This window comes from Pseudorca crassidens, chromosome 15 (assembly GCF_039906515.1).
Source record: "Pseudorca crassidens isolate mPseCra1 chromosome 15, mPseCra1.hap1, whole genome shotgun sequence".
Classification (NCBI taxonomy): domain Eukaryota; kingdom Metazoa; phylum Chordata; class Mammalia; order Artiodactyla; family Delphinidae; genus Pseudorca; species Pseudorca crassidens.
Genome location: NC_090310.1, coordinates 37,047,529 through 37,110,000, shown reverse-complemented (window position 1 = coordinate 37,110,000; position 62,472 = coordinate 37,047,529). Strand labels below are relative to the sequence as shown.

The 62,472-nt window shown below is 49.3% G+C and overlaps 3 protein-coding genes and 1 pseudogene across 7 annotated transcripts in view; 3 read left to right on the top strand and 1 right to left on the bottom strand.

The window, feature by feature from the left end:
* Positions 1 to 29,137, top strand: part of LOC137208020 (ATP-binding cassette sub-family A member 17-like) — a 79,791-nt gene extending 50,654 nt beyond the window's left edge. The window contains 14 exon segments of the mRNA XM_067708483.1: positions 534 to 632; positions 7,555 to 7,717; positions 9,285 to 9,464; positions 9,466 to 9,584; positions 10,966 to 10,976; positions 11,558 to 11,825; positions 11,993 to 12,197; positions 12,799 to 12,835; positions 12,838 to 13,014; positions 18,651 to 18,809; positions 26,451 to 26,682; positions 27,900 to 28,070; positions 28,322 to 28,512; positions 28,645 to 29,137. Coding sequence (XP_067564584.1) covers positions 534 to 632; positions 7,555 to 7,717; positions 9,285 to 9,464; positions 9,466 to 9,584; positions 10,966 to 10,976; positions 11,558 to 11,825; positions 11,993 to 12,197; positions 12,799 to 12,835; positions 12,838 to 13,014; positions 18,651 to 18,809; positions 26,451 to 26,682; positions 27,900 to 28,070; positions 28,322 to 28,512; positions 28,645 to 28,838 — 2,206 coding nt within the window. The 3' untranslated portion in view covers positions 28,839 to 29,137.
* A 3,618-nt stretch (positions 29,138 to 32,755) lies between these two features.
* CCNF (cyclin F) lies at positions 32,756 to 51,969 on the top strand. Of its 2 annotated transcripts, none has more exons than XM_067706938.1 (17): positions 32,756 to 32,902; positions 33,989 to 34,143; positions 35,192 to 35,298; positions 36,241 to 36,308; positions 37,656 to 37,849; positions 38,275 to 38,328; positions 38,989 to 39,093; positions 39,388 to 39,465; positions 41,857 to 42,008; positions 43,976 to 44,140; positions 46,041 to 46,164; positions 46,446 to 46,626; positions 46,982 to 47,069; positions 49,176 to 49,275; positions 49,358 to 49,485; positions 50,114 to 50,283; positions 50,939 to 51,969. In XM_067706938.1, the coding sequence occupies exons 1-17, from the start codon at positions 32,887 to 32,889 to the stop codon at positions 51,412 to 51,414; spliced, it is 2,361 nt and encodes a 786-aa protein (XP_067563039.1). In that variant the 5' UTR covers positions 32,756 to 32,886; the 3' UTR covers positions 51,415 to 51,969. The 2 variants fall into 2 exon arrangements, with proteins under 2 accessions (XP_067563039.1, XP_067563038.1); XM_067706937.1 differs by having other exon boundaries at positions 49,176 to 49,281.
* Positions 51,970 to 52,076: 107 nt separating this feature from the next.
* LOC137207292 (coatomer subunit zeta-1 pseudogene) lies at positions 52,077 to 56,405 on the bottom strand (annotated as a pseudogene).
* A 79-nt stretch (positions 56,406 to 56,484) lies between these two features.
* TEDC2 (tubulin epsilon and delta complex 2) lies at positions 56,485 to 60,776 on the top strand. Of its 4 annotated transcripts, none has more exons than XM_067706946.1 (10): positions 56,485 to 56,552; positions 56,638 to 56,736; positions 56,964 to 57,034; positions 57,132 to 57,540; positions 58,007 to 58,060; positions 58,700 to 58,793; positions 58,966 to 59,077; positions 59,169 to 59,270; positions 59,707 to 59,894; positions 60,201 to 60,776. In XM_067706946.1, exons 1-10 carry the CDS (start codon positions 56,512 to 56,514, stop codon positions 60,348 to 60,350), a joined length of 1,320 nt encoding a protein of 439 aa, XP_067563047.1. In that variant the 5' UTR covers positions 56,485 to 56,511; the 3' UTR covers positions 60,351 to 60,776. The 4 variants fall into 4 exon arrangements, with proteins under 4 accessions (XP_067563047.1, XP_067563050.1, XP_067563048.1 ...); XM_067706949.1 differs by having other exon boundaries at positions 59,819 to 59,894; positions 60,201 to 60,341; XM_067706947.1 differs by lacking the exon at positions 59,707 to 59,894.
* Positions 60,777 to 62,472: the final 1,696 nt, after the last annotated feature.

Below are 62,472 nucleotides of genomic sequence, written 5' to 3'. Positions count from 1 at the left end.
TAAGCACTCCAAAAATAGTACTGTTATTTCTTCTTGCTCAAAATAAAAGAGATTAATTAATATTTACTTTGTATCTGCAATGTGCTAGATGTATGTTTGATTTATCCTTACAGAAAGTTTTTTTTTCTATTTTTTTTTTGCTGTATGCAGGCCTCTCACTGTTGCGGCCTCTCCCATTGTGGAGTACAGGCTCCGCACGCGCAGGCTCAATGGCCATGGCTCACGGGCCCAGCCGCTCTGCGGCATGTGGGATCCTCCCAGACCGGGGCACGAACCCGTGTCCCCTGCATCGGCAGGCGGACTCTCAACCACTGTGCCACCAGGGAAGCCCCTTACAGAAAGTTTTTGAAGTAAATGCTATTATGCTCATTGTTCAAGTTCAGAGGCATGAAGCAAGAGAGGGACCGAGTTGAGATTTGAACAAAAATATTCTAGACTCCATAGCCCATGCTTTTTCCTCTGTAGAAAGCCAATGGTGATAATGAGGGATTCACCTTCCACCTTTGAGGAATAAAACTGTTTTTCCATCCCAGGTTTGAATCTCTATTTACTGACTTGGAACTGAGGCAGGAAGAGCTGGGCATTGCCGGCTTTGGGGCCTCCGTCACCACTATGGAAGAAGTCGTCATTCGGTAAGCAAGTACAAAACTATAGACTCCAGGAATCTTAGGGTTGGAAGGGATCTTAAACATTGCCCTGTGCTTGAATCCTTTCTATAACATCCTCACTGAATGGTCTTCCAGCCTCTGACTAGTACTTCCAGTAATAGGGATATTGGTTAATGCAGAAAATATTGAATGTAATATCACCCAACAAACAAAATTTTAACATAAATTTCTAGGAATGAAAATAAAAAAAAATATTATACCAGTTGGGATACTTTTGATTGTAAGTAACAGATAACCCACACTCAGCTGGTTTATTAGGAAGGTTTATTATTTCATTTAAAAAGATTTCCCAAGTTAGGGCAGCTCTGAGATTGGCTGATTCATCCACCAAGCTATTTGAACGTAATGAAGCAGGGATGCTGGCTCAGTGCTAGGAAGGCTTTGAGGGGGCATTCCAGGTAAACTACCCAAGAGGCCACACTAGGCCATAAAGTGGCAAGAAGAACAGGTGAGTATTTTACCCAGTCTGGTAATATTTGTCTTCTAAATGGAATATGTAGGCTATTTACGAGTATTACTTATGATATATTAAAATTTATATCTATCATTTTATATTTTATACTAGTCCCGCTTAGTCTATATGGCTTATTCTCTCCTTTTTCTGGATTATTTTTTCTCACTCTATATTTTCCTCCCTACCCCACACTAACTGGAAACTATATATTCTTATTTTAGTGGTAAGCCTAGATATTGAGATACACATATGTAATTTATCAAAGTCTCAGGTGAATTAGTATCTTTCCTCTGCTTCTGGAAAATACTAAGACCTTGGAACACTTGAATTTTATTCACACACATTCCACCATCACCAACTTATATACTATTATTATATATTTTAATTCTCTTTTTTAACTCCACAAAACATTATTGTTGTTTGGGGAAGACAATGGTCATTTAAATTCATGTACATAGTTAGCTCTTTCTGTTTTCTCCTCGTGCTTCTCCAGTAACTTTCCTTCTGCCTGCAGTACATTCTGTACCACGTCCTTTACTGTTTTTATGCTGGTGCCAAACACTGTCAGTTATTTTGGTCTGGAAATGATTTTATTTCTCCCTGATTTTTGAAGGATATTTTCCTTGTCCATCCTTTTGCATTTATTCTAACTGTAGCCATATATTTTTGGTGTATTTCTTATAAACAGAATATAGCTGAAGTTTAAAAAAACATTAATTTGTCTATCTTTACTTTTTAAATAGAAGCTTTGGTCCTTTACAACTAAGAAAAATTCTAGTTCATTTGGTTTTGAATCTACCATGTTATTCAGTGTTTTCTATTTATCCCACCAATTCCATATTCTCTTATTTCCTTTCTGGTCTTTTGGATTGATTTAGTGGGTTTTTTTTTTTTTTTACTTTATATTTTCTCCTCTGTTAGTTTAGAATTTGTAAGTTATTTTTCTGTTCTCTTGGTGGTTATCCTAAGATTACAATGTGCATTTTTAACTTATTAAAGTTTACAATAAACTAGTACATTTATCACATTCCAGACAATGCAAGGTACATAGCACACTTAAATTCCATTTATTCTACTTACAGAGATATGTGCTATTTCGTTCAACTATTGCAATTCTGTGTATTTTTAAAAACCCATAATACATTATTGTTTTTTGTGCAATCGGTATTCATTTAAATTTAGCACATATTTATAATCTCACTTATATGTGGAATCTAGAAAAATGATACAGATGAACTTATTTGCAAAGTAGAAATAGAGACACAGAAATAGAGAACAAACCTATGGATACCGGTGGAGGAGGGGGGGTGGGATGAACTGGGAGACTGGGATTGACATATATACACTATTGATACTATGTATAAAATAGATAACTAATGAGAACCTACTGTATAGCACAGGGAACTCTACTCAATGCTCTGTGGTGACCTAAATGGGAAGGAAATCCAAAAAAGAAGGGATATATGTATATGTGTAGCTGATTCACTTTGCTGTACAGCAGAAACTAACACAGCATTGTAAAGCAGCTATACTCCAATAAAAATTAATTTAAAATAAATTTAGCACATATTTACCCTTTGCATTTTTCTTTAAACCTTCATTCACCCTTAAGCTTCCACCTAGAACTGTTTTCTTCCTGCCTAAACAATATCTATTTCCTTTAGCGCAGATTTTCTGGTGATAAAGTCTCAGAGTTTTTGTTTGCCTGAAAATATATTTTTGGCCTTCGTTTTTGAAGGAATTTTTCCTTGATATAGAATTTTACTTTAGCAGGGTTTTTTAAACACTTCTACAATGTAATTCTATTGTCTTCTTTTTAAAACAGATTTACTGAGGTATAATTTACATACTGTAACATTAATCATTAATTCATACCATGAAGTTTGATGGCTTTTAGTAAATTTACAGAGTTGTGTGACCGTAACCAAAATCCAATATTAGAACATTTTCATCACTCTGAAAAGATTTTTCATGTTCATTAGCAAACGTTCCTTGTTCCCAACTCTAGCCCAAGGCAACCACTAGTTTACTTTCTGTTTTTATATATTTACCTATTCTGGGCATTTCATAAGAATGGAATCATTTGGATTCATATGTAGAAAATCATATAGTATGTATTTTATGTCTGGCTTCTTTCACTTAGAAGAATTTTTGGAGGTTCATTCATGTTGTGGTGTTTATAATAAAAACTTGTTCTTTTTTATTTCTGAATAGTACTCTATCATATGGATAGATCACTTTTGCTTATCCATTCCATTCTATTGTCTTCTGGCTTCCATTATGTCCACTGATATGTCAGCTGCCAGTATTATTATTATACTTTTAATGCAATCTGTCCTTTACCTCTGGCTGCTTTTTTTTTTTTTTTTTTTTGGCGGTACACGGGCCTCTCACTGCTGCGGCCTCTCCCACTGTGGAGCACAGTCTCCGGATGTGCAGGCCCAGCAGCCATGGCCCACGGGCCCAGCCGCTCCGCGGCACGTGGGATCCTCCTGGACCGGGGCACAAACCCGCGTCCCCTGCATCGGCAGGCGGACTCTCGACCACTGCACCACCAGGGAAGCCCTCTGGCTGCTTTTAATATTGTTTTTTCTTTGTTTTAGGTTTTCAACATTTTTACAGTGATGTGCCTTTGTGTGGTTTTCTTTGTGTTCCTCTGCTTAGGATTTTTACCACTTTTCACAATGTGTTTCCTGATATTGGTCAGTTTTGGAAAATTCTCAACCAATCTCTCTTCTGATCTTTCCTGTCTTTCCACTCCTCCTGGGACTACTACTTACGCATGATTTTTCCCTTTCAGGTGCTCATGTCTGTTATACTCTCTTTTTGGCTTGTATTCATTATCTATTGCTGCATAACAAATTACCCTAAAACTTAGCAGCCTTGAAACAACAAACATTTATTACCTCACAGTTTCTGTGGGTCAGGAGTCCAGGAGCTGGTAGATAGGTGGTTCTGGCTGAGGGTCTCCTGGGAGGTGGTTGTAGTCAAGCTGTTAGCCAGCGCTGCAGTCTCCACTTCCAAGTTCACTCCTGTTGTTGCTGGCTGACCTCAGTTCCTTGGTATCTATTGGCCTCAGTTCTTCACCATGTGGGCCTCTTCCCAGGTTGCTGGAGTGACCTTGTGATATGGCAACTGGCTTCCCCCACAGTGAGTGATCAGAGAAAGAGAGAAAACGTGACCAAGATGGAAGCTACATTCATTTTGTAACCTAATCTTGGAAGTGACACTTTTATCACTTTCGCTATATTCTGTTCATTAGAAGTTAGTCACTAGGTCCCGCTCACAATCAAAGGGAGGACATTAGCACAAGCAACAGAAGGAAAATAAACAGGTAGAACTACATCAAAATAAAAAAGCTCTGCACAGCAAACAAAATGATCAACAAAATTAAAAGACAACCTACTGAATGGGAGAAAGTATTCGCAGACACTTATATGATAAGGGGTTTGTATCCAAAATATATAAAGAATTCATACAACTCAATAGCAAAAAAGAAAAAACAATCCAATTTTTAAATGGGCAAAGGGCCTGGATAGACTTTTTTTCCAAAGAATATATTCAGATGGCCAACAGATACATGAAAAGGTGTTCGACATCACTAATCATTAGGGAAATGCAAATCAAAACCACTATGAGATAACACCTCACACCTGTTAGAATGGCAGAGCGACTGGAGATAACAAGCTTTGGCCAGGATGTGGAGAAAAGGGAACCCTTGTGTTCTGTTGGTCGGAATGTAAAATGGTGCAGCCACTATAAACACTGATATTGAAGGTTCCTCAAAAAATTAAAAATAGAGGGACTTTCCTGGTGGCGCAGTGGTTAAGAATCCACCTGCCAATGCAGGGGACACAGGGTTGAGCCCTGGTCCAGGAAGATCCCACATGCCACGGAGCAACTAAGCCTGCACGCCACAACTACTGAGCCTGTGCTCTAGAGCCGATGAGCCACAACTACTGAGCCCACATGCCACAACTACTGAAGCCCATGTGCCTAGAGCCCGTGCTCCACAACAAGAGAAGCCACCGCAATAAGAAGCCCATACGCTGCAATGAAGAGTAGTCCCTGCTCGCCACAACTAGAGAAAGCCTGAGCGCAGCAACGAAGACCCAATGCAGCCAAAAATAAATAAATTAATTAAAAAAATAGAACTACCATATGATCCAACAATTCCACTTATGGGTATATATCTGAAGGAAATATACTCACTACCTCAAAGAGATATCTGCACCCCCATGTTCATTGCAGCATTATTTATAATGGCCAAGTTGTAGAAACAACCTAAGTGTCCATCAGCAGGGGAATGGATAAAGAAAATGTGATTGATAAACACACACACACACATACACACACACACACTATTTGGCCATAAAAAAAAAAAAAAAAAAGGAATCCTGACACTTGCAACAACATGGATAGGCCTTGAGGGCATTATGCTCAGTGAAATAAGTCAGACACAGAAAGACAAACACTGTATGATCTTACTTATATGTGGAATCTTAAAAAAAAAAAACACCTCATAGAAACACAGAACAGATTTGTGGTTGCCAGAGGTTGGAGGTAGGGGTGGGGGAATTGGGTGAAGGTGGTCAAAAGTTCTAACCCTCTAATCACTTGTTTTTTTTTCCCATGGCAACCAACCCCCATCCTTTGGTGCTTTCCAAAAGTCACCCATTAAGATAACAAAAGACACTTTTATGGCTCTCATCACTTAGAAATTTATAAGGATTTTAGGCGCTCTATTCCAGAACCAGGACAAAGATCAAATACATATTTTTTATTATCAATCACAATAATCACAAAAGGTAATAATAAAAGGTAATAATAAAAACTTCATTTCCTCATGATTTGGCTACATTTTACTATTATCAGTGCTCTTGAGGTTATTTTTACATCTACTTACATCTGTATGATGGAAATGTTATGTTGATAATTTGAAATCAATCATGGTGAGAGTATTTACAACATGGAAATTGATAAACACTATAAATTGGGGTTTAATTTATTGCTTTGATTGTCTAGATTAAAAAAGTAACAACTGAGAAAATGTTAATAGTGTGAATTAAGCTTAAAAGTATGTCATATCTGAAGCAATTTCATTAAGAATAGAATTTGAGGAAATACTCTTCCAGTATTAAAAAAATGTTACTCAATCCAACAAAAATGTTGCTCACCTCATGGATGAATGAGTGAAGTTCTGACATACATCTTTGTTGTTTCACTTTTATCTTAATCATTAATGTTACTTAAACCATCAACCAATGTTCTTGTCAGAACTACAGAGAACCACACACTACTGCCTCCCGCCCACAGCCACATAAGGGCACCACCCTGAGAGCTTACCCTCCTGCCCCAGTCCAGCCTTCAGACAACTGCAGCCTGGCCAATAGCTTGACTACAGCCTCAGGAGAGACCTTGAGACAGAACCACCCAGCTGAGCCACTCCTAAATTCCTGACCCACAGGAACTGCGTGAGATCATAAATGCTTACTGTTGTTTTAAGATGCTAGGACCTCCCTGGTGGTCCAGTGGTTAAGACTCCATGCCCCCAGTGCAAGGGGAGTGGGTTCAATCTCTGGTCAGGGAACTAAGATTGCACAAGCTGTGTGGCAAGGCCAAAAGATTTTAAAATAAATAAATAAATAAATATGCTAAATTTTGGGATAATCTGTGTCACAGCAATAAATAACAATTAATTCACTGTCTTTTGCAGAACTGTACTAGAGGGAAAATGAGTCACCGGTTTACTGCATTATTTTGTTGTGACAAATTCCCAGCAGTAGAATAACTGGCCCAAAGACTATGAATAAAAATATGTTTCTTGACCTAACAGTTTGCTGCCAACAATGAATACATCTTTTTGCCTTGTTGTGTGTGTGTGGTGGGGGGGGTGGGGGGCAAACTTTTTCTTAAAGGGCCAGATAGTAAGTACTTCAGGCTATGTAGGTTTAGTGGCATAATCAAGGGTATTACGTAAGTCACTTAGATAACCATCTAAACATGTAACCATTTAAAAATGTAAAATCCTTTCTGAGCTGGATTTGGCCTACTGGCCATAGTTTACAAACCCCTGTCCTAGAGCGTCAGCAATGCTGCATTTTATAATTTATAGTTTTGCTCATAAAATAGATATTAGTGATATTTTTGTTTTAGTTTGTATGTGGTATCTTTTAAGGAAAATAATGAAATCTATTTATGCTAGTGTTGCCTCAGTTAATTCAGTTCTTATTTAGTGCCTATTTAAGAATTTTCTAGCCAGTATATACTTGCTAGCAGTATGGAATCTTGGTGCAGCTCTTTTTTCTCTCATTATTGTCCTAACTTATTTTTTTTATATCTTACACAACTTTCATTCTTTAAATCCAAACAAAATGAAATGTGTTGTGATTTTGAGAATTTTTATTTCTTTTTGTTTCTGGTTTGGTTTAGGGTTAGTAAGTTGGTAGATTCCAGTATAGATATACAAATCATCAAGCTTCCCTCCTTCCATTCTCACCCTCTGGTTAGCAGAGTTCCTGTTAATAGAATTAAATGTCTTCATTCAAGGATTTTCTCAATACAGTCCAGCCTACCAATCCAACCAAACACTGGGGTGAGCAAATATTTCAAATGTATGCAAGAAAGCAGATTTTTATTTCAGTCTTGGAATCATGATATTATTCTGTCAAGAAGTATATATCAACCTTTAATAGGGGCTTAAGAAAAAATGTGCAGATTTTAGGCCTAAAAGATTGGCTCTGCTGGGTTTCAGCAGTACCATGCTCTTTGCTCCACTTCAAAGTCAGAATGCTGGTGTTTTCTGACTAGGATCAACACAATGGAAGGGAGTATCAGAAAAGGTCTAGAAAAAGTCGTGGCCATTCCTTTCACCAGGAAGAAGAAAGAATAAAAGCATTAAATCTACTGGCCAAAACCCATACTTAATCTTTCTTTTTAATTTTTCACTGTGAAACAGATCATGTATTGTACCACCTGGAATTTAAATTTTTAAAAATATATTCTTATGAAGTACATGGACATTCTTTTAATGCTTAAAAAAAGAATATTGATATGCATTTTATATAGTGGTCTTGATTTAGCTATCTATAAGGTATGTTGCAAAATAATGAGACTGGTTTTCGTGGGTTAGTGAAGAGATTAATCTCACTGTTTCATAGTCTTAAATCACCTATTCAAGGGGAAGCTACCATTCATGGGGCCTCCAAGTTGGAAAGGGTCTTGGGGGTCATCTAGGCCAGTGCCTGTCTTATACAGAAGGCTCTTCTCCAACCCCCAGGAAGGATCTATCCGGCCTCTACTTGGCCAGGCTTTGCTTTAGCAAACAGTTCTGGAACCTTCCCAGGAAGTATTTCTCAGAGCACCACCTCTGATGAGCTATTAGCAGTGCCTTTTAATGAATGTTTGAGGGGAAAGGAGCTTCCATCATGTCAAATGTGGGAAACTTGGGGGGTGCTTGGTAGAGACTTTCAGGGATTTTTTGGTATTTTGAGAACAAGGAACACTGGCACCTGAGGCTTGAAGGCCCCGCTGCCTGCCCCAGCTAGTGCAGCATTACAGACAAGTTGGGTGGGAGCATATGCAGTGCCCACCTCCACAGTCTGCTGCCTCTGGGCCCAGCACTGGATCTTGGGATCTCAGTGCACACGACTACACACTTTGACATTTACTGTCAACGCCACAGGGACATCTCTGTGCGTGTCCTGCATACTTACACAAGTATACCTGTAGGATACATTACTAGAAGTAAAATTTCTAGATTAAAGACTGTGTGAATATCAAATTAATTTTATTCATTCAGCTAATTTGTTTTCTAAAAAGAGTTATACCAAATTAAAATGCCAGCAATGGAATTTTCCTCATATCCTCATCAACTTAAAATTTTTGCCAATCTGGCAGGTAAAAAACAATTGTATCATGTTTATATTTGGTATCTGTTTAGGCTACTCTTCCAGACTCTTTCCAATCTGTGCCTTCTTTTTCTGCCATTAAATGTTAATCAAATAATTAAGTCAAAGAATTTTAATCTGAAGCAATTTTTAACATCATCAAAATGTTAGACACAATATGAGAGAATACAATTGGGCGTGAGCCACGTAACTGCCTGCCAGCTTCTACCTGTGACTATGTTAATGTTGTTTCCCCCTTTTTTTAAATTGTAGTTCAGCCTTCTCTGCCAACAGTTCTATGCCATGTTCTTGAAAAGGGCTACATATTCTTGGTGCAACTCGATGATGATGCTGTCAATACAGATCCTGGTACCTCTGGTGATCCTTATGGTCAGCCTCTCATTCCTCAACTTCAGTACAAGCATGGAAAATGTCCCATTGGAGTTGACCCTAAAAAACATATGGTCAAACTATTGTTCCATTCTTTATTTCTCTGAAATCCAGGCTGGGTCCTCAGCTTTCAGAACATTTTACAGATATGCTCATGGCTGAAGAACAGATTCCTCTGCAGCTGCTAAGTAAGTACCAGGCCCAGGAAAACAGGGCAGGAAACAGGCCCATTGCTCCTTGTAGTGAAGCCATGTGCTTCCAGGCCACGTGATGCTCCCTGAAGTCAGAGTGAATAGCTAGAAGTCTCAGAAAAACATCTTTCAAAAATCAAACGACAGGAAAGGGAGAGTTCCTAGAAATGAGACCAAGTTTTGTCTTTCTAGGGACTAAAGCATGTCCAAAAATGAAACTGATAAATTTTCTGTTACATTTGAATGTATTAAGAAGAGATTTACACTCCCTCCCACAAAGGGAGTTTGTGGATGACTTAGTGATAGATGTAGAGAAAACTAAGCAAATGAGAAAAGGAGAACGTGATTAACTTCAGAGGGGGAAAGTTGTACAAAAAAAGAAACATGTCATAATATACTGCTTGGTTCAGCTGTGAATAATTTTTACTTTGTCATAGTAACATCAAAACTGACTATTGATTGAACCGAATTTATGATACAACTCTAGGGGGAGGAGAGGGGAGGGGAAGGCCATAGGGGGCAGGGATAGTCATAAAAGAACAAAGTCCTTGCATCCAAGATAGGATGTCAATAGAGAGATGGACTATTTAGCAATCCAGAGAAACATGAACTAAAAGATTTCAAAGTGGTTGCCTCTGGTGAGCAGGTACCAGGGATGGTGATGGGTAGGCCATGGCACTGCCATTTCTCATTATAAGTTTTATATAATTATTTGATTTTAAAAATTATATTCATGTGATATTTTAATTTAAAATAAAAATTTTAAGCATTTTTTTTACTAAAGTAAAGAGACCAAATGCAGAAGATGATGTAGCAAAGTGGTTGGGATTACAGTGACCTACCTCTCCAAACCTTGGTTTCCTCTCCTGCAAAATGGAAAGAATAATAAACCTTGCCTCACATTGTCATCGGAGGATTCCATGAGAGAGTGCCTATCGTGAGCTTTGCACACTGTTAACACTGGCACTCAGTAACCTTCAGCCACTGGTACAATTATCATTATTGTGGGTATTTTGGGGTTTTTTTTCAATTATCATTATTGTTGTTGCTGTGATTGAAGGTCCCTTCCAGCACTAAAAATTCCAGAATTCTAAGTGGGTCATATATTTCGCCTGGCACTGTGTGCTGGAAGTCCAGTGATGAACAGTATTATTACCAGCCCTTGATGAGCTTCTAGCCCAGAGATCATATGGATAAGTGACAGTAGTTACAATACAAAGGAACCGTAAGTGATGATCTCAGAGACATGTCTCAGCCTTGGAGGGCCAGAGGATGCTCCAGAGTTAGGAGCCTAAGGTGTGAATAGGTACTGATCCACAGCAGGGGAATGTAACCCAAAGAACATTCCAAACCATGAGAAGAGCATTTGTAAGCATGGGGAACGGTGAGTCCTTAGGCATGGCTAGAACTTCAAGACAGGAAGCGGAGTCTGGATAACAGTTGGGCACTGTAGGTCGTGTGCAGGAGGTTAGCTTTATCCCGAGAGCAGGGGGGAGTCACTTGAAATTGTTGGGTAGGGTGTGTGTGATCAGACATGTCCTTTCACATGAGACTGGAGGGACTGGATAGGAGGCAAGGAGCTCTGTTAGAGCCACACAGTCCAGGCAAAGGTGGTGGGGCCTGGGCTGCGTCAAGGCCGTGGGGAGGAGGGGAGTAGACAGAGCTGAGATTTAAAAGATGACTAGACAAGACTTTTTTATACTGCTCCAGTCAATGAAAGGAAAACTTTCTTGATGCCCTGGGGTCATGGGGCTTGGACAGGAGGCAGCCCTGTGGGCAAAGGGGATCACTGGAATTCAGAGCACGGCCATGTCAGGAGGAGCCCACTTTCGGATGTGGGCGGGGGTTAGTGATGAGATAGATACCCAGGAGGAGCAGCGGTTGGGGGAAGCCAAAGGCGAATCCTCTCTGCCTCACTGGACCTGGTGTGATGCTCTCGGATGGTCTGCTCTCTTCTACGTTCAGTAGAGCCATTCCTCCTGAAAAAGTTAGAGGAGGAGCCCGAGGTCTTTGATCAGAACTACCTAGTGGCAGCTTCCTTTGAAGACGTGGGGAACCACACCATAGTGACAGCGCTGTTCAACAACCAGGCATACCATTCCACTGCCCTGGCGCTGGCACTGGTGGACAATGTCCCCTTCAAGTTGCTTTCTGGTGCCAGGGCTTCAATAACGGTATTCAACCACCCTCAACCTCAGTCAAACAAGGAGACCTCGGAGAATATCTTGTACGAGTATGTACGACTTTCCTTCCCTCCTCAGTGCTTCTCCCTTTACCACCTACTTCTTCCTTTTTTTAATTTTGTTTTGTTTTAATCACAAATTGTTATTTTGGAGTATGGTTGCTGTGAGCAGTTCTACTTAAATGGCTACCTTTCTCCTTATATCCTGTCTTTTACAGGGGTCCTAAAGGACATTATCTTGTTATCAACTTACTTTTTGGAATGGCTTTCCTGTCTAGCTCTTTCTCCATCTTGACAGTCAAAGAGAGATGCATCAAGACCAAGCAGGTCCAGTTCATCAGTGGCGTTTATGTGACTACTTTCTGGCTCTCCGCTCTGCTGTGGGACCTCATCTCCTTCCTCATCCCCACTCTGCTGCTGCTGGTGAGCTGCATGGTGCTGAGGCCTTTCCCCTGCACATCACAGGGGGCTTGCCTTGGGGACCCTGTGAAGAACCAGAACCCTACCTGAAGTCCAGGCTGGCAGCTAAGCCCCTGATTGGCCACACAGGGTGTGAAAGCACCTTCATTGCTGACCCTCAGTAAAACATGATTTCAGTCCCAGTATCATAAGGAGCAGAGGGGCCAGCTCTAGGGTCTCTAATTTGTGGCTTCCCCACAACTGCTGCCTCAAGCTAGTAAATGACAGTGCCTTGGGGACAGTGCCCAGAAATAGCTCACCAGGGCACTGAGGGTTGCAAGTCTTTGGTGGTGACTGAGTTGTGCAGCTTGAGGTTCCCTGGTCATTTGTGCAGAATGGATCACGTCCTCCTTTGTTCTGCCTCTGAGCCCCTGATCTCACTGCACTGATTTCCAGGGGCAGAGCCAGCTGTCTCTGCACTGCCGGATGAGTAAGGGGAGTTGCCGATGTAGTACTGCTAACACCCTATTTACTTTATTTTTTAAATTAAGATTATCATATCCTTTCTCTAATGCTTAGGACTGACTCTTAGTGACTTTTCCAAATTCTACCCCGCTTTCCAAAGGTGGTGTTTTTGTACTATGTTGAAGAAGCTTTTACACACCAGAAAACATCCCTGCTGTTGTCTTGATGCTAACGCTCTATGCCTCTATCATCCCCTTCATCTACCTGACCAGCTTCTGCTTTGACAATGCGGGTAGCGCCTGTGTTAAGCTCATCATCACGCTCACCTTTTTGAGCATCGACCCCCTTGTTCTCGTCTCAGTCACAAGTGAAAAAGGTGAGGACCGTTACGGCTACACATCACACATCTTTAACTTTCCCTCCAGCAGCCACAGAAGTTGTACCCATGAAAACGTGTGTCTGCCAGGGGCCTGTGTGAGGCTCTTCTCAGCAGCTGTCAATGGAAGAGCCCCAAACTGTCAACGTCCCAAACATGCATCTCCAGGAGGACAGTGACACACAGTGGTTATATTCATCAGCAGAGTATGCTCAGCAGCAAAGAGGGAATAGATGCTCACCACGTGCAGCAGTGCAAACAAACATCAAAACAGGGTGCTACGTGGAAGAGGCACACTCTGAGCCAGAAAAGCGTTTGGCTCAGAGCTGGGGGGAGGGGGTCCACCACATGGAGACCTTAGGGAACTTTCTAGAGTGTTGGAAACACTCTGTATCTTGATCCAGGTGTTGGTTACATGGACATAAATATTTGTCAAAATTCATCAAACTGTCCACTTATGATCATGCATTTCACTGAAATAAATTATTCCTCAGTTTAAAAGAAAGTAATAGGGCTTCCCTGGTGGTGCAGTGGTTGAGAGTCCACCTGCCGATGCAGGGGACACGGGCTCGTGCCCCGGTCTGGGAAGATCCCACATGCCGCGGAGCCGCTGGGCCCGTGAGCCATGGCCGCTGTGCCTGTGCGTCCAGAACCTGTGCTCCGCAACTGGAGAGGCCACAACAGTGAGAGGCCCGCGTACCACACACACACACACAAAAAAGGTAATAATAAGCCAGGGTTGGATGAAGGCTGCTTGGTGACGTGCAATTAGAGTCAAAGAAACTGAGGGGTGAGCCATCTTCACACCACATCCTTTAAAACCGATGTCTTCATGTCTGTGCTGCCGTCTCTCTCTGGGTCAGATATCCATGATCATATTTTACCTCTGTAAGGCTTTTTTTCATTTGTTTTTATGCTGACCACCTCCTTCAAATTGACTTTGGGGTTTTGTTCATTTCTTTCTTTTAATTTAAAAATATGTTAACAGCTTCTTCTGCTTTCATCTTGGGAGTCATTCTGTCTCTTAAAGGACGTGTGTGTATTCTCTATTTTGAATTTATTTTACTAGTTTAACTCTCAGAGTTTGTGGTGCCTTTTCCAGTTCTCATACATACCACCTGTGGAATTTCAGAGATGGAATTATTTTCATCTGAGAGGATCATAAAAGTGACAGTGTTTTGACTTTATGATTGAAATAGAACAAAAAGCACACTGCAGGCAGAGGAAAGGGGATACACAAAGGCCTGTCCTGAGGGAAGCCAAATCCAGCAGTTCTCAGCTGTAAACTCCATCTGAGATTCACTGATCAGCACTTAAAGACATCCTGCATGATTCCGACACAGGTGGTACAGGGAATCACTCTGAGAAATGTTTGCCCTAATCTCCAGGGAGAATCTAAGGATTCCTCCCTTTCTCCTCTTCTCTGTCGCTCAACCCACCCGAGAGGGACAGGCACCTGAAAGTCCAAGGACACTGAGGGCCCTGATGGGAGCAGAGCTTTTAGAGAAGATGACCAAGCTAGCACCTGACTCTCTGGACATTCTCTCTGGATCCTTTGGCCTTGCTGGGATCTGTTTCTTCTTAGATTCCTTCATACTATTTCTTCTCTTCCCTCCAATGCAGCAATACAGGGACCAAGGCACTTCTTCTGCTTAGCAGGAGGCAACTGCTAAAACTAACTGGAAATCGGGTGAGTCAAAGAGGAGGGAGGGGGCTTCCCTGGTGGCACAGTGGTTGAGAGTCCGCCTGCCGATGCAGGGGACACTGGTTCGTGCCCTGGTCCGAGAGGATCCCACATGCCGCAGAGCGGCTCGGCCCACGAGCCGTGGCCGCTGAGCCTGTGTGTCCAGAGCCTGTTGCTCCGCAACGGGAGAGGCCACAACAGTGAGAGGCCCGCGTACCGCAAAAAATAATAATAATAAAATAAAAAAATAAAAAGAGGGAGGCTGGGACAAGGCAAGAAGCTTCACCTCTGGTCTGGGGAAAAGGATGCCAGTGCCTTCACAGGCTCCATCCCTACTCCCTGAGAAAGAAAACTATACATTAGAGGCTGGCCCTTGGCCCTTGTACACATGCCCTAGAGGCCTCATTAAGATGCTGTCACCATGGCAGTAGACAGAGAGTTATGAAAGCTAAATCTGAGCTCTTTTTCCTGAGACTCTACTAAAACGATAGCAAAGGAAATAAAAATGTATGAATTCACAATGAAGAAACATCTAAAGTGCATTCAGAGGGGAAAATGGCTGAGCAAGTATCTAATTTAGCAACACAGAATCCTCGAGAGGCTTGGGACCACAGAGAAAGGGAGTGAAACAGTCTGTTCCATCTCCACTGGCCCTACTACCACTCCCCACCCGGAAGCAGTCAGAGATCCCTCCTCTTGATGAATTGAAACTGCTTCCAAAAGAGACCTAAACATTATGGACTGGTCCCCTGCCTAATTGCCTTAAAATGTAGCCTGCCCCCTACCTCCATAAACAAAGCTAGCAAATCACCTCCTGGTGCCTCATTTGTCTCTCTGAATAGACAGACCAATCAAGGATCACTGATCACTTGAGGATGGCAGCCAAGAAAAGACTAAAACAAACCAACAAAAAGGAGACACAGGGGTAGGGCCATGCAGGAAACAAAACCAAACAAAACAAAGATTTTGGAAAAGATTGCATCTATTAAACAACAGAATTCCATGAAGAAGAAAAACTTTGAGGACAAGAAAGAGCTGATTGCCAAAATAAAAATTTAGCAGAAGTGTTGGAAGATAAAGTCAATTAACCTGCCGAAGTAGAGCAAAAAGATAAGAGAAATAGGAGAAGTTGAGAAAAAAGGCAGGTAACGTGAGAGTAAGTCCAGGAGATGCTATTATATTCAATTGATAAGCATTCCAGAAAGAGAAAACAGAGGAAATGAAGTTGAGGAAACTACCAAAGAAATAAAGCAAAAATATTTCCCAGAGTTGAAAAAACAAACTTCAAGATTGAAGGGATCCATCAAATATCCAACACTGAATGAAAAAAGACCCAGATGCTTCCTAGATGACAACGAGTTCTATACTGAATTCACTTGTCAGTCAGGTGTATGGACAGAACAAAGACAATTTCAAATGGGCAAACAGAAATTGAAGTCACCACGTCACTTTCTTGGAAAGTTAAGGATATAGGCCAGCAAAGTGAAGGAGTAAAGTAAAGGAGAAAGAAGACACAAGATCCAGAAAAGGATGAATCCCACCAGGAATGTGGCAGAGAAAAGTCCTTCAGTTGGAGGGCTAGATATGGATGATTTGTGACCTCTCCTCAGTCTTCAACAAGCTTTGGAGTAGGATCCGCAGAGAAGGAAGGAGGGAAGGAAAACAAGCAGAAGTTGTAAATATCTGTTCCTTTGATTACATGTATTGTTGGTGAACTGATTCTGGTTAGGGTGAGCTTGGGGCATGGGGTTGTCCCCTCTCAGATTTCAACAACTCATCTCTTAGGGGCCCGAAGATTTTCGCTGAACAGGGGAAGGTCTGGGAGGAGACCGTGGCTGACTGTTCATTCCCAGTCTGGGCTCATGAGCCTTGCTTAGTGGTTAAGTCTTTCCCTCTACCCCACACAGGAGCTGCACTGCTGATGTTCTGGTAGTTTTCCTATCTCCCCTCTACCTCAGTCTCCAGGTTAGATTTCCAAATTTAGAATTCTAAAGAGAAAAAATGAGGAGGACGTGACCCACTGTGTCTCCTTCCCAAAGCCATGTCTGCCACCTTTGCAGCTGTACTGCTGAGGCATGGTCTCCTTGGATGCAGCTGTCTGGTCACCAGAGCCATGACTCTGGGGCCTCAGCGACAGTGTGGAGCCACGACTTCTGAGTTGTGCCCCAAACTGCACCTCCAGCCGCATGGGTGGACCCTGGCTCTGATGCTCAGTTTCTGAGTCCTGGCCCAGGAAATGTTGGTCTGGAGACGTTATATCCAAGTTCACCTCACCATACATCACAGTAGCCTCCACTGACAGGAATTTCACAGATTGACACCCAAAAGCTGTACTACTCTCTAAATCCAAGCCCTGAGAGTAGAGTTCATTTTTTTATATGAAGAGTTTATTCAGCCTCTCTTCAGGGAATCTGTAAGTCACACGTCCACAGGCTCTCTCCTTGGACTACCCACTGGTTTAGAGCTGGTGGTGTGACTAGTCATGAAGTCTGAAATTAGAGCTCTAATCCCACCCAGTTATTTTCCCTTTTTGTTCGTGAGGATACTTTGTGGTTTGTGAAGGGTGGCGGCTAGTAGCACGTGTAGTTATCAGGGATAAGCACGAAGTGGCCTGTTGGGTGGGTGAGGGCTTGATTACATTTGTGGACTGTAAACATGGCCCCACTGCTGGCTCATGACCCAAGCAGCACATTATGAGTTAATCCTCTTACAAATTAATTAGCTTATGAGTAGCATATTTATTTTGCAGAGCAGTTGTGTTTATTTGTTGTAAATAAACATTTAAAATATTTTAAATATAACACAGTTTATTTATAACCCCGTTTGGCATTTCTTCACTTTTCAATATAACATGAACCTAAAAACTTGGCTTCTCAAACCTCTAAGAGACCCCAGTTTCTGTATATTTATTTTATAACCAGCTAGTTTACTGACCTCTCTTTTATTTCTTTTTTTTAAATGAAGTATAGTTGATTTACAATATTGTGTTAATTTCTGCTGTACAGCAATGTGATTCAGTTATACACATATATACATTCTTTTCCATTATGCTTTATCATAGGATATTGAATAGAGTTCCCTGTGCTATACAGTAGGACCTTGTTGTTTATCTATCCTATGCGTAATAGCTTACATCTGCTAATCCCAGCCTCCCACTCCACTCCGTCCCTCCCCCAACCCCCTCCCCCTTGGCAACCACATGTCTGTTCTCTATGTCTGCGAGTCTATTCTGTTCTCTCTTTTTTTTTTGGCTGCAAGGCTTTTGGGATCTTAGTTCCCCGACCAGGGATCAAACCCGTGTCCCCTGCATTGGAAGTGTGGAGTCCTAACCACTGGACCACCAGGAAGTTCCCTCTCTTTTATTTCTAATAGCTCTTTGATTGATTCTTGTGGCTTTTCTAGGTACATGATAATGTACAGCATTTGCAAATAATGATGGTTTTGGCTTTACAAACTGTACAGGCAGGAACTGTGTTCTTACCTACCTGTAAGATGACACTCAAATAACTCCAAAGCTGGCCCACCAGACCCTCCTGTCTGGCCCTAACTCATTTGTAAACCTCCAGCCTTCAAATCCACTGCTTCCACAGGTGCATCCCATTCTGCAGCCACGTTCTTGCTGGTTTTCTCAAACACACCAAGCTCTTTCTGATTTGTCTGCATAAACAATAGGAATAGAAGTAAAATGACAGGTTCAGGAAGCACTGCAAAAGAAAAATACTTATGGCTTGGAGGTTGAATGACTACAGGGGAAGAGGGAACACTGGGAGTCAGGGAGAACCTGATTCCGGTCTTGGGCCTGGCAGTGTGACGTGCAGAGACAGATATAGCAACAGATAGAGATAACAGATCCTTTATACAGGATAAAAGGCACAGTGGGTTCAGAGAGTTGCTAGGGGATGTTCCCTTTTCTTCCTGAAAGAAGAGTTAATATTTTCTATTCCCCTCACAGATCTAGGCTACACAAAAGTCTCAGAGTCTTTGGATCACACATTTCTACCGCTTCCAGGCCACTGCCTGGGGATGGCTTTCTCCAACTTATATTACAACTTTGAACTACAGAAGTTTTGCAATGCCAAGAGCCTGAACCAGACTGAGTGCAATCAAGTTTGTGAGTATTGCAAACAGAATTTGTTAATTACATTTTTTTATTGAGATATAATTCATAGAAAATTCACCCTTTTAAAGTATACAATTCATTGGCTTTTGGTATATTCACAAGGTTGTACAACCATCATCACCATCTAATTCTAGAACATTTTCGTCACCTGAAAAAAAGAAATACCCCATCCATTAACAGTCACTTCCCATTCCCTTTTCCCCCAAGCATCTGACAACCAATAATCTACTTTCTGTCTCTATGGATTTGCCTGTTCTGGACATTTCATGTAAATGGAATCATATACTATGTGACCTTCTGTATCAGGCTTCTTTCACTTACAACAATGTTTTTGAGGTTCATCCAGGTTTTGGTGTGCGTCGCTACTTTGTTCCTTCTTATGGCTGAATGATATTCCATTGCATAGATAGACTACAATTTGTTTATCCATTCATCAGTTGATGGACATTTGGGTTGTCTCTACATTTTGGCTATTATGAATAATGCTGCTGTGAACATTCACGTACAAGTTTCTGTTTGAACATGTTTTCAGTTATCTTGAGTATATACCTAGGAGTGGGTTTGCTGGGTCTTATGGTGACTCTATTTAGCTTTTTCAGGAACCACCAAACTATTTTCACAGTGGCTGCACCATTTTACATTTCACTAGCAATGTATGAGGGTTCCAATTTATCCACATCCTTTCAACACCTTTTAAAATTAATTATTTTCTTAAATTGTGGAAAAATATATACGAAGTTTACCATTTTAACCATTTTTACATGTACAGTTCGGTGGCATTAAGTACATTCACATTGTTGTGCAACCATCATAAACATTATCTCCAGAACTTTTTTCAACTTGCAAAACTGAAACTCTGAATCCATGAAACACTAACTCCCCATCTCCCTCCCCCCAGCCCCTGGCAGCTATCATTCCACTTTCCATCTCTATGAGTTTGACTACTCTAGGTACCTCATATGAAACATTTTAATTCCTTTCTCATTTCCTTTTGGGTATATTCTATAGCTATTTTCTTTGTGGTTACCATGGGAATTACATTTAACATCCTAAAGTTATAACATTCTAATTTGAATTTATATCAGTTTAACTTCAAAAACATATAAAAACTGCTCCTATACAGCCCCTAAAAACCCCCTCCTGATATTTACACCCTTGAGTAGTCCCCTCCCAGATTGTACCAGGGTTGGTCTGTGTGACTGACAGAATACTGTAGAAGAGATGGCATGTCACTTCAGAGATTGGGTTATGAAAGACACTGCAGCTTATGTTTTGAGTACACTCTCCCCTTCACATCACTCACTCTGGGGGAAGCTAGTGGCCATGTCATGAAGACAGGGGACTTCCCTGGTGGTCTAGTGGTTAAGAATCTGCCTTGTGCCACAACTACTGAGCCCATGCCACAACTATGGAGAGAAGCCTGCACACCACAAGGAAAGATCCCATGTGCTGCAACTAAGACCTGACACAGCCAAAAAAGAAAATAAATAAATATTTAAAGAAAAAAGAAGACACTCAGGCAGCCCTGTGGATTATAAAAAATAGTCAATAGAAGACAATAAGTGCGAGAGAAAAAGAAACAAAGAACACATGGGACAAGTAGGTAGCCCTAATAAGATGGTAGATTTAAATTCAAATATATTAATAATTGCATTATATATAAATGGACTAAAGACTCCAATTAAAAGATTAAGATTGTTAGAGAAGATAGGTTAAACACAGAGTTACCATATGACCCAGCAATTTCACTCCTAGGTATATATCCAAGAGAACTGAAAAGTTACATTCACACAAAAATTTGTACATGAATGTTTATAGCAGCATTTTTCACAGTAGCCAAAAGGTGGAATCAGCCCAAATGTCCACCAACAAACAGATGAATGGATAAAAAAAATGTGATCTATCCCTGCAATAGGATATTATTCAACCATAAAAAGGGGACTTCCCTGGTGGTGCAGTGGTTAAGAATCTGCCTGCCAATGCAGGGGACACGGGTTCGAGCCCTGGTCCAGGAAGATCCCACATGCCGTGGAGCAACTAAGCCCCTGTGCCACAACTACTGAGCCTGCACTCTAGAGCCCACGAGCCACAACTACTGAGCCTGTGTGCCACAACTACTGAAGCCCGCATGCCTAGAGCCCGTGCTCCACAACAAGAGAAGCCACCACAATGAGAAGCCTGCACACCATAACAAAGAGTAGCCCCCACTTGCCACAGCTAGAGAAAGCTTGTGCGCAGCAATGAAGACTCAACACAGCCAAAAATAAATTAATTAATTTAAAAAAACATAAAAAGGAAAGCACTGACACACACTACAATATGGACGGACCTTAAATACATGATGCTAAGTGAAAGAAGCAAGTCACGAAAGGCCACAGATTGTGTGATTCTGTTTGTATGGAATATCCAGAACAGGAAATCTGTGGAGACAGTAAGTAGACTAGTGGGGAAAGTGGGCAGTAACTGTTCATGAATTTGAAGTTGCTCTGCGGAGGAGTGATGAAATGCTGTAAAGTTGATTGTGATCATGGACCACCACTGTGACTACATTAAAAACCATTGAACTGAACACATCTGATGGGTGATTGTGGTAAATGGATGAATTGTATGGTATGCTAATTATATCTCAATAAGCTGTTGTAAAAAAGAAAGAAGGAATGAACAAATGAACAAACAAAGGAATAAAAGACAAAACAAGACAGGTCAAGGGCAGATGGTCGTGGAGAGACCCTCCCACTGGCATAATTGTCATCAATCATCCATCCAACAGACATTTACTGAAGCTCACAGACAAGAAAGTATGAACCTACTCCATAAACTCAAATGATAAGAAGTGCTACATTTCTTTGTATTATTTAAAATCAAGTGGCATCTGCCTATAAGACCTTCATCCTGCCTGGCTGGCAAGAAATTGGATTTCAGTCTCCCTGGAACCCATCTGCACATCACCTCCTGGCAATTTGTGAAAATTCATAGTTGGAAATATAGAATTTAAATACAGTTAAACCTGCTCCTCCACTTCTCCATTTTCTCCTAGAAATCTCACATGGATTAATCTCATCAGCAAACTCTAACAGAGCTATATCCTTGCTCTCTTCCTTTGTGAGCCTTCTGCTTACCACCCTTTATCTGTACAAATATTTTTTAATTTTATTTATTTATTTTTTTTGCAGTACATGGGCCTCTCACTGTTGTGGCCTCTCCCGTTGCAGAGCACAGGCTCCGGACGCGCAGGCTCAGCGGCCATGGCTCACGGGCCCAGCCGCTCCGCGGCATGTGGGATCTTCCTGGACCGGGGCACGAACCCGCGTCCCCTGCATCAGCAGGCGGACTCTCAACCACTGCGCCACCAGGGAAGCCCCTGTACAAATATTTTTAAGCATTCTTTCACATTTCCTAAAATACATTCTTACCAGAATCTGCTAGTATTCTAAAAATCAGCAGTGACTTCTGAGAGTCCACATGCGTTTCTGTCAGAGTTACTCACTCAGAATCATTCGGCTCCACTGTGGGATTGTCATTGGTCCATGGTGCCACCATGCTCTGAGCAGGGCTCCTTGGCCATCCCAGATGAGCCACCATGGCAACAGGCTTACTGCAAACTCAGGTGTGTAAGAAACATCACATTTCTTCATTTTCTTTGCATCAAATGATAACATTTTCAAGCCTTCTATCCCAAAATTTGTTCATGAAATAGAAAGCCTATATAGACCAAAACTGGAGGTAAAATTGAAATAATGATTAAAGATCTACCCCTTCTTAAAAGAGTCTAGGCTAAAAGGGATTGATGGGCAAGTATACCAACCACCACCAAACAGTTATTTCCTTCTTGTATAACCGCTTCAGAAGCATAGGCGAGAAGACAGAGCGCTACCCAATCTTAAGCGAAAAACCAAAGACAGTATCCAACATGAGCCATAGGCCAATTTCATACAGGAACATAAATACCCTAAATAAGATATTAACAATACAAATTCAGCAGTATATTGAAAGAATAAAAATTACAATCATCAGGTTTATTCCAGAAATGTAAGTAAGGTTTAACAGTAGGAAATCCACCAATGTAAAGCACTACCTTCACAGATGAAAGGAGAAAAATATTTATCAATGGAAGCTGAAAAAGCATTTAATAAAAACTCAGTACCCACGCATGATTTTTTTTTTTTTTTTTTTTTGTGGTACGCGGGCCTCTCAGTTGTGGCCTCTCCCGTTGCAGAGCACAGGCTCCGGACATGCAGGCTCAGCGGCCATGGCTCACGGGCTTAGTTGCTCCACGGCATGTGGGATCTTCCCGGACCAGGGCACGAACCCGTTTCCCCTGCATCGGCAGGCAGACTCTCAACCACTGGGCCACCAGGGAAGCCCTGATTTTTTTTAACTTTTAGCAAACTGTCTTGAGAAAAAAGAACAGAGCTGGAGATATCATGTTCCCTGTCTTCAGACTATACTACAAAGCTCCAATAATCAAAACTGTATGGTACTGGCATAAAAACAGACACATAGATCAATGGAACAGAGTAGAGAGCCCAGAAATAAACCCATGCGCTTATGGTCAACTAATCTACAACAAAGGAGGCAAGAATACATAACAGAGAAAAAACAGTCTCTTCAATAAGGTGCTGGAAAAACTGTAAAAGAATGTGTAAAAGAGTGAAATTAGAACATTTTCAGATACAAACTACTATATATAAAATAGATAAATAACAATGTCCTACTGTATAGCATAGGAAACTATATTCAACATCTTATAATAAACCACAATGGAAAAGAAGATGAAAAAGAATATATATGTATAACTGAATCACTTTGCTGTATACCAGAAACTAACACAAGATTGTAAATCAACTATACTTCAGTAAAAAACTAAAAAAGAAATTAGAACACCATGGTTTTCTCACACCATTTACAAAAATAAACTCAAAATGGATTAAAGATAAAATGTAAGAGCAGAAACCATAAAACTCCTAGAAGAGAACATAGAACACTCTTTGACATAAATCATAGCAGTATCTTTTTTGAATCTGTCTCCTACGGCAAGGGAAACAAAAGGAAAAATAAACAAATGGGACCTGATTAAACTCAAAAACTTTTGCTCAGCAGAGGAAGCCATCAACAAAATGAAAAGGCAACCTACTGAATGGGAGAAAATATTTGCAAGTGTTATGACTGATAAGGAGTTAATATCCAAAATATATAAAGAGCTCATACAACTCAATATCAAAAAAAGAAACAACCTGATTAAAAAATGGGCAGAAGGGAATTCCCTGGATGTCGAGTGGTTAGGACTCCGCGTTTTCACTGCCAAGGACGCAGGTTCAATCCCTGGTTGGGGAAGTAAGATACCACAAGCCATGCAGTACAGCCAAAAAAAAAAAAAAAAAAAATAGTGGGCAGAAGACCTGAATAAGCATTTTTCCAAAGAAGACACGCAGATGGCCAACAGGCACATGAGAAGATACTCAACATCACTAGGCATCAGAGATATGCATATCAAAACCACAATGAGCTATCTCCTCACACCTGTCAGAATGGTTATCATCAAAAAGTCTACAAATAACAGATGATAGTGAGGATGTGGAGAAAAGGAAACCGTCACCTACTGTTGGTGGGAATGTAAATTGGTGCAGCCACTGTGGAAAACGGTAAGGAGGTTCCTCAAAAAACTAAAAACAGAACTACCATATGATCCAGCAATTCCACGTCTGGGTATATATCCAAAGAAAACTAAAACACTAATTCTAAAAGATACATGCTCCCCAATGTTCATAGTAGCATTGTTTACAATAGCCAAGGTATGGAGGCAACCTAAGTGTCCATCAACAGATGAATGGATAAGGAAGATGTGGTATGTATGTGTGTGTGTATATATATATATAAACAAAGCAATATTACTCAGCCATAAAAAAGAATGAAATTCTGCCATTTGCAACAACATGGATGGACCTAGAAAGTATTATGCTTAGTGAAATAAGTCAGACACAGAAAGACAAACACTGTATGTTATCACTTATATGTGGAATCTAAAAAATAAAACGAATGTATATAACAAAACAGAAACAGACTCACAGACGTAGAGAACAAATTAGTGGTTACCAGTGGGGAGGGGCAAGATGGGGGGGATTAAGAGATACAAACGACCATGTATAAAATAAATAAGCAACAAGCATATATTGTACAGCACAGGGAAATACAGCCTTTTTTTGTAATAAATGGAAGAAAATCTATAAAACTATTGAATCACTATGTTGTATACCTGAAACTAATATTATAAATCAACTATACTTCAATAAAAAAAATTTTTTAGAAAAGTAGAAATAGAAGAAACATTAGGTTAAAATCAGTTGATAAAGGCAATCAGAAATCTTTATATTTAATACTGAAATATTTGAAGCATCTTCATTCAAGTCATCTGCATTTTTCTTCTCAGCAGTTCCCTCCAGACTAGTGACATCTGTCTTCAGGGGAAGCCCCAGTCTGGGAATCCAAAGCCCTGTCTTGGGCTTCCCTGGTGGCGCAGTGGTTGAGAGTCCGCCTGCCAATGCAGGGGACATGGGTTCGTGCCCCGGTCCGGGAAGATCCCACATGCCGCGGAGCAGCTGGGCCCATGAGCCATGGCCGTTGAGCCTGCGCGTCCGGAGCCTGTGCTCTGCAACGGGAGAGGCCACAACAGTGAGAGGCCCGCGTACCGCAAAAAAAAAAAAAAAAAAAAAGCCCTGTCTTTAGTTGGGTGATGCAAATGTTCTTCCCTAAGCAGACATTCCAGGTGATTTTTGATTTTCTGGTTTGCACCCCGTCATGGTCTCCCCACACGCCACCCCCAGATGGCAGAGCCCAGAGCTGTCCAGCTGCTTTAAAGGGAGGAGGAAAGGAGAAGGAAGAACACTGATTATCTTTCAAAAATGGTATCATACTATTGTCATCTTCTATTCCAGGGGAGCTCTTGAACATGGGCACAAATCAGGGTGGTTTGCTGCAAGTTCATAACGGCAAAAACTTGGAAATATCACATATGTGCCTGAATCTTTTATAAACAGCCAACTCAAATCTAGAAATGTTTCCTGGATGACTAAGTAGCAGTTAAACTGAGCTGGAGTAGGTTTGTATTTACTGACCAAGGAAGATCTTTAAGACGTAATGGCGAGTTAAAAAAGCAAGTTGCAGAATGGTAGATAAAGGATGATACTGTTTGCAACACAGTTGGTCCCCTATGGGGAGCACCCAGCCGTGCAAAAGTTTGGAAGTGCACCCCCATGTGACTGCACTGCCCGGGGCGTGCCCTGCCAAGAGACTCCAGCAGCCTTACAAAGAAAATCTATTCGTGGGTTACATGTCTAATAGAAAATGTGTTTAAAGGGGAAATAATAAAGCGTCTTCTGCTGGCCATATACTTGGAAGGTGACAAGAGGTAGGGAGCACTGGGCACTGAGGTTTCCTGCCAGGCAGGCAGGAAATAAGCACTCCAGCCCCACATGCACCCTCCAGAATTGGGGTTCACGCCACCAGCAAGTGCTGCATCCAGACTCCTGAACGTCACTGTTGGACCTTGGCACCCCATGGCACATATCTGTTCATGTGGCACACATGGGGGTGCACAGGACAGAGGCAGGGTCCAGGCCCCTGCCCAATTGGCAGCTTTCCTTCTGACGCCTACCCCTTGGGCTGTGTTCCAACCCCAGGTGAGGCAGTGGATCGGCTACTCTCCCCAGTTTGATGTCCTGCTGGACCACATGACGGACAAGGAGACACTGGTCATGTACGCCCAGCTCCGGGGCATCCCCAAGCTCCACATCAGTGCCTGTGTGGACCAAATTCTTGATGATTTACTCATGTACACGTACGCCGACAACCTGGTGAAGACCTACAGGTGAGACTTGGGGCTCCCTCGGCCCTTCCCCCTCCGGTAATAAGATGTGTTGTGGTTCTTCTCAGTGCTGAGGGGTAGGGCAAGGCGTGTCAGCTCCATGCTTGGGGTAGTTTTGTGGTCCATGCCACTGCGTGGATTTTTGGGAAGATGGCCTCCCTCCCCTGTAAGAATGGGTCAATGGCCTGGGCTGCCCCAAGGCACAGCTTCCTCTTGGCCCCAGGCAGTTATGTGGCTGAGGACGGGCTGATGCACCATTGGTATTATTCTTCCTGTCGCTTCACAAAGGGCTTCTGATTTCTGGTAGACTTGCATTTCAAGCACACACTACCTTATCCCGCTCTGTATGAGGCATCTGAGCTGTTGTTCTGCTGAGAAGCCTGGGGGATTCCTCAGTCTTATGTTGCCAATGATCCTAACCCAACTCCAGTTAGCTTAAACAAAGCAAGGCCACACATGTCCGGAATCCCAGGCCACCCCTCGAGTTGTGCACAGCGCCCCTGCAGGCTGGCAGCAGTACCCCACTCCCGGGACAGGGAAGTCAGAGGCGGTTAGATGATGTTGCTCTGTCTCTTTCTTCTGTTGACTTCGGTTTCAAGCATGTTTTTGTGTTTCCTTGCATCTTCTGATGATTAAATGAGTTAACACCTGGGATGTTTAGAACAGTGCCTTGTACATTGTAAATGCTATGTGTTCATTAAATAAAGTTAGCTAAAACGGCCGTATGGGGCTTCCCTGGTGGCGCAGTGGTTGAGAGTCCGCCTGCTGATGCAGGGGACATGGGTTCGTGCCCCGGTCCGGGAAGATCCCACATGCCGCGGAGCGGCTCGGCCCGTGAGCCATGGCCGCTGAGCCTGCGCCTCCGGAGCCTGTGCTCCGCAATGGGAGAGGCCACAACAGTGAGAGGCCCACGTACCGCAAAAAAAAAAAAAAAAAAAGGCCCTATGCTCTTATCCCCCTAACATCCATAGAGACCCTCCAATGAGATTCATGGACCATGTGCTCACCCTGGACCTATCCCTGTGTCCAGGGAAATGGTTTAGATGCTGAGTGGACAGCCAAGTCACAGTGCACCCCTGAGGGAGGGTGGTGGGCCATATTACTGAATGCCCCACCGTGGGGCGTGAGCACTTTCTTAATAGAGAAGAAAAAAGGGGGGAGGATTGTACTACTGGAAATTTAAGATTGCCAATCACCCAACTTCTCCCCCTCTGCCCCAGCAGTGGCAACAAGCGGAAGCTGAGCACCGGCACTGCCTTGCTTGGAGAGCCCACAGTCATCTTCCTGGACGAGCCATCCACTGGCATGGACCCCGTGGCCCGGAGCTTGCTCTGGGGCACCGTTGCGAGGGCCTGCAAGTCTGGCAAGGCCATTGTCATCACCTCCCCCAGGTAAAGCCAGGACCGGGGCTGAGGGAGGGGTGGGCCGGGAGGGGCTGGGTGGAGAGAAGACCTGTCAGCATCTGGTAAGAGTCTGTGAGGAGAGTCCCCAGGCTCTACCATGTGGGCCACACCCTGAGCATGGGAATCAGGAACAGCCTGATCTGGGCATCAACACCTTCCTATCTGCACAAGCCTTTGACGTGGAGGGTGGGCATCAGCATCTCCCAGCCGTTTGTCAGGCCTCCACTCCCTCTCCCCAGCATGGAGGACTGTGAGGCCTTGTGCACCTGGCTGGCCATCATGGTGCAGGGTCAGTTCAAGTGCCTGGGCAGCCCACAGCACCTCAAGAGCAAGTTTGGCAGTGGCTACTCCCTACGGGCCAAGATCTGGAGCGACAGGCAGCAGGAGGCCCTGGAAGAGTTCAAGGCATTCGTGGACCTGACCTTCCCAGGTATGTGCTGCTGTGCAGAGGTCATCTGTGCATCTGTCCATCCCTGACCCCTGGGACGAGGGCCACGATTCCAGGGGCCTGGGCCGCCCTCCCCTGGCCATCCAGCCTGGCCCTCAGGGGGACACTGTGCAGGCAGTGTCCTGGAAGATGAGCACCAAGGGATGGTCCATTACTACCTGCCTGGCAATGACCTCAGCTGGGTGAAGGTGAGCACATACCTGGGCATCAGAGGGAGCACACCTCTGATGTCACCCACTTTCTGGTGTTCTCTCTTTCGGGTGGAAGTCTTATTCAGTGCTGCTGCAACATTCACATGGATTTCATAGAAAATAAGAATGTTTGAGTTGGAAGGGACCTCGGATGTCAGCTCCCCCCGCCCCCTCATTTCACAGAGAGGTGAGCGGACCCAGAGAGGGGACACCATACGCCCAGGGTCACACAGCAATCCAGGGACCCAGCTGGGGCCTCTGCCTTCTGGCACCACTCACAGCCAGGGTCCCTTTCCCTAAAATCACAGAGAGCTCAATTCTGTAGGACTGACTTCTTGAGAGGTGGTCTGGGAGCAGCTGAGAGAGGGATGGGCCTTTGGGGGGCTTTGTAACAACCCCAAAGACTCTTCCTCTCCCCTTCCCTGTGCCCATCATCTATAGCGGCTTCCTCGTTTCCCACAGGTGTTTGGCATTTTGGAGCAAGCCAAGAAAAAGTACATGTTGGAAGACTACTCAGTCAACCAGATCTCTCTGGAGGACATCTTCCTGAGCTTCACCTGCCCTGTGCCCCCCAACCAAGGGGAAAACAAACAAGCGAAGGCAGAACCTGCAGGCCCCTTGTTACCCTTTCCACCTCTCTCTCCACCTTCTTCCCAGCCTCCCTCCCTGCCTCCCTCCCAACCTCCCTCCCAGCCTCCCTCTCCACCTCTCACTCCACCTCCCACTCCATCTTCCTCCCAGCCTTTCTCCCAGCTTTCCTCCCAGCCTCCCTCCTGGCCTCCCACTCCACCTCCCTTCAGGTCTTCCTCCTGGTCTTCCTCCTGGCCTCCCTCCCAGCCTCCCTCACCACTTCCCTCAAAGGCTGTCTTGCTGTAATAAAGAGTTCCCAGTGCCAGGTTAGCCCAGGTGCACACAGCCTGCCATGGGCTGCAAGGGTTACAGAGGCAACTTGAGGACCCAGTGAGCTCAGCTTGAGGGTGGAGGGGTGGGGGCAGCTCTCTACCAGATTTAGGCCACTCACCTTAGAGGCCTGATGGAGGACCCAGGTGCATTTCTGTGGAAAAGGATCCCCTCAAGTCCCACCTGGGTGGCTTTCAGCCTCACTGAGACCTGGCCATAGAAGCAGCCTCAGAGGAACAACACCTGCCATGTCCTGTCAGGAGTATGGAGGCCTGGGGGTGACCATGGTTGTAATGATGCCGTACTTCTGAAGGTAGGAGGAGAGAAGAGATTGACAAGTTTGCAAACTTAAAGCACCATTTTTCAATATTTGGATTTGTGGGGCTCCATTTGTTCTCTGCCCTGGCCCACGCGAATGTTAGGGGTGAGCCTGTATATGGCCCTCCGTCAACCCATGACGTGGACATGATTATTATCCCATTGCCCAGAAGAGTAAGCTGAGACTTAAGAGATATCCGGCAACTTTCCATGGTCAACAGATGGTAGAGCCAGGATTCAACTCAGGCAGAAGTTCTCAAAGTGGAGTCTGACCAGAAGCATCCACATCATCCAGAAACTTGTTAGAAATGCAGATTCTTAGGCCCCACCCCAAACCCATTGAATCAGAAGTCTGGGGGGTGAGGACCAGCAATCTGTGTTAACAGGTGCTTCTGATGCAGCTCAGGCATGAGAAGAACTAAGCTAAGCCTGTGAGCTCAGACCATCCGGCCTGAGTGCAGATGGGTGTGGCCGTGTACCTTTGTCACGAGGGCTCTCCTCCGAGAAGTGCCCTGCCCAATAGCCTTTCTCCCTGCAGCATGGTCACACCCGCCCCTCTACAAAGCCCCATTCGGCTTCTCCTTTGCAGGTAGTTCTCTCCCTCCCTTCTCAGCTCAGCTCTGGGAAAGTGGTGTCTACCATCCCTGCCCACACTCCCTACCTCCCCTCACCACTCACCAAAAGTACAGCGTTGTCACATGCCTGGCTGCCACACCCACTCCATCCATTTTTCCTGTGACTTCTCTGAGGCATCTCAGTGTCCCCTGCCCCCTTCTCCCCACTGCACCAGGCCCCCCATGGCCCCTCATCTGCCTCCTCTGTAGGCTCCTCTTCCTTTCTCTCCGAGTGGGGGATGCCTCAGGCTCCCAGCCTGCTTCACTTTTCCTTACTCTCCCCTCTGCACCCTGCTACCCTTGAGTTTCTTTCTCTTTCACCCCAGGCCTTCAACTGCCATCTTATTCCAGTCAGGAACTTGCCTGAGCTCCCAAAAATCTACTCTTCCAGTGAGTTCTCTCACCTTCCTGAAGCCCAATGGGAAATGGGCTCTTCTCACACCTTCTGGGAGTGGCTCATCACCCCTCTGAGCCCAGGGGCTCTTACTGCCAGGGCAGTGGGTGGGGGTGACGGATGGCATGGCTGCAGCAGAGCCAAGAGAAGAACGCCTATTTCCTGATAAACAAGAAAACTTTACCTCTGAATAAATAAAAAGAGTGGTAAGGACATAGGAGCAAGATAGAGGACAACTGAGAGACTGGTCAGGGTGCCACTTGGACTCCACAGACACGCAGCGTCACAGGGGAGCGAGAGCGTGACTTACTCACTCACTGGTGAAGCCAATGCCACCAAAATCTAACACAGAGAGTATACCTCTGCCCTGGGGAGACCAGCAACAAAGAAAGTAACAGTGCAGGGGGAGGACAACAAAGTACCAAATTGGGAAACAGTAACCAATGGAAACAAAGGTGAGGTGAAGAAGACTGAAAACCCTTAGGGGTCCTGTGGATTCTCCTGTCCTCTGGTGTGGGAACGTGGGGCATCTGGGGAACAAGTTCCAAGCTTGCTCTGCTCTACCCACTCCTCTTCCCATGAACATCACCCCTGCCCCTCCTCCACCCCCAGCTTCCAAGGCCTCATATCCCATGCTGTGGTCATCCGTTCGTCTCCTGCTCCAGACTGGCATGGAGCCTTGGCACCATGGCTCCTCTGTGTGTTCGGCTGCTGAGCACAGACCAAGTACCCTGAAGGGGTTCAGCGAGTATAAGTGGTAGCGGGACAGAGTGCTGTCTGAGGCTGTGGGGAAATGGGGGAGGAGAGTCTTGACCCAGATTCCCCGGCTTCTCCAGGAAAAGCCACTCTGTCTTCTTCCATCAAACACTTCTCCCAGGAGACTGCATTTCTTTCCTTGTCCGAAGGTCTCATGAAAGAGGTGGGATGTGAGCTGGTTGCAGAAAGACAGACTGGGTGGGCACTGCCTAATACCTGAGTAAACAGAACGCTCAGCTGTGGCTGAAAGCAGCCAGTAAAGCAAGCAGGTGTGCACTTCTATTTTAGTTGGGCTCCCAGGTGACCACGAGGAGACATTGGGGACTGACAGGGGACGATATCTAGTCCAAGTGAGAAGGTGAGGGCTTGCCCTGGGCAGGGATGGAGGAGGGGTCCAGGGTGAGCCACGTTTCAAGGGAGGAAGGAGTCAAACGTGCTGGATGAGTCAATGAAGATTTCGAGCACCAGGTCTCTGGACTCCACTTTCTGCATTACGATCTATGCCAACAGCGACTCGGCCACCGAACCAGGGGTCTCCTCGCCTGAAGCAAGGGCTGGAAGAAGGGCGTGCGGCCTCGGGGTGCGGGTCGGAAAGGTCAGGGCCAGCCTCGGTGAGGCGCAGCCCGCGGGTGCCGGCTAGCCTGCGTCCCCGCAGGTAGAAGACCACGTCGGGGTCCCCGCTCCGAGACCCCGGGCTCGGAGGCGCGGCCGGTCCGCTCAGACCTCCACTGACAAACCATTGCACGCCGTGGCCTCCGGTCGCCAGGACCTCTTGCCGCCGAGTCAACCACAAGGCCTAAGCCCAGAACAGGCCAGGTCCACGCGGGCCGGAGCGGATTCAGAGACACTGCTGCAGCCAGGCCCGGAGCCACGCTCCTTAGGGACACCCGCCAGGGCCGGGGAGGCGGGGCGGCCGCGCAAGCTCTACCAATCAACAGCCGGCGTTCGAATTCGCATCCTGGCGCGGCCAATCGCGAGCGTCCGAGCCCGAGTGGGGGGGAGGGGGCGGGGCCCGGCCGAACAGTGGCGCGCGCCCCCCCGGGCGGGCCAATGAGAGCGCCTGGTGCATTTGAAAACTCCGGCGGGCGGCGGGCGGGTCTGCGCCTGCGTGGGGAGTCGCGCTCTGGGCCGGCAGGCGGCACTGGCAGAGATACCGGCGACGGCGGCGACGGCAGCCACGGTTATGGGGAGCGGAGGCGGTGAGCGCTGGGCGCGGGGCGCGGCGGGGCGGCCTCGAGACTGAGCAGGGCTGGCTCGAGCCCTTCGGCCCGGGGTGCGTGTCTTCCCGGCGGCGCCCGCTCGGCGCGTGGTTTAAATGCCCGGGAGCGCCCTGCTCCGCGTGAAAGCGGTGAAAGCGGCGCGCGGGGTCTGCCACCTGTCGAGGGCCGTGAGCGCAGCTCAGGTTTCCGTGGTTATTATCGTGGCTGTCCTAGAGCAAGGGGATGAGGAAAATGCGGTAAAACGCAGGGATCGGTCGCCCTGCATGTACGCTTGGCTTTCGCAGCATTTTAATTGATGATGGGAAGACCCAGGTGAAGAGCGAGGGGAGGGGGGCAGGAAGAAGCCCTGAGGAGGGAGTCGTGCGGGTGGGAGAGCAGCCACCTCCTGTCGGGACTGGAGGAAGGAACGGGTGGGAAACCAGGTGAATTGTAGGTGATGGGCTCCTCCTGCCTCAAGCTTCTCTGTCGTCTGCTTAGACTCAGCAAAGACTTGCTGAAGTTGAAGTTAGAAGGACCTCCTGTGGGGAGAGAGGACACTGAGACTGGCTGGGCAGCTCTGACATCCGCAGAGCTGGGACAGGCCTGGCCTCCAAGTCCACCTTTGGCTTCTCTGCAGGGTGGACCCTCCTAGTTTGGACTTGAAAACCAGACTGTTCAAGTCCATAGATCCTTATTAACATTATGCATTTTAGTCCTGTGTGCAGATAGAAGCAAAGAGATCAGTAAGGGTCAAGGCGCCTCCCTGAGAGTGAAATGCAAGGCTAACCATCATCAGCGTTGGCTGCTTTTTCCCCCTTCCTGGTTGTCATCTGTGCTCTGGATCAGAAGGTTTCCCAATAGCCAGGTTACGTGATTACTACTCACCATCAATGTTTATTGAATATTTGAATGAATGATGATGTCTTCTGTACCACTACTGCTCCTTTATTTAATATTTGTTTAAGACTGTAAATATGGCTGGGGCAGAGGACAGTAACTGTTAAATCATGTTCAGATGTAACTTTTCATATCAGCACAACTCGTTTCCAACACATCACTTAGACCATTCTGATTTTTTTTCTTAAGTGATCCACTGTAGGTGTGCCAAGTGTTTCTGTTATCCTACAAAGCGGAGAATAAGAAGGAGACCCCGAAACCTAACGATCTTGAGTCTCCCTGAAGATGTGCTCTTTCATATCCTGAAATGGCTTTCTGTTGGAGACATCCTCGCTGTCCGAGCTGTAAGTTGTCAGATGAAAATAGTGTCAGGCTTGGCATCATTGGTTATATTGTACCATGAAGCCTTCGTGTGTTAAATGTCAGAGCAAAAACTTTGGCTACAAATGAAGGTAGAGGAAACAATGGTGATATTGGTAATAGATGCCTAAGGTTGTTCTGATTGCAGGAAAGCTAAAACATAGGACAGCAAGGTTTGAGTCTGCTCATTGTAATGTTTATTTTGACAGAGAAAATACCCTTTTATGGCAGTGAAATTTGCCTCCCTCAAGAAATAAGATAGCATTAAGAAGAAAAATAGTATGTTCTTGAGGACAAAGCCCATGTAATATTCAGCACTGAAAGAGACTCTGTGAGTTATTTTGCAGATTTCGGAACTGAAGCCTCACTTTGAGGGATTTAACCAAGGGCATACAGCAAATTAGTGGGGGAACACCAGTAAGAACCCACTTCTCTGACTCCCAAACCTGCCTCCATTGCGTTCATAATATCCATGGGTGCTGAATTTCCAATGGCAGTGGAAGCTTTAGCACTTAAAATGCTCACCTGTGCTCAGGGCCCCCTGCCTGGGTACTTCCTGCTATCACCCAGGACAGAAGTCCTACCTGAGGCTGCTGTCATGTGTTTCAGTCTCTTCTGAGAGCCCCTATTGACCTGCAGGCCCCAGCTTTGCTCCCACTAGCAAGACCCTAAGTAAAGGAGCTCAAAACAGATTTCTGACCTACCTGTTCCCATTAGAGTTGATTTCCCTGATCCTTGCAGGTATTATAGCATTATATCCCCTTTCTCAGCCTAGGTGCTTATTCCCCCTTCCAGGACCACTGTCCCCATCTTTAGAGCCACAGAGAAAGTTGTTTCTGGGCTCTTTTCTCTATTCAAAGCAATTGTTAGTTACTTTGATACACAGAGGCTGGGCCTTTACTGCTAGGGTGGGGAGGGAAACAGGAGACCCTACATCTGTCTACACCCTGTCTTCAAGAGCTCCAGAAGCAGGGCTTCTGGGAGGTCCCTTGTTTGGAGTCCCACCACTCCCCCTCTTCCATTGTTCTTCAGGTGCACTCCCACCTGAAGTACCTGGTGGATAACCATGCCAGCGTGTGGGCATGTGCCAGCTTCCAGGAGCTGTGGCCTTCTCCAAAGAACCTGAAGCTCTTTGAAAGGTATCTCTGCACCCTGAGAAGAGCGTGGCTTTCTCCTACCTTTGGGCCTGCCTGCTATGCCAGTCTGTGTCTCAAGGCCTGACCTGGGAATGATCTTCCTCTTGCTTGTTGCTCCCGCCAACACCTTATCCCCCAGGGAGTGACTGAGGGCTGTCGACCTCACCCATCGAGTCACACAACTTCCAGCACAGTCATGGGTCATCCACACCACCAGCACGGGCCTGACTCTCATTAGTCACAGCAGTGCTTCTGAAGGGTCCACTTGAGCTGTGACCCATTGTGTGTGACTCAGATGCAGGTCACCTGCATGTGGAAACTTTCCTCAGCCCTCTTCTTTTGGTCAGAACAATGCGATTTGAATCCTATTACATTATACTCATTGGCTGATCCCACCTCCCCGGCCGGGGTTGGGACCTAGAGGAAGGGCCGGAGGGGCTGCAAGCTGCAGTATGCCAGTGGTCACAGGCAGGCTGCCTGAGACATAGTCCACCAACCACACAATTTACCCTTTTAAAGTGTACAACTCAATGGTTTTTAGTATGCTCACAGAGTTGTGCAATCATCAACACTATCTAACTTTAGGACATTCTCATGACCCCCAAATGAAGCCCCATAACCATTAGCAGTCACTCCCTATTTTCCCTATAGTAACACAGACCCTATGCAGCCACTAATCTGCTTTCTGTCTCTATGGATTTGCCTTTTCTGGACATTTCATATGAGTGGAATCATACAACATGTGGCCTTTTGTGTCTGTCTTCTTTCACAAGTGTGTTTTCCAGGCTCATCCATGTTGTAGCATGTCGTGGATAATTGATATTTAGCTGCATTGCCAAAAATATTTTCTGTTCAGAAAATAAGTACTGTAGTTTTAAGTGCTGTGGTGGAACATAACCTTTATGGAATAAAATCATGTGATGTTTCATGTTCTTAATGTTCTAGGGCTGCCGAAAAAGGGAATTTTGAAGCTGCTGTGAAGCTGGGCATAGCCTACCTCTACAATGAAGGCCGTAAGTCCTCGAGGGGCTGGTGCTGGGGCTGGCCTCACCCCACTTGGTACTGACATTTTAGAACAAGCACGAGGGACTTCCCTGGTGGTCCAGTGGTTAAGACTCTGTGCTTCCACTGTAGGGGGCGCAGGTTAGATCCCTGGTTGGAGAACTAAGATCCCGCGTGCTGTGTGGTGTAGCCAAAAACAAAAAACCTAATAGAACAAGCATGAGCTCTTGCCCGTGTCAGCAGTTTAGTCGCTGTTCTTGCTGTGTCTGGCTGTGTACCGTCCCCACTGGGGAGCTTGTGCCAGAGGTGTCCTGCTCAGGGACCCATGGATGAAGTTTGATTTTGTAGTTTGGGGGAGTTGCCTCTTTGTTTAATGAACCATTAATTTCGGTTGACAACGAGTGACTCTGAGCAGAGACTCAGAATGGGGGCTACTCAGGCAAGCCAGCCCTCCCTGGCTGCCTAGTTAACACCACAGCCCATGCGTAGACCCCAGCTTCTCTCCTTGGCCACAGCTCATCTGAGGAACCTGGGGCAGTGGTCAAAGCATGCCTGATGCCAAGTGTCAGTAACACAGGGAGCCAAGGCTCCAAGTGGGAGGCAAGTACAAACAGGTCAAAGCCAGCCTGGTACCTAGATTCCTTCACCCCTAAGGGGCAGGTGCTCCTCGAAAGAACCTGGTGCGGCCCTCTCTCCCAATTCCTGCCTGTCTGCTGAGCACACTAAGGAGCGAGCCTGCAGTTCATCCTGTCCCACCTCCCAAGATGCATAAAGACTTGGGTATAGTCGCCATTTTTCTGCTTCTAAAAGACCTGGCGTCTTACTGAGAGGTCACCCTGGTCACAGCTGGTTGACAGGACTGTTGGACCTGCAGACGATGAGCAATCCTGCGCCCACCCTCCTGTCAGATGGCTTTGCCCAGACAAGATTCACACACCACTCAGCTCACCTGTCTAATGTATACAGTCCAGTGGTTTGGGTATCTTCACAGAGTCGTGCAGCCATCACCACTCAATTTGGAGCCATCATCTCATTACCCCACAAAGAAAACCCCTACCCGTTAACAGGGGTCTGAGCAGCAGTTCCCCACAGGAGGGAGGGTGGGCATCTGATGCCTCCACGTGGGGGGGACCTTCCCAGATCTTCGGAATCCAGGCCGCTGGGAGGGGCCGCAGGGCACTTGGTTCATAAAACATGGGAAGAAAAGGGAGGAGCCCCCATCCCAACTCTTCTGTCCTAAGACACCAGCAACTTCACGTTGTAGCGGCTTAAGGCTTTAAACTTTCCAAAAAGACTGGGGAACTTCCTACACCCCTCCTCCAGAGACATCCCAGGCTGTGTTCTGTCCGTCTCTTCAGTGTCTGTGTCTGATGAGGCCCGGGCGGAAGTGAACGGGCTGAAGGCCTCTCGCTTCTTCAGTCTCACGGAGCGCCTGAATGTGGGCGCCGCGCCCTTCATCTGGCTCTTCATCCGCCCACCTTGGTCGGTGTCCGGAAGCTGCTGCAAGGCCGTGGTTCACGAGAGCCTCAGGATGGAGTGCCAGCTGCAGAAAGTGAGTCCTGGCAAGGGGTGCAAGTAGGGCAGGCCGTGCTGGGCGGGCTGAGCCCCGTAGGGTCCCGGGAGGTGAGAAAACTTTGAGGGGAGATGCTGTGGACCATGTAAAGTCAGGGACCCGAGAGCAGTGGAGGCATAGAAAACAGTGTGGATGTGGGAGCATCTGCTAATGACTAGCAGGAGAGGAGGCCTCGGAGCCAGGGTCAGGGGAATCAGGTGAGGGGCTGGGCTGCAGACGGGTCAACTGCTGGAAAGGCAGGACTGAGACTCTGTGAAGCAGTTGGCGGAGGCCTGGAATCAGGGAGCGGTCCTCTGCACAGAGGGGCTGGGCAGGGAGCAAGGAGGACCCGCACACGGAGGGACAGTCCCCGGGAAGTTCTGTCCGCTGACAGTCACCCCTCCTCCTCCACCTCCTTTCTCTAGACTCACAGAGCGTCCATACTGCACTGCTTGGGGAGAGTGCTGAGTCTTTTTGAGGTGAGTCCCCTCCACCATCCCACGGGGCCCTGCCTGCGTTGTTTGGCGTCCTGGCCCGGGTGAGCACACAGGGCACAGCGGGTCTGCATTTTTGTGCTGCTCGCCTTTCTGGCAGCTTCAAGCACCAAGAATCAGGAACTGCGTGAAAGGCAGCAGAAGGGGGCTTCCGGGGTTCAAAGCCAAGATGAGCCCTGTCTGTGAGGCTGTGTGGAGCCAGGAAGAGTGTCTGAGCGGGACAGGACCCCGGGTCTATTTGTCTCACGGCTCTGCTACTGGCGGCTCCCTGCCACTACTCACGCAGACTTCTCTACTTAGTGAGCCTTGTGATTCGGGAACCCCGTCTGCAGCAGTCTTGGGGGAGGTGGTGGCTCCTGGTGCTAGGTGCTCTGACAGCAGCAGGGAGGGACACTTAGTATGAGCGAGGAGCTGGAAGACCTTGGGAAACCCTCCCCCATCACCGTCCGGGCAGTGCCGGGAGCCGAGTCCAGCACAAACCTCGTGCAGGAGGAAGCAAGGCCTGAGGGCAGAACTCATGGGCTTGCCTTCACGAGTTGGTTGTCAAATCATGTATCTTCAGAGTTGTTTTTACTCTAATGTAGTTAACTCATTTTATTAAAGATGAGAACAGTATATGTGGTTACTTAGAGGTACTTATTCCAGGATGAAGAGAAACAGAAGCAGGCCCGGGACCTGTTTGAAGAGTCTGCTAATCAGGGGTGTTTGACCAGCTCGTACCTCCTCTGGGAAAGTGACAGAAAGATGGATGTGAGTGGGCCTAGGTCTGGGGAAAGAATGGATTATGTTGGCCAAAGGCACAATCTCCAGAGTAGCCCGTGGACAAGGTTCTGCCACCGCAGCCGGGGTCGCTGCTGGTCATGGGGCTGCTTTCAGCACTGCCCCTGAAACGACCACCACCATTTGGGGGATAAAGGGCTGGGAAGAAAGCACAGCTGGGGACCCTCTGGAGGTGTCAGGGGGAACATTTAAGAAGACTGTGGGTTGGTTGAGTTTCTCCAGAGATATGGCCATGTAAGGGCATGGTGACTCTCCCATTGACAGATGTCAGATCCCGGACGATGCCTCCACAGCTTCCGGAAACTCAGGGACTTTGCTGCCAAAGGCTGCTGGGAAGCACAGGTGAGCTGGGAGCTGGCCTTTGTCCTGACGCCTCCTCTCGTGGGGACCGTGGGGGCAACACTGCCAGGTTCCCACCCAGGACGAAGTAAGAGTGGCCCAGGGTTTGGAACTGAATCTAAGGGAGTTCAGCTCTAGGGTGTGCGGGGAGGAGAGCCCAGAAGCGCTTTCCTCACCTCTGCCAGTTCCATCTAAGACAGCCAGCCACTTAATTTCTAAGTGCTGTGGACTACATCTGCATCAAAATTTATACAGCTCCCTAAAAAAAGGGAGGAAAAAAGTTGGCCTGTAGGGAAAGCATCTTGGCTACAGAACTTAGAGCTCCTTAGAGCAGATGAGTGTGTGTGGAATGCTGTCCTCTTCTCATTATCTGACCTGCTCACCAGGTTGTCCAGTGTTGGAACCAGGACATCAGGGGTCTGTAGTTGGCGTTCTCCAGACACTCTCCCTGTGCAGCTGTAAAGAAGTCATTATTTTAAGATAAATCAAAGAAAGTCCCCCTTTGCCAAGCTGGTAGACACTTGCTCTTGTCACCCCACCAAGTTGGGGGTTGAGAGTCATCTGCCCTTAAAAGCTAGGGAAGAAATCACAGAGGGATGGCCCGCCTGACACATCACAGGACGTTGTAATGTTTATGTCCAAAAAGGCACTTAACAAGTTTACAAGAAATACAACAATGAACAATGTGGTTCTAGTTCAAGCTCAGGCTAATCAATAAGAATAGTAAGGCCCTGTAGAAGTTCACAGAGCCTCAGGGTACTCAAAAAAGAGGAAATAAATACAAGCAGTCAAAATACGGAGCAGGTTTGACCTCTCTGCTAGTCAAAAAGGCACACGTTTAAAGAGATCGTGCCTGATCACACTAGCAAATCATATACACGTAGTCTTTGTGTTTTTGAGTGGATAGCTAGGAACTTCTGAAAATACAGTTCGGCTTTTTTTTATTGTTTTTTTTTTTGGCTGTGTTGGGTCTTTGTTGCTGGGCACAGGCTTTCTCTAGTTGAGGCAAGCGGGGGCTACTCTTTGTTGCGGTGCGCGGGCTTCTCAGTGTCGTGGCTTCTCTTGTTGCAGAACACACGCTCTAGAGTGCAGGCTCAGTAGTTGTGGCACACAGGCTTAGTTGCTCCACGGCATGTGGGATCTTCCCAGGCCAGGGATCGAACCCGTTTCCCCTGCATTGGCAGGCGGATTCTTAACCACTGCACCACCAGGGAAGCCCTGAAAATATACATTTTTAATGATAGCAGTTTTTGCCGGCAAACATGTGATAAAATAGTGTTCCTAAAAAAAAAAAAAGTACAGGAAAGGGCTTCCCTTGTGGCGCAGTGGTTGAGAGTTCGCCTGCCGATGCAGGGGACGTGGGGTCGTGTCCTGGTCCGGGAAGATCCCACATGCTGCGGAGCAGCTGGGCCCGTGAGCCATGGCCGCTGAGCCTGCGCGTCCGGAGCCTGTGCTCCACAACGGGAGAGGCCACAACAGTGAGAGGCCCGCGTACCGCAAAAAAAAAAAAAATAGTGTTCCTATTAGTGTGTGTGAAAATGCGCGCAGGAATTTCAGAAAGCCCCTGGGCACAGGTAGCGCCTGTGGGTCGACTGCGTGAGCAGAAGGTGCACAAGACTGCACAAAGGTGACCCTCAATGTGACAAAACCAACAGAAACCCCCTCAAAGGAAGAACAAGGAAAACACGCTTACAGAAGTCTCCTATCGCAGAGAACCACGTTAATCGTTAGGCAGGCAAAGAAAAGGTAACATGTGTGTTCCGTGATCACAAATGCACATGCACACTGCTACAAGTGCATAGAAAACTCTGGAAGGAAATACGTAGAGATGGTCAACAGTAACCACTGAGGGCTTGGAGGGCCCCGGCGGGTCCTGAGCAAGGTGCTCGTGCATCTCATTCAATCCTCACGGCATCTGCCGAAGCAGCTGCTGTTGTGCCATTTGGTGAAAAGGGAAACTGAGGTGCAGTGAAGCCTCCAGTTCGCCTGTGGTCACACATAGACCCAGGTCTTAAAGCCGGGTCATTCGAGCCCCCAGCCAGCTCTCAGCCACTGTGCTACGTGGCCTCCCCCAGAGCATCAGCTTTCACTAGGGAGTGGTGAGCAGAAACAAACTTAATTTAAAAGAAAATGCTGGCAGAAGACTGGAATTGGCCGTGGAGCTGTGCCGGGCAGGAAGTCAACTGATATCCCATTATGCACCTTTTGTACCTTTTAAAATGTTCTATCGTGATATATTATTTATTTCCAAAAGATTAAAATCTTGGCCCTCCTGGTTTCAGAAGGCTTAGAAGGTTTAAGTGGGCCAGTGTATGTACAGGCAGAATCCTCCTCGCGTTCAGAAGCAGGAACCTCAAAACCCTTTGCTCATCCCTCGAGTCTTTTCGTCCTCAGCTGTCTCTAGCCAAAGCCTGTGCACACGGAAACCAGCTCGGACTGGAAGCGAAAGCCTCCAACGAGATAGTCTGCCAGCTGTTCCAGGCCTCCCACGCTGTCAGTAAGCAGAGGGTCTTCTCTGTGCAGAAGGGACTCAATGACACAATGAGGTGAGGGGTCCGAGGCAGAGCGACAGCCGTCTCCGTGTGACAGGGTCTGTCTGTTGTTTCAGCTGAGCCTGCTGTCACAGGGCCCCTGCGTCATCAACCCCACTGGGATCCATGTGTGCGTGTGTGTGTGTGTGTGTGTGTGTGTGTGTGTGTGTGTGTGTGTGTGTTTTCTAAAACCAGTTATGCCTAAGTTATCCAGGGCTTTGAAAAGAAAAATTTCCCACATAAATGTCTGCTCTCTCCAGTTTTCCTTTTTAAGTCTCGGACTATATTAAACCGTACTAAACATCTTTCAAAAATGATGCCAGAAAACACCTTTTCTTTCCAACCCATCATCACGCGCATCAGCGTGCGGGAGTGTGGGAGGCAGCTGCCATGTGCCTGTAGCCTCAGAAACCCCACAAACTGCCTCTTCCTGCAGGTTCATTTTCCCTCGAGGTTTGGAGATAACACACTTTTACACTCAATCACAGAACTTGTTTAGAGAGTAAAATGGAAAATGTGAATAATTTTTTAAGCTTACACCAGAGATTTCAAATACATTTTAGATTTATAATGGGCAGGCTCTGGCTGTACTGCGGCAGACAAAGCCCAGCACCTGGTAAGCTCTCTTCCCTGGAGAGGCTCCGTCTTTACTCATAGCAGGGGGTGCAGTGTCCTTGGCTCCCACATTAAATGTCACCAAGCTGCTGTGATTTTGAGTCCTGTGCCTGTGCTGGGGGTGGTGCCCCCTGCCCCACGCCGTGCCCTCCCAGTCTGCCTTTCTTTTGGCGGCGGGAGCCAGGGACTGTTGCTATTCCTTTTGTGTGCTGGGGGTGGGGGTTAACATAAACTTAACCTTTCTTTTCTTTTCAAGAGCTAAAGTAGTTTTATTGCAATAATATCATTTCAATCCCCAAGTTGAGCATCTTTACATTTTCCTCTATGTAAAGCAACAGCTGACTTTTTCTTCCTTTTTTCTATTGAGTTATAATTGACATGTAACATTAGTTTCAGGTTTAACCATTTTAAAGTGTACAGTTCCGTTGGTCTGTTTTTATAAGTCAGATCATTGAGCTTGTCAAAGGTGTCTGCGTAGGAAGCTTCCTCTTCTGCCCCTAACCCTCAAACACCTGGCCTTGCGTGTCTTCCTCCCCAGCCTGTTCCCCTTCATCCCTCCTCCTTCCTCCCCTCCCCAACTCGGCCCCAGCACTCCCTCCTTTCCTCTGCCTATGAAAGATGCTCCTGTCCAGGCTGACACCTGGAGCAGTCCCTCCTGTCTGCCTAGAATCACTCACCACCACGTTTCTTTTCTCTCTTGCTTCTCTTCTCCCCATCTCTTCTCCCTTGTGCAAAAAGGCTTTCACCATGCTTGGGCATCCTTGATGTTGCATGCAGTATCCCCTTGTGACGTCTGTGTCCCTGGCCCGGCTTTTAGCCCCGTCGAGGAGGGATCCTATGTCTGTTGGCTCTGCCGGCCCAAGTTCTCCATCATGGTTGCTGGGTGACTGAGAACTCCAGCACACAGGCTCAGGGAATCCTGCTTTAGATGCATTCCTGGCTCTTTGCTCCACTGCGGAGGGTTGTGATAAATGACCCCATGGGTGAGAGTTCCTCAGAGAGAAGACAGGTTTGCAGAACGATAAACTTTGACTTTTCTCCTGTCCTGTGACCTGTCCCAGGTCCACAGAGCAGACCTGCTTTGCTCCCTTACAAGTAACGATCCAGGCTTATCCAGTGCCTGGGGGTCCCGGGGTGGGGGAGGCAGAGTACACATATGTGCAGCCCACCTGCCTCCCAGGAACAAAGTTGGGAGTCATGGGGCCTCCCCCTTGGACAGGGTGTCTCAGCCTTGGACAGGTGCCTGGATAAGCCAGTGATGCCTAAAGTGATCGCTCACCCCTCGGGACAGATGGCCAGGCAGGAATGGGAGACGGGACACTCATGAAGGCTTGGCCTGGTTTTCAGGGATGGTGCTCTTCCCACAGGTACATTCTCATCGATTGGCTGGTAGAGGTTGCGACCATGAAGGACTTCTCGAGCCTGTGCCTTCACCTGACCGTGGAGTGCGTGGACCGGTACCTGCGGAGGCGGTTGGTGCCCCGGTACAGGCTCCAGCTGCTGGGCATCGCCTGCATGGTCATGTGCACCCGGTAAGAAACCCCCCAGGCTGGGCCCGCAGACGGAACACAGCATGCTGGCGCTGCCCAGTTCACAGGCTGGCTTTTCAGTGGAACAAGCCTTCAGCACCCCACCTCCTTATGACAGGGATTTTCATTTTAGGGGGTGCCCACGCCAAGTGGTCCTACCCACACGGGGGTGGCAAGGCTGACCCTTGGTGTGTGGGCAGCCGCTCATCCCAACACGCGGCCTCAGGACCCAGAACGTGGCCTCTGTTGGGCAGTCTCAGGCTGGAACCCTCTTCCCCTGGCCCCTGAGGGCAACACAGCGATGAGGGAGGGTCACAGGCGGCTGCCCTTGCCAGTCCGTTTCTCAACTCTGCGTCCAGAGACCTGTGTTTCATCAGTGTCATGTGCCCCCCACCCCCAACTCCCCACAGACCCCCTCCAACCACATGGGCAGGATGCGTCCTCAGAGAGGCAGCCTACCCCTGCAGCAGCTCTGACTTTTCAAATCAGACCATTTTAAGTTTTACCTAAATCCACCTTTCCACCCAGTTTTGCCTTTGGACACAATGTGGATGGCAGTTCCCAGCATACATTTTGCATTTTCTTGTTTTCCTAAAGCAGACTTCTCCTACGTGGTCTGCTATCTCCCCTGGGTGGTGCTTTCCAGACCAACATCATTATCTGTAAGGCTTTCGAGGGAGGAGCAGGCTCATTGCACACAGTGGTGTCAACTATGGAGAGACTGATTTGTCTTCTGCACAGTAACCCAGAGGCTTGTGTCACTGGGATGGTTTATCTGTTTCATGACGTCATGAAGGAGGCCCAGGTCCTGACTTGCTCTCTGCTACCTGCCATGACCCCTGAGGCCACCAGGTCCACCTTTGCAGTGAGCGCAGTCATGTGGCCACGACGGGAACTGGGAAGTGGGGTCTCTAGGTGGCTGTGGAAGCAGGGTCCGTGGGCTCAGAGTCGGTGAGCAAATGCCACACGCTGTCCAGCACCTCTCGTGTGCTCTCGGAACCCGGCGTTCCAGGTCTTGTCACCAGAGAGGGCTGAACAGACGGGTCCCCAGCCTCCCTGGATCCAAATGGCGTAGTTATGTCCTTGCAATGAGAGACTTAGGTACTACCAGACCACAGGCTGCTGGCAATGAGATGATAATTGCTTTAAAAGATTTTTAGAAGCCGAGATGCCCCTACATCCACTCTCAAAGCAGCACCTGCCGCTGCTCTGAGCACAGGGCTTTCGCCCGCCCCACTCACATAACATCCCCCAGCACCTGCGGTCCCTACAACTCCTGTCCTCTCTCTTGGCCCAGGCAACAGCGAACACGGGAGCTGCAGAGTCCCCATGACAGAGCAGCCAAGGGCCCGGTCCCAGTCCACCCTTGTGTGGGGAGGTGTCCTCGGCAGGCCGCTGGACTAGCGTGTTCCCTGATAGTTGGAACTGGTGGAGAGTAGAGAACAGCGTGACCACCTGCCTAAGGACAGTCCAGTTCCCATGGCCAGACCCCATGCTGGGTCCAGACCTTCAAACAACCTCTGTCTCTGGTTCTGCTGGCTCATCTGCCTTCTGGGTTAAAGCTGTTTATACTCGCTCCATAGAAGCTGACACAAGGCAGGGTGAACCCTTATCCCTCAGGTCGTTAAGAGGATTGACCGATCATGTCATTCGTGGGTGCGTTTTGCAGAAACACCTGCATGCCTAGCAGGCCAGCAGCTCTCACTGCCACTGATCTGTGACACTAATCCCCCTTCCCTTCCAGCCCCCATGATAGGCTTATCTGACCTTTTCAGTTCCCCTCAGTGGCTAGGGGCAGCAGGGTCCACTCTTTGGACCCCCCCAACCCCATCACTGAAGCCTAAAGTGATCACCCCACTAAGGGGAGTGGGCTCAGTGCTCAGACCCCTTCTTAACACTCCAGGTTCATCAGCAAAGAGATCCTGACGATCCGGGAGGCTGTGTGGCTCACAGACAACACGTACAAATACGAGGACCTGGTGAGGATGATGGGAGAGATCATCTCTGCCTTGGAAGGGAAGATTCGAGTAAGTGACCACTTGCTTTTTCCTTTTGAATCAAAGTTGAGGTCACGTGAGGGCATGGAGGGGCAGAGGGTATCTGCATGGCTTTGAGCTTCCCTGCTCTGGGAAGCCCTCCTGGACCCAGAGGGCGCGAGGCCACAGCTGTTTGGCGTGCACAGCAGTCGGGCCAGATGCTGGGCTGACCACGCCGAGGGTGGTGTTTCTAAGGTCCAGCCTCCCCACCGAGTGGGTGGAGGGGCCCTCTGTGTGCTGAGACCCCACGTCTGCCTCCCCGTTCCCTCTAGGTCCCCACTGTGGTCGATTACAAGGACGTCCTGCTGACGCTGGTCCCCATGGCGCCAAGAACCCAGCACCTGTGCAGCTTCCTCTGTGAGCTCTCCCTGCTGCACACCAGCCTGGCCGCCTATGCCCCGGCCCACCTGGCTGCAGCCGCCCTGCTCCTGGCGAGGCTGACACATGGGCAGAGTAAGGAGCTGGTCCTCCCCACCAGCCACTCAGAACATGGGCTGAGCCAGTGGTCCGGGGGATTCCTGGAGTCAGGAGCCAGTGCTCAAATTCCAAGGGGGTTGGAGGGAGAAAAAGAAGTGTGTTCATCTTCTGGAGAAGGAAACACCAGAATGGACTAAAAGCCATTGTCTGGGGGTGAGGTTAGAGACAGTTCTAGCTTAATATTTCCCACATTGTCGACAATGAGCACGCATGCTCTGTACCTGGGGCCTTTTCAACCCTGAGCCCTAGGAAACTCCATCCCAGAACCATCAGGGCTGTGGGGCATGAGTGGGCATCAGAACGGCCCCACTATTCCTGCTTTCCTCCCCAGCACAGCCCTGGACCACTCGGTTATGGGACCTCACTGGGTTCTCCTGTGAAGACCTCATCCCCTGTGTCTTAAGCCTTCATCAAAAGTGGTAAGCGTGGGCTTCCCTGGTGGCACAGTGGTTGAAAGTCCGCCTGCCGATGCAGGGGACACGGGTTCGTGCCCTGGTCCGGGAAGATCCCACATGCCGCGGAGCGGCTGTGCCCGTGAGCCATGGCCGCTGAGCCTGCGTGTCCAGAGCCGCAATGGGAGAGGCCACAACAGTGAGAGGCCCGTGTACCGAAAAAAAAAAAAAGTGGTAAGCGTGTAAGGAAGCAATTCCCCCCACAACCCCCCGACTGTCCCCCCACACAGAGGATGTGTCCTTAATACCACAAGTCCAGGGGGAATTTGCTCTCACGTGAGGGCTGTCAAGACACTCAGACCTTACCCGCGTGAGCCGCGTATCTCAGGACTGACGTTTAGAAATTCCAGGGCCATGTTGCTTATTTCATACGTTTTTAACATTTGATGTGTGGGCAGCAGCTCCCCCCAACCCAAACCTAATTCCATGGGCAGTGGAACGTAAGAAAAAATGAGACTGTCTCCCTGACCAGCAGTAATTTCAGTCTAGGACAGGTTGGCCTCCAGCTCTGGAGTTGGCAGACCGCAGCCCCGGGCACACACCTTGGCCCTTTCCCTCGCCTCCTGTCTCAGCTTGGCTGGCAGACTCGCTCCTCCCACTCCTCAGTCTCACGTTCACTCCCCACCGCATGCATATCTGCTAAAGCCCCCAGGGACCTCCTCCTTTCTCCGCCAGGCCACACTGCCTCAGAGTCCCCTTCCCCGACACGAGGGTCCGGATAATTCTGCCTTTCTGCCTGTACCCAGACGCTCCCTGGGAGACTTAACCACTTCCAGGATTCAGAACACATCTAAAAGCCAACCTCTGACCCGAGCCACAGACCCCCCTGCCAGCTTGTCCACGCCAGGCCATTCTTCCTCATAGATTTCATTTGGTGCTTGGTGGACAAGGCCCCGGTCATCCTATCAGAGCCCTCAGGCCAGCCCATTTCTGCTTCTCTGTCCCTGCATCCCAGCGGCTCTCGGGGCCAATGCACTTTCTTCACCTGCCCATGGTCATTGCCCCAGCCGCCTCCTGGATTTCCACAGGGCAGCCTCTGAACACGACACTTCTGCTTACACCTTGGGGATGAGATCAGAACTTGGGCACGAGTCTAGAGATTCCTCTGACCAGCCCCTCTGGCCCATCTGCCACTTCTCCCCCTCCCCGCTAACACGGGGAGCCTGTCAGCACTTCCTGGGTTAGTGTGTGCAGCCCGTTTCTCCTGCAGGGCCCAGACCTCGTCGCTGGTGGACGGCAGCATGGGTGACGGTGGCAGGTCAACACGTGTCTGCCCCCGAGGCTGCTCAGACCAGTGCAGGGTCGGTGCCTGACCAGGCTGCCAAAAGCTGCTGCTTGGCTGCCTTCCTACACCCATCCCCCGCCCCCCACCGAGTTGTTTTGTTTTTTTTTTCCCAATCCAGATAAACTGGAAACATATTTATTTACCAACGAAACTTTTTGTTAAAGTGTACAATTCAACAGGCTCTTGGTATATTCAGAATTGTGCAGCCATCACCACAAACCACAATCTATTCGAGAACATCTTCCCCACCCTCAAAAGAAACCCCGTCCTTGCTACCTATTACCTTCACGTTTCCCCTCCCCACCAGCCCCCAGCAAACACTCATCTATTTCCTGGCTCTTTCTGTTCTGGATGTTTCACCAACATGGAATCGTACAACTTGGGGCCTTTTATGACCAGCCTCTCACCTTCATAATGTTTCCACTGTACAAATAGCCCACTGGATGGAGGGACCACATCTTGTTTATTCAGTCGTGCACTGATGGACATTTGGGGTTTTTCTACCTTCCAGCTGTTGCGAATAGTGCCGCTGTGAACATATGTGTCCAGGTTTCTGTGTGGATCTCTGTTCCCCTTTCTCCTGGGGATGCACCTGGGGGTCATAGGTGACTCGAGGAACCGCCAGACTGCACAGCAGCGCTGGGCTTCACTCCCATTGCTGGGCTGGTTTTGAAAATGTCTTGTCCTCTCTCACTTCAGTGAGTGGAGGCTAAAGATGGGAGCTTTTGGGGTGGAGGTGCCAGCACCGTCTGCCCCCCACTACCCCTCACGTGTCCTTCTGTCGGCAGCTTCCATGACGATGCCCCCAAGGACTACAGGCAGGTCTCTCTCACTGCCGTGAAGCAGCGATTCGAGGACAAGCGATACGAAGAGATCAGCCAGGAAGAGGTGCTGGTGGGTGCTAGGGAGCGGGGGTCCCCGTGGGCCCCTTGGGGCTTCGGCCCTCCCTCTGACCCCGGCTTCCCCTCAGGTGCTGAGCTACGGCCAGTTGTGTGCAACTCTAGGGGTGAAACAAGAGAGCCCAGAACCCGCGTCTTTCCTCAGCACAGGGGACATTCACACCTTCCTCAGCTCTCCCTCTGGAAGGAGAACCAAGCGGTGAGTGAACCCTGCGGGCCAGGCCTGGGTTCCCTCGTGACCTGTGCAGCCATCGGGGCTCCTGAGGAGCAGCAGGGAGAGAGCAGATCCTCAGAAAACTGAAGCTGCGGTTGGTAGTCTCCACTGCCTACAGTACCGTCTCCTTTCCCCAGTGTGGCTCTCTGGCTCCAGCCTGGCTCCCTGTGAGGGATGGTGGTCTTGAGCACAGGTTGAGCCCGCTCAGGCTCTGGCCCTGCCCCACGCCCGGTGTGAGCCATACGGGACTGCTCTGCTCCACCACATTGTGGCACTCCCTGCACTCCAGCTGTGCCCTCATTGTGTGCATCCCTTTTATCCCTGTCTCTTCCATCTCAGTGTCCCAGCTGTACTGCCTGGAATAACCTCCCCCTCCACCTCACCCACCTAAAGAACTCCTATCCATCCTACAAAGTCCAGATGAGCAGGAACCTCGCCATGGTGCTGGCCCTGTCTCTGCAAATCTGCCCTGAGCTTCTGAGGGCAGTTCCTGGGTGGCTGTGTTGTCCCTGCTCACAGCACGTGGGGGCAGGGTCAGGCAGGTGCCAAGAACCAGACTGGGCCTCCCAACACTGCTGCCTATGACCCGGCTCCCGGCTCTCCCACTGCACAGGAAACGGGAGAACAGCCTCCAGGAGGACAGGGGCAGCTTCGTCACCACGCCGACCGCAGAGCTGTCCAGCCAGGAGGAGACACTGCTGGGCAGCTTCCTGGACTGGAGCCTGGACTACTGCTCCGGCTACGAGGGCGACCAAGAGAGCGAGGGCGAGAAGGAGGGCGATGGTGAGTGCCAGGGCTGGAGACCACCCGGTGCTGCCCCAGAGGGGACAGCGGGCAGGAGGGCCCCCAGCCTGAGCTGCAGGAGAGTGTGTCCGGACACAGGTAGACATGAGAGAGCAGAGCCCCTGGAATACCAGCCCACAGGGAGGATAGGATGTGGGCCCAACCTGCGCCCAGCTCCAGCTGGACCTGTGCTGGTGGAAGGACCTCACCAGGTCAGGGACAGAGAAATAGACCTTTCTAGAAGGTTGTGTGAGATGTGCCCCCTGCTGGGCTCTGTCCCTCAGGCACCCATCTAGGGCAGGCTGCAGGAGGCTCTGTCCCCATGTCTCATCAGCCATCTGCACAGGAAGCCCAGTTCGACAGCTGCTGTTGATTTTCCAACTGCTATTTTTGTGTCCACTCAGGGGATTAACTAAATTATTAGATGGCCAGTTTGTTGTCACTTCCTACTGTCCCCTAAGTCACATTGGGTATTACCCCAAGTTTGAAAGGAGACACTTCACCCCCAATTTCTTACGTAAAGGAAAGGGGACTGTCCAGCGAGGTTCAGGATGTGCGGCCGAGAGCTGGACCCTGGGCTCCCCTGGGTCCTGACCGAGCACGGAGTCACCCTGATGCTCAGGCTATGGCCTGACCTCTCCCCCATCTCCCATAGTGACAGCTCCCAGCGGTGTCCTCGATGTCACTGTGGTCTACCTGAACCCGGAACAGCACTGCTGCCAGGAATCAAGCGATGAGGAGGCCTGCCCGGAGGAGGAGGGGCGTCAGGACACACAGGCATCAGCACCAGGCAGCCAGACACCTTGGACCCCAGGGCTCGAGCGCTCTCTGTGCAGCAGGAGGGGGGCAGGCAAGGACATAACGACCTCAGGGTACTCCTCTGTCAGCAGCACAAGTCCCACAAACTCCGCAGATGGCTTGGGGGGCCTTGCCCGATCTACCTCAGTACTGTCCCCGGGCAGCGACTTGAACACACAGCCTTGCCACCATCACGCGAGGAAGTCGTGTGTACAGTGTCGTCCCCCAAGCCCCCCGGAGAGCTGTGCTCCCCAGCAACAGGTGAAGAGGAAAAACCTGTCCGCCCACAATAAGGAGGAGGAGGACATGAACTTGGGCTTTTTGAAGCTGTGAGTGTGTCAGTGCGTTTGCTGCAGTGAATGTTGGCTGAAGTGAATGTTTGCTGAGGCAGGGCTGCTGTTGCACTAGCAAGGGGGAGGGGGGTGCTGGAGATGGATCCCTGTAGACCCCTGGTGGCAGTCACACGGAATAGAAAGGAGAACTTGGGGCAGTAAGTTTCTTTCTCTAGGGGAGCCCACTGTGAGCCATCAGAATGTCTAAATCACAACAAAAACTCAGTTCCTTCTCTCTGGAAAGTTTAGCCTCAAAGCAATCATGCCATACTGTGTGAAGCCTATTTCTCTGTCCCCTCCCATGTTTGTCCTGCTTTCTCTGGGAAACTTAAGCCCACGTCCTGAACTTCCCAGCCCCACGGAGGCCCAGGCACCGCGGGAGCTGAGAGCTTTCACAGCTGAGAACATGTGTGACCCAGGTATCCTGGCACAGCTCACCCCCTCCCACATTTATCTGGTTCGGGGTTCCACGGGGAGCCAATAGCTCTGAGCACACCATCCCTGCGCCCACATTGGCCTGGCCTGCCCTGCCCCAGGCAGCCGTTCCTTTCCTCACTGGGTGGTGGGTCCTATCGTGAGGGAACTCTGCCCCGCGGATCTTTTCGGACTGCGTGTGAATACCGGGTGAGTGGGCCCTGACATTTTTGCAGGCTAGGGCCTTGATGTCTTGGTCACAGGCTCTCTTCCTCCCATATTCTCAGCTCATTTTAGAAATCTGCCCCTTCTCCTGTGATGGTTTGTCTGTGTCCCCAACAGATGATGTCCGTATGAACATCGGAATGTCTGGGCCATTTCTTTCCCTGTCTTTATTTCCATCCTCCATCCCTCTAAGATAAAAAACAAAAGAAAAATTAAAAATAGAAGATATGAGGGCTTCCCTGGTGGCGCAGTGGCTAAGAATCCACCTGCCAATGCAGGGGACACGGGTTCGAGCCCTGGTCCGGGAAGATCTCACGTGCCTCAGAGCAACTAAGCCCGTGCGCCGTAACTACTAAGCCTGCGCTCTAGAGCCCGCGAGTCACAACTACTGAAGCCTGCGCGCCTAGAGCCCGTGCTCCACAGCAAGAGAAGCCACCACATCAAGAAGCCCGCGCACCTCAAGGAAGGGTAGCCCCCGCTCGCCGCAACTAGAGAAAAGCCCGCGCACAGCAACAAAGACCCAGCACAGCCAAAAATAAATAATAAATAAAATAAATTTTAAAAAAAACATTAAATATATAAGGTATTAATTTTTTTTAATTCTCAACATTATTTAGGCTCAACTAAAAAAAAGAAAATTCGATTCAAACCCCTCAGTGCTATCCTGACACTGTATGCAAAACCAATTTTCCCAGAGAGGTTAGCCAGAAAAAAAATTAAATGTCATTTGTAACATCTGAGGTGACCAAGATACAGAAGAGCAAGATTCAGAGGACCTGTTTGTTGGGTGAGGGTAGATCTGCTGTGAGTTCCTGAGAATAATGACCACAGGGACTTGGGATCTGACGAAGACTGACCCTGACCTCTCTCCCCTGCTGACACACTCACCCTGCTGATAGCTTTTTTTTTTTTTTGGAAAAAAATGTTTTATTCCTCTTTGCGCAGAACAGTATATGAAGGTGGCTATCATGCTGACTCCGCACACCTCTTACACAAAAATGCTCCCTCCAGGATGCCCAGTTACCCGCCCCACTTAGAGAACTGGCAGTTAGTGGGTGGGGACAGGATGCTAAGTCTCAGGAAGGTTTCTTGCGACATTTTTGTGGGAAGTTTTGGGTCAAGGGGAGAGATGACCCAACAGTGGGTGTCCCATCCTCCGTCTTCCTGGGGAAAGCCAAATCCCAAAGGTCTTCTGAAGAAAGGCACCTCTCTCAGCGACCTAGGGAAGGGAGGCGCCCAGACCTACTGCCCGGATGTAAGGCTGAGGCAGAGGGAGGACAGGGTTAAGCAGCAGAGATCGCAGACCCAAGGCAGAGGAGTGAGGTGCATGTGGGAGAGAGAAGGGGACTGAGAGAGCCCAGAGGCCCAAGTCATAAATTCCACCCTATCCCCAGTTCTGAGCAGAAACTCTTCTTCCCAAGACTGGAATGGCATTTTAGATCAGGGACTGGCTTTGCTCCAGGGCACAGACAGGGCAAGCCAGGCAGAGCTCGCAGGGGTAGTGAAGGTGGAAAGTTAAGGTATCAGACGGAGAGACAGACACTCCCACACCGAACACTCACAGACCACAGCAGTTTTGAAGGTATAAGCCAGGATGAGGGTAAAAAATGCAGCTGTGTCTGAAATACAGAATTTTATAAGCTCTGTCCAATAATATTTAAATCACTGCTCCTTCCACTCTGTCCCCTGACTATGAGCTGTTCCCAATCTTTTTTCCAAGGCTGGAGGCCTGGGCAGTAAAAAGGAATGGGAGAAAATACCAAGTCCAGCAAGCGGCGCTGTGGCTGAGATTTCATATGCCTCTCCCCACCCGCACTCCTTCTATAGAAAAGAATTCTCTCTCTCTCCCCTTGCTGGACATATGGACTGTTGGGATGAAGGCCGGGTAAAGGCAAAGGGAGGAAAACACTCAGCACATTCTTTCTCCTGCTTTGATCTGAAGTGTAGCTGCAGCAAAGGGCACAGAAGTGGAGGAGAAAATATGGGGGATAGGAGAGCATGGGAGTATAATCCAGTCAAGCAAGGAAGAGGGTGCTTCCCCTGCCCTGTGTCCAAATCTGCTAAGAGCTTTACTCCCAGGACTGCAAAAAAGAGTGAGAAGGAACGGGAAGCGTATACGGGTTTGCGAGGGGGCAACCACAGAAAGGATGGAGATTTAAGGATCCCTGTTATCCCCGAGATGACCCTGAGAGCATCATTTGTGGGGCTGGATGAGAAGTTACAGCAGACGTGGATTTTTTGAGGGAGTGAGGAGCCAGGAACAGTGGGGTCTTCACCAAAGGAGTGACCACTTGATCTGTTCTTTGGCTGACTGCAGCACCTGAGACACGGTCTGCTCTGTAAGGGGTACATCTTCTCCCCTTAATGCCACCCAGTGTATCACTTGCTGGGGATCGCTCTCCAGGATCACCCCTCCGTCTACGATTTCATCCACAGCCAAGAAGAGCCCCTCCATGTTCTCCAGCAGAGCTCGCTTTTCTACATTTTTTCTCAGCGTCTGGCTCAAGGAGTCAAAGAGGCAATTCAGAACAGCCATGAGCATCAGCTCATTTTCACAAGAGCTGCAGATCACATAGAAATAGAGATCGATGCTGCTTTTGTATACCACTGTCAGGCCTTCCAAGAGGGCAATTTCACTGTCAGTCCGGTGGGTCTTGTTGAAAATGTTCTTCTCAAAGGCCTTTTGCTCCTTGATACTGGGGTAGGTGTCGTAATAGTACTTGGCAAAAAGTCGATCTCCATCATTGTCCAGAATCAGGATGGCTTTGACAGTATACAGGGAGGGTTCCAAAATCAGCGCCTCCATTTTGCCCCGCAGCTGGTGCCGACGTGGAGCCCTGCTGATAGCTTTTGCTTCCTCTCGAAAATGTCAGAAAGAACCACTTAGCCAGGAGTGTCCCCCAAATGCTCTTGAACCAAAACGACAGGGACAGGGAGATGCTGACTCCGTGAGGCTTTTCTGGGTGTTGATTTCCCTGTAGGAGCTCTTTTTGCTACTGTAGTAGAATTATGACCATCCTGGGTCAGGCATGGTTGAGTAAGGGAATCCCAGCATAGGGATTGCAGACCTCCCTGTTGACTGTGTGCCCCTAGGCATGTGTGAGCCTCAGTTTCCTCATCTGTAAGATGGGGCAATAATACCTACCTCACAGGGGTGTTGTGAGGACTAAATGTGATGAGGGTAGTAGCAGCCACGTGATGTGCATGACTGAACTGCCTTCTCCCACTCCAGTGGGGACCTGGTACCACCTGACCGTGGGGTGGGGTGGGGTCTCCCTGCATCTTCTAAGCACTGACTGAAGCCCTCTTCCCTCCCCTCCTACCTCACAGAGAATCTCATTTTAGTCAGAATGCTGTCAGCCTCCCCGCACTAGGCAAGAAAACAGGCCACTACCGATGGAGGGGCCCACCCTAAGGGCAGTCCCAGGGCTGCCTAGGTCCTCACCCCCTTCTCCTTCTCTGCCTGGCACCCTCAACTCCCCTCCTTTGTGTCTCTGTCCTCTGCTGCAGCACCTTCCTATCAGCACTGTGAAACGGACACCTTGCCAACTTGAAACAACCCCTCCCAGGTTTGTCACCTGTCCTGCTCTCCCCTGAGATTTCTTGGCCCCTGAGGGGTTGGCATTCATCTGTTTTTCCTGTTATCTCCAATTACAGTGGACCCTGCTGCCCGAACCACTCCTCCCAGCCAGCATCTGTCCCTACAATCCCTCCTCGCCAGGTGTCTCCTGATTCTCTGAAGGCCCCGTTCCCCCAACCCGCAGACATTCCCTCCTGGGATAGCCTCCTGTGGTTTCTGTGACACCAGGCTCTGCTGTCCCTCCACCTCTCTGGGCTCCAGCTCCCCCTCACCTGTCCCCATCCATGCACACCTTGGACCAGCTCGCCCAGGCCCATTGCTCCATGTGCCACATCCTTGGCTCCTGGGCTTCATTCGCCTCTGCCCAGGTGCCCACTGATGCCTCCCCTGGATGTCATCACCTCACCAACATACCCAAAAGTGAACACTCCCTCCTCCCTTGTCCCTGCTCCCAACACACATGTAATCCTCACTTCTATCGACTGCAGTAAATACCTACTGGGCCACTCCATGTGCCTTGCCCTGTGCTAGGTGGCCCGGGGTCAGCAAGGCAGCAGGGCCCTGCTTTAGAGCGCCTTCACTACAAAGACGAAGCCAACCGTTAAGCGATCACAGGTGCCACCATCTACCCGGTTATCCAACCCAGAAGCCTGCGCGTCACCCGAGGTCCTCACCCGTGTTCCCTCCGCTGCCCCCGGCCCGAGCTCAGAACCGGAGTCATGGCTTGGACCCCGCGGGAAATTGGGGGCCTTGAGGCGGGATCATCATCGGGTAGGGCGGGCCCTGAACTCTGGGCTCGGAATTGGGCAGTCCGGCCGGAAGGGGCGGTCTTCTAGGCCGGAAGGGGCGGGATTTGACGGCGGCGGCAGATCGCGAAGAATGGATACCGCCTTCACGTTGCTTGCCGGCAGCTCGCGCCGGTGGGTCCTGCGCCGCTGGAGGGGGCGGGAGGCTGCGCGGCCCGAGGCTGGCCAGGGTGCTGAGCCTCTGGTGCGTCCTTTCCAGGCTAGTGGCCGAGCTGCGTGACGCCCTGGACTCCTGCGCCGAGCGACAGCGGCAGCTGGAGCGGAGCCTGCGAGTCTCCCGGCGGCTGCTGCGTGCCTGGTACGCGGACCCCGGGACCACCTGGCTAGGCCTCCCTCGGGCCGTCAGAACCCCGCTTAGCGACCCCGGGCCGGGAGGCCCGGCCCAGCTCTCACTTCGGAGTTGCGGGTTGTCAGTGCTCCCCGCTTTTTCTGCAGGCTCTGAGACTGCGGGTCTGCCCCTAGGCCAGGCGGCCTTGGGGGCCTGTTGGGCCCTGGCCGTGCCACGGCTGCCTTGTGTCTTCACAGGGAACCAGCCGAGACCCTGGCTCCGGAGCCAACCCCAGGGCCAGAAACTAATGAAGAGGCCCCATCTGCAGGTAAACCTCAGCCATCTACCTTCTCCAGGTGCCACCTCTGGCCTGTCTTCAGACATGAAGTGGTGAGGGACCTCTACATGACTCTTGGTTTTTGCAGCATGCATACCCAGCCCGCAAGACCTCAAGGAGCTGGAGCTTCTGACCCAGGCACTGGAGAAGGCTGTACGGGTGCGAAAAGGCATATCAAAGGCTGGAGAAGGAAACAAGGCCCCCAGCCTGAAGTCTGGATCCATTGCCACTTCCCCTGCCACCAGAGCCTCTTACCCACCCAGCACCTCACACAGGGCTGGCAGCCGTGCATCAGAGACAGAACCTCCCAGGGGCATCCTCCAAACCAGGGTGCCTACCAAGGACCTCCCTGAGCGCAGGCTTCTGTCAGTGGGGGATCAGGCCTGTATGGGGCAAGGGGCTGGAGCCACCAAGCCTAAATCAGGCCTCAGGAACGAACAAATAGTCCTGTCGGCTGCTTCTCAGGCCCCAGAAGCTTTTACACTCAAGGATAAGGGGTAGGTTTCCCAGACCCTCACTAGAGGAACTACTGTCTCTACCTGATCAGATCCTGGGCAGCAGCAGGAGTCTGGGTTTGGGGTGACAGGGAGGGCAGGGCATTGAGCTGGATGTGGGCCAGGGGAACCCCAGGATGCCACCCCATGAGGGGTGGCAAGCCCAGAAGCTGGCAGAGTGGAACAGCTGGCTGTGAAGGTGCCATGTTTGATGCACTGGGGCGTGACCTGTGCCCTATCCACTTATCCACCCAGCCCCAGGGCTCCACATGAGCTCTCGAAGGCCTGGGCTCTGCTTTCTCTTCTCTCTGCCAGGTGGTACCTGGACTGGGCTGGCTCCTGTGGTCACCCTGGAAGCCCTGTCTGAGGGGTGGGTGAGCTTCATCTCTCACTGGGCTCTGAGTAGGGAGTGGGGCCTGCAGCCCCCAGAGTGAGACAGAGCTGCTCTGAGCACCGGCTTCCCTGACAGGATCCTGCTGCAGCTGCCTGAGGCCTTCAGGAAAGCGGCTTCCCGGAATTCCCGGTGAGGCTGAGTCTTGTGGCTGGGTGAAGGGGGAGGGGAGACCAAGGGAGTGTGGAGAGCAGGGAGGCTGAGGCTTCCCACTGGTAAGACTTCCCACGGGTCCCTTGGCTTTCTTTGCTGGGTGGTGACACTCCACATTAGGAGAGTCAGCCTCCCTAGGACGGCTGTAGTCACCTTAGACTCAGCCAGCAGCTTCTGAGGCCCCAAGGCACTTAGTGTCTCCAAGTCCCCATTTGTCTTCCTTGTGAAGATGACAATAATAGTACCAGCTTCTAGAGGTGTTGTAGGGGTTAAACGAGGTGGTGGCTTTTCGGGTGCTTGTGCTGTGCCTGGCACAGAGCCAGCATCCAAAGCTCTTACCAGACATTTTAGTCACCAGTCACTGCTGGCTCCTCTCCCCTTTTCCTTGAATTCTCTCCTAGCATTTCCCAGAGTGGGTCAGCTCTGTCCCCTTTTCATGGACAGTGTCCCCCTCGGTTCCCCAGGACACCCAAAGGCCCCTCCTGACATTCAGAAGAGCCAGACACCCCAGGCTGGGGCTGCTACCCTGGCCCTTGCCTACTTCTCGTGGCCCAGCCCAGCTGGCTGTAGTAACCACGTTGCTTTCTGGTTTGTGGGCTGTGCATGTGTGTATCCCAGCCTGTGGGCCCAGCTCAGCTCTACACAGACCAGTGATTCTGTGGATGCTGCTACCACCGCCAAAACGCAGTTCCTCCAGAAAATGCAGACAACTGTATCCTTGCGGGGCTTGGGGGAGTGAGGGGTGGGGGGCAGAGGTTCTGGCTCTAAACCTGGCGAGTCTGAGGAGGAACAACTCCAGGAAGGGCCAGAGCTACTCCAGGACCCAGCCCTTGGGGAAAGCGGAGGGGCCTGACCACAGGGGACTTTCCATGACCCGCATGCAGTCAGGCTGGCCTGGCCCCAGGCTCAGTGCCACCGAGGTGGAGGCAGAGGTGCGGCACCTGCAGAAGGCCTGCTTGCTGCTAAGACTTCGAATGGGGGAAGAGCTCACGGCAGGTTAGTGGGCCCTCAGTTGCGTCTCTGGTCAGGGTGGGGAAGGCTTCAGGACCAGCGTGGACCTGGCCTGCTCCCCCTGGCTCTCGTGTAGACCCCAAGGACTGGATGCAGGAGTACCGCTGCCTGCTCACCTTGGAGGAGCTGCAGGCCATCGTGGGGCAGTGTCTCCACAGGCTGCGGGAGCTATGCACAGGTGAGGCCTGCCCCGCCCGTGCTGAAGTCTGGGGTCAAAATCCTCTAGCCACGGGGTGGTGTTGGGACTTTAGCAGCAGCTTGGGAACGGAGGCAGGCGGGCAGGACGGCCCTTCCCTGTGTCACCCCACTGCATTCTGAGTTCTCTGCAGTTGTGCTGTGGAGCTGGCCAGCACAGCACCCCTGCTCCAATTTCTCTCCCAACACACAGACCCCACCACTCCGAGTAGCTTACTTATTTATCCAGTTATTGAAAAAGTGCCTTGTGACAATCAGAGAGGTACTGGCAGATGCCTGGTATTGCAAGAGTTAGTTGTTTATGGACAATAGGGCTTCATACAGGAGGCAAGGGGAGACTTTGCACCCCCTTAAAGGGGCCTGGGGAGGAGGTGCCTGGCTTGTGCCCTGTGAGGCCATATCCCCTGTCCTCGCAACAGTGGTGGAACAGCAGCTGGGGCCGTGGCCTGAGGGGAGGTTCCCCAGGGCCTCCTTGCCCTGTGGAGGAGGAGCAGACCCTATCTGGAGCCCCCAGTTGCTTCTCTACTCTAGTACCCAGGAGCTGCAGACCCTGGCGGCCCTCAGGCTGCGGGTGGCCATGCTGCACCAGCAGATCCACCTGGAAAAGGTACTTCTAGAGTAGGGAGTGGGTGACTGAGTGTCGGGGAGCCGTGGGCCCTGGGGAGGACTCTAGGTCTGGAGCCTCATGAGGGCTTGGCCTCAAGAGCCTATCTGTGCTCCTCCCACCAAGACCCACCAGGGAAGGGTGGGAGCTGCTGGGCCTGTGCCCCTGTGAGGGTGCTGGAGCTTCTGGAAGAGGGATGGGCTGGGGCATGGTGCCTCAAAGCCGGCCCTGGTTTGAGCCCTCCTCTGGGGGCCCTGGGCCAGCTGGGACAGGGCCCCCTTGAGACCTTGGTCCTGCACCACCCACCAGGTCCTGATGGCCGAACTCCTCCCCCTGGTGAGCAAGCAGGAGCCGCTGGGGCCACCCTGGCTAGCGCTGTGCCGGGCTGTCCACAGCCTGCTCTGTGAGGGAGGCCAGCGCTTCCTCACCATCCTACGAGAAGATAAGCCTGCTGACTGAGCCCTTCCCATGGCCAGGCCCACCCCCAGTCCCCCAGAACCCTGCAGCAAAGGCAGGCTGGCTCTGCCTCTAGCCTGACTGTCGGTGAGAGCCCCCCTTCCCTAGGAGGAATCAAATGAATGGGCATTGAGGGGACTTTCACTGGTACAGTGAGCCAGGGGCCCAGAGATGCCTGTACCCCCTTAGGAAACCAGGTTTCCAAGGGGCGGGGACTGCCCCCTGGCTCTTCCTGAGGAACTTAGGGCCTTTCTAATGGCTGCTAAAGCTGCTGGTCAGGGCTCAGCTTGGCTTGGCTTTCCACAGGCTCAGGAGACCTGAGACTGGTGGGGGCTTTTCTTAGCTACTTCTGTTTTCTCTTGCTGTACACTTAAAAGCTACTTGTGTGACATTAAAACTACTTTAGAAAGTTTATATATTTAAATCATACCAAGGTGCGACTTGGTGCATGTTTGTTTTCTTCTTTGTGTTTATTATATACCAAGAATATATCAAGTATATTTACCAAGAATAGGCATATCCCTTGTGTACTGAAGGGAGGGGGCAAAGCCACTCAAGGTGGGCTGCCCTGGGGACTTGCCTCATGCACTGGCCCTAGCATACCTGAAACCTCTCCCCACAAGTGCCTACATTTGTACCGGGCTTATCAAAAGACAAAAAAGCCACAAGCCAGTATTGCAGTGGACGTCCACTGTCTGCCCACAGCCATCTTTCCTGGCACCCATGCCCACCACCTGCTCCTGTGCCATTGCTGTGGCTTATGTGGGCCCCCCAGACTGAGTCCACCCCTCCCCTGCTCCACTGTCACTTCCAAGGCTCCTACCTCCCCTGTTGAAGGAGGCACTGTTTCTTGGAAGGCAAGAAAGTGTAGAGGTCAAGGTCACAGCCTCTGGGTTTACAGGTCACACATCTTGGGTTTACATCATGACTTGTTTGCTGCTCTGGGACTTCCAGCAAGATTCTTGAAGACTCTGAGCCTCAGTTCCCAGTGTTGTCCCCACTGTCATACTGGGGTAGTGGTTATTACCACTGGGCTGAAGATGAATAAGGTGGTGTTAGATGCTTCACAGCTCTGCACCCTGGTGAGGGCTTTGAGGCAGCAGTGTCCCTTTCATGAGCCTTTAGTGAGTACCTGTGTGGACCAGGCACAACCCTCAGAGCTAGGGCAGTAGCCCTTTGTGTGGACAGTGATGTGAGACCAAATAACACCTGCTTCTGCCCTGAGAAGCCCAGGCCCAGGAGGCAGATGACTCCTGGAGAAGGCCAGGTTTTCTGCAAGCCTGATGAAGTGCTGCAGGTATGGGGGATGAACTGGGTGAAGTTGAAGCCGCCTCAGGGTAGCCCCACCCTGCAGGAGGCCCTACTTGTAAAGGGCCCCACAGTCCAACAGGCCAGAAACCTTGGACATGGAGTCCCAGGTCCTTGGAGCTGCTGGGGACCAGATGACAGACCAAAGTAGAAAATGAAAAATCAGGGCCCTCACTGCACTAAGGGGGCCTCCAGGGAGTGGAACTCCAGAGCAGGAAACCAGGGAAGGGGGAGAAAGAGAGGGAGGGAGCCTGGGGTACCACCACCTCCTTCTGGCCACTCCACTGCTGCCTCCAGAGCTTATGTCCAGGTGCTGGGATCTGGAGGAACCCTTAATCTCCAGGGCAAATCCCACCACCCCCCTGTTACTGGCCACCCCAGAATCCGTAGCAGGTGGTCTTCACTGCAATTATTTCACCCACTGGTTGTCTTAGTTTATTGTGCACTTTATTGTCAGGGATGCTGTCCACCTGCATCTCTAGCTAAACGCAGATGGGCACCCAGAGGTTGTTGACTCAATGACCCACCTGGCCAGTCCTGGGCACTGGTGGTGTCCTGCGGACCTCTGTGGGCACCTGGGCCTTCATGGGCAGGGAGGTGCCAGCAGATAACATGAGGGGAGAGATCTGGGTAGGTCCCAACACAAGGCACCCAAAGCAGAAAAGGGAGACCCCTTGCGAGTTAGCGCCCGCCCACCTCGATTCCACACCACGCCAGGAGGCTGCAGCGAAGAACTGTCCCCGTGGCGTCACAGCATCGCCGGCCAATCTGCTCCGACGTGGCGGGCAAGCGGGGTTGCAGGGGGCGCCCACACCCA

Coding starts and splice junctions, on each gene's coding strand:
- CCNF (XM_067706937.1), top strand. Junction 44,141..46,040: donor TGCATGGTCATGTGCACCCG/GTAAGAAACCCC, acceptor TTAACACTCCAG/GTTCATCAGCAAAGAGATCC. Junction 46,627..46,981: donor GAGGCTGACACATGGGCAGA/GTAAGGAGCTGG, acceptor TTTCCTCCCCAG/CACAGCCCTGGACCACTCGG.
- TEDC2 (XM_067706946.1), top strand. CDS start 56,512: ATGGATACCGCCTTCACGTTGCTTGCCGGCAGCTCGCGCCG. Junction 59,078..59,168: donor GGGGGAAGAGCTCACGGCAG/GTTAGTGGGCCC, acceptor GCTCTCGTGTAG/ACCCCAAGGACTGGATGCAG. Junction 59,271..59,706: donor GCTGCGGGAGCTATGCACAG/GTGAGGCCTGCC, acceptor TCCTCGCAACAG/TGGTGGAACAGCAGCTGGGG.